The sequence below is a fragment of the Chanos chanos genome, chromosome 6 (assembly GCF_902362185.1).
Source record: "Chanos chanos chromosome 6, fChaCha1.1, whole genome shotgun sequence".
NCBI lineage: Eukaryota > Metazoa > Chordata > Actinopteri > Gonorynchiformes > Chanidae > Chanos > Chanos chanos.
The window spans coordinates 40,575,868-40,645,531 of NC_044500.1; the positions used below are offsets into that span (position 1 = coordinate 40,575,868).

Here is a 69,664-nt window from a genome sequence, read left to right on the forward strand (position 1 = left end):
CACAGCTGTTTTAGAGTGTGTTTGCAAAAATGCCATCTGTTTTTGGTGTTCTTCATAAGTAATTCATTCTCCATGGAAATAATGTCATGCACTCATAGTTTGAAGTTAATTGTCTCATTATGAATAAATTCTTCTGTCCAGAACGTTAAATATTGCTTGTAATTGGGAGAAATGTTGGATGTGGAAATGATGATTATGGTTTTGGACTACTTTTGAGAGATAACATTTATAAATTTAAGTTACATTTTTTGAATATTCAAAGCTATTTCTGAGTAATTGTTAATCATGATGTGGTTCTGCTTCAGTTGTTTTTCACAGATGTTGAAACATTTGTTTTGAATTGCTTAAATATTTTGTATACAAACAATTGTGTACAATTGCTAGTTTATTTGTAAAATTGCTTCTGTTTCTTTTGATGATAAAATCGTCATGAATGACTTCAGCACACATATATAGAGAAACACTTGAAAAATACTATCATGAAGCACTTTATTGACTTAGAATATTTCACAGGGAGCTCATATTATATGATTCCCCGGCAGTGTCACTCGTCTGGATCCATCACTCATTCCTCTGACTCCTTGGCCTGAAAAAAAGGTATGATTTTCAGTAAATACATATTCATCATATATAGTCAGTAACAACATGATCATCAAATGCTGATTCAAATAAATATTTGAAACTCATGAATAATCCTCTTGTTCTCTTTCAACGGTACCTTCCCATGATCACGGCTCTTGGCTCTCAGCTTGTTGACCTGGGATTCAGCTATGTCAGCACGTTCCTGAGCTTCCTCCAGCTCGTGCTGCACCTTCCTGTACCTGGACATGTGAGCGTTGGCCTGCTCCTCCTATGAATATGAGGGAACATTTCAATAGCGTTTTTGATAACTTCAGTGTACATCTGCCTTAACTTTAGTGCTCCTTTTATTGTGTATTATTATTATTTGTGTGTGATGTGAAATATTATTATAGAGTAAGACTTACAGCTTCCTCAGCCTGTCGCTTATAGGCCTTCACTTTCAGCTGCAATTTGTCAACCAGATCCTGTAGTCTAATCATATTTTTCTTGTCTTCATCCGTCTGTAAACATGAAGAGAAAATTAGATGGTCTTTACGTGTAGCTTGTACAATTTAAAAATATTGAATTCATTGTTATATACCTGGTAAGTGAGCTCTTTGACTCTCCTCTCATATTTACGGACGCCTTTAACAGCGTCAGCTCCTCGTCTCTGTTCAGCCTCGACCTCAGACTCTAACTCACGCACCTGTAATATCAGAGCAGTATTAATTTTCATTTTACTATATGAATCGTCTGATCCAGCTGTTCAAATGATATTTTTTATTCGTAGTTTACCCTGGATTCCAGTTTCTGGAGCTGTTTTTTCCCACCCTTCATGGCTAAGCTTTCGGCCTCATCCAGACGGTGCTGCAGATCTTTGACTGTGACCTCCAGGTTTTTCTTCATCCTCTCCAAATGAGCACTTGTGTCTTGCTCCTTCTTCAGTTCTTCTGCCATCATTGCTGCCTATTTTTTTTTTTAGAGTAACAGATTTCAAAAGGTATTAATATATATACATAAATGCCTTGTGATTCACTTCATTGAAGTTAGAATAATTTCCAAACTTTTAAAAATTTCCCTTAATGGAAGATGGATTTTTCACTTACATCAGTAATAGCTTTTTTGGCTTTCTCCTCTGCATTTCTTGCTTCCTGGATGGTGTCATCCACCTCACCTTGAACCTGGACAAGGTCAGCCTCAAGCTTCTTCTTGGTGTTGATGAGACTGGTGTTCTGTACAAGGGATGTTGCCAAGTATGCTTTTATTTGTTTATTTTTTTAAAAAAAACCTTTTTGGTTCTGTACCACTCCTATGGTAGTTTAAAGTCTGCATATGCATTGCCTGAAGTGCACAATTTATATTTTACCTGTGAGTGCAGCAGTCCCACACGTTCATTGACATCTAGAAGCTCCTGCTCGGCCACTTTGCGACCTCTATCTGTTTGCTCTAAAGCAGCTCTCAGCTCCTCAATCTCTGCCTGCATTAGAGTGTTCCTACGCTCCACCATGGCAACCTGCTCCTTCATGTCCTCCTGTCCTCTGATGGCATCATCAAGGTGAAGTTGTGCATCCTAAAATGGAAATAAAATAGTCTTGGAGATTTAAAAAATAATGCACTTGCTAAATGGGCTTTTTAGATTTTTTTTTTTTTGGAGAACCAACCTTGAGCTGTCCTTGGACATTCCTCAGCTGTTTCTGGGCCTCAGCGGCCTGACGATTGGCATGGCTCAGCTGAATTTCCATCTCATTGAGATCTCCTTCCATCTTTTTCTTGACTCTCAGGGCGTCATTTCTGCTCCTGACTTCTGAGTCTAATGTGGTCTGCATGGACTCAATGACTCTCTGACTGTTCCTCTTGATCTGTTCTATTTCCTCATCCTTCTCAGCAAGTTTCCTGTCAATCTCACCCTTCACTTGGTTGAGCTCAAGCTGGACACGAAGTATCTTGGACTCCTCATGTTCAAGTGTACCCTGAGGAAAGAGAATTGCATTGCAACAAATTGAGCTGTAATTATCTTCAAATTTCACATAAACAGTTGGCTTGAATACCAAACCAATGTAAGAAACTCTGAGTCTACATCACCTCAGCTTCCTCAAGGGCACTCTGAATTTCTGTTTTCTCAGTCTCCACTGTCTTCTTTGCCTTCTCCAGTTCATGAATAGTCTTCCCAGTCTCGCCGATCTGCTCAGTCAGGTCGGAGATCTCCTCTGTGAGAATGATAAGGTTAGTAGTGAGTGTATGTCATGTGTTGGTTCCAAAAGAAAGACTTGAATGCTGTTTTCTGAATATCATACGCTGCAGGTTCTTGTTCTCTCTCTTCAGGGTCTCCAAGTGGTCAAGAGCTTCTTCATATGAGTTCTTCATCTTGAAGAGCTCAGTGCTGAGAGAGCGAGCCTCTTTCTGGGCACCCTCCAGCTCTGCCTGGCCCTCGTCATACTTCTGCTTCCATTCTGCCAGGACCTAGCAGTAGCAGTTCATCCCATCAAAACTGCAGTTCTCACATTTTGGCATACTAACATGCCTTTGTTTAATGTCTCTTCCACTGCTTACCTTGTCGAAGTTCCTCTGCTTCTTGTCCAGATTGGCTGCCAATGCATTGGCCCTCTCTACATCAATCATGAGATCCTCCACTTCACCCTGCAGTCTCTGTTTGGTTTTCTCCAGCGAGGCACATTTGGAGTTCACAGCCTCAATGGATTCTTCTGCATCTTGCAGACGCTGTGCAAGCTTCTTCCTGAAGTGGGGTGAGTTTCAGTGCTTGTCTTTAAACAATTATGAATGAATATCTGTTATTAAACATTTGTTTGAGATGTTTTTGTTATTTACTTAGCCTCTTCAAGCTCCTCAGTACGCTGGATGGCATCAGTCTCATATTTTGTTCTCCACTGAGCCACCTCACTGTTTGCCTTGGACATTCCACGCTGCAACTCCGCTTTGGCTTCCTGCTCCTCCTCAAACTGCTCTCGGAGGAGGTCACAGTCATGGCGCGCAGACTGAACTGCATGAGCCAGGGCATTTTTGGCCTTAAAACAGAAAATGGATGAATTATATTTAGTGTTTTGTGTATTTTTTTGGGACACGTAGAAGTTTTTCTCGTTTGGTGCAGTAACTACCTTGACTTCCTCTTCGATGTGTCTCTTTAGCTCCTCAATCTGTTGTGTGTAAGCTTGCTTGCCTCTGGTCAGTTGTGACACGAGTGCCTCTTTTTCCTCAAGCTGACGACTAAATTCACCTGATTAAGCAAGATTAGATATTGATTTCTGATTAAATGATTGTTTGGCATTGGAATTGTGGCATATTGGCCTATAACACTCACCATTTTCTGTCTGTAATCTTGCTTTATGTGCACTCATATCATTAAGTTGGCGAACGTACTCATCACTTTTGGTTTTTAGCTCACTCAGCTGGTCCTCAAGTGTTCGACACATCTTCTCTAAATTGGCCTGAAACAGGAAGAAAGTAGATATATTTAGGGCATTGTCCATCTAAATGTTTCAGTTTAAATTTTTTTTGTTGAAATGTTTTGCACTCATATACCTTTGATTTGGCCACAGCCTCCATGTTGCTACTGAGGTCATCAATCTCCATTTTATATTCACTTTTCTCCTTCTCCAGCTTCTGCTTGACACGCTGGAGGTTGTCAATCTGCTCTCCAAGTTCTGCCACGCTGTCTGCCTGCTTTTTGCGGAGAGCAGCGGCGGTGGCTTCGTGTTGCAGGGTGGACTCTTCAAGATCACGTCGCAGTTTCTGGAACTCGGCCTCGCGCTTCTTGTTCATCTCAATCTGAGCAGCAGTGGCACCGCCAGCTTCTTCAAGCCTCTCACTGATCTCCTCAAGTTCCCTGGAGAGATCAGCTCTCTGCTTCTCAACCTTAGCCCGGGCAGCACGCTCAGCCTCAATCTCTTCTTCCAGCTCCTCAATACGAGCCTAAAGTTCACACAGGTTCATTATGTGCTTTTTTTATTTTAAATAAAGCAATGTCTCAGACTGTTCAAAGAGAATTAAGATATGTGGACAAAAGAAACGATAGATAGATAGATAGATAGATAGATAGATAGATAGATAGATAGATAGATAGATAGATAGATAGATAGATAGATAGATAAACTGAACCTGTAGTTCCTTGATCTTCTTCTGCAGCTGACTGCCAAGCGTTTGTTCATCCTCAATCTTGCTTTGGAGCTGACTGATCTCAAAGTCCTTCCTGTTTTGAAAGAGGCAATAGAGGTTTGTTTGATTGCATACCATATACAATGACATTTAGATTATATGTATATCTGGATATTCCTATTCTTTGGAATTTCTTTGGATTACTTTTTGATCTTCTCGTCTGACTGCTGTTTGTCATTCTCCAGGTCCATTATGGACTCCTGTGCCAGTTTCAGATCACCCTCAAGCTTTCTCTTGGCCCTCTCAAGGTCCATGCGGAGTTTTTTCTCTTGTTCAAGGGACCCTTCAAGCTATTGCAATAGATGAGACACTGATGTTTAGAAGCATACTTTGATCTAAATGGGGAAGAGTGACATTATTTTGACTGTGTTGTTACACTCACATCATCCACTTGCTGTTCAAGCTTTGTCTTTGCCTTGGTCAGAGTATTAACTTTGTCCTCTTCTGCCTGAAGATCATCAAGAGTTTGCTGGTGTGCCTCTTGGAGGGCTTTCTTCTCCTTGGTCAACTTAGCAATGCTCTCATCCTGAGAGGCCATTTCCTCTGTCAAATTTTTTACCTGTAAGGAAAAGTTTTCTTTGTCAGTAGCACGTTTAAAACCTGTACATTTTTAAAAAGTAATATTTTTTTATGTAATGCTTACCTTGTTCTCTGTGGCATGTTTCTCCTTCTCCACTTTAGCCAAGGTAAGCTCAAGGTCATCAATGTCTTTTTTCAGCTCGGAACACTCATCCTCCAGTTTCCTCTTCTTGGCAGTTAATTCTGCATTGATTTCCTCCTCATCCTCCAGTCTCTCTGTAGTCTCTTTGACTTTTGCCTCCAGTTGAATTTTAGCTTTGATGAGCCCCTCACATCTCTCCTCAGCATCAGAAAGGTTCTCGACTTCCTGAATGGAAACAGGATATACATTCACAAATCTAAACCTGATAGCAATTCTTTCATATGAACTAAGAGCTTATATTGGGTCTTTAACAGACAGCAGATCATTTTTGTTCAAAATTTTCTTTGATTACGCACAGCTGCCACTTGTAACTGCAGATCATTTTTCTCTTGCAGAAGTGACACCATCTTCTCTTCAAGCTCCTTCTTCTTGGCTAGTGCTTTTTCCAGATCCACCTTCATCTTGTCGTAGTTCTCCTTCATTGCTGCCATTTCCTTCTCAGTCTCAGCACTCTTCAGAAGAGGCTTGATCTTAAAGTACAGCTTCATCCATGGCCAGTGTTTCACGTTCATGAATGAGCGGATGTTGTATTGGATAGAGTAAATGGACTCTCTATTAAAGACAAGACAGAGAAGTTAGTGCACAGCTGATGTAGATACATAGCAGATTTTAGTCACTATCGAACTTAGGAATGGTATTGTACCTCCTCTCCATCATTTTGACAAACTCTCTTCTCATGAGGAATCCACGGCAGACAGCTTGAGTCATGGTAACCAGCGCAGCCAATTTTTCATCTCGCATCTCCTCAAGGGTACCCAGCAGACCAGCTTTGAAAAACACCTGTATTCATACCGAGAGACTTTAAAATGCACACAGTTCAAGAATATTTGAATCTCTACAACCAAACTCTTCAGGAACCCATATATGTATGCATTGGATGAATAGTTTATAGCATGTGGTTACTTGTCCTGCTCAAAGGCTGATTTGTGATTTTCTGCGCAAAAGTGTTGTAGCTCTGAACAATGAGCACTGATTTTATTCTACTCATTTACAAGAGACAGAATCCTTTATACGCACATGCACAATGTGTACAATATCTTAGCACGGCATAAAAGTATGCATTACACCATGAACATACCAATCTAGTGTGTTATCTCTTATTTATTATGAGTTTGATTGACCATTTTACCTTTGTGTGTCCAAACTTGTACTGAGTGTGATCAACGTCAATGGAGCCCAAAAGTTTCTCCGAGGCTTTCTTGTTGTCAATGAATTGTCCCTCAGGGATGACACTGGCATTCAAGACTTTATATCTAAAGTTGTGAAGAAAAAAATATATAAATTTAGTAAGACTAATTAGGATGGTAAATGATCTTATTTCAAATATTGGTTGTTAGTTTGATATTGTTTATTTTTTATTACCATGTATCAAATATTTTCTTTACTGATTTTTCTTCTATCAAAGAGCTACTTATTTACACAAGGGTATTATATAAGTTGTCTCTGACAGACAAGGTATCATTTTACAACATGAAGAATGTAAAGGTACCGCTGCTTGAAGTCACCATAAAGGATTCTGCTGGGGAATCCCTTTCTACAGATTCTTATACCCTCCAGTACACCATTACACCTGAGCTGGCCGATAACTAAGAAGTTCTCCATAAGACCTAAAGAGAGGAAAGAATTTCAAATAGATGTTGTGCAGATTTCTCTCCCACCATGAGGTTGATCTTCAGCTTTTGAAAGGATTTAAACTGTTGTGTGATAATGTCAGATCACTGTCTTTTCATGGTCAGTGCCCACCTGGAGTCTTGGACTCATTGGGAATCAGGCAGCGCACAAAGTGAGGATGAGTGCTCCTCAGATTGGTCATCAACTTGCCCAAATTCTCCTGTGGAATTGTAAGGTAGTGTCATTGGATCCTTTCCATACTCAGTTTTTATTTTAAGTAGCATGATGATTTTTGTCAACATGATCCATATTTAAGTGAATTAAAGGTCTTCACCCTGAACAGTGCAGATACTGTCTGGAAAGAGCCACCCTTCTTCTTGCCTTTCTTGCCACCGCCACCGCCCTCTGTTGACATAAAATGCATTTTAATTCCATTATTTATATGTCACAGAAAAAAAGAGCAACAGAGACCCTGATACTTTGATTGATTTCTCAAAATACCATCAGCAGCGGCATGAGCAGCATAGAGGAAAGCCAGGAGTTTCATTCCAGATTTCTGATACAGCTGCACAACAGAGTCATTCAAGGGATCTTTGTTCTTGTCCAGCCAGCCGGCAACATTGTAGTCGACAGTGCCTGCATAGTGCACCAGGGAGAAATGGGCTTCTGCCTTGCCCTTAGCAGGCTTTGGCTTCTGGAAACATGCAGCTTTGCCAAGATGCTGGTCATACAACTTGTTTTTGAAGGTTGTGTCTGAGGCCTTGGGGAACATACACTCCTCTTCAAGGATGGAGAAGATGCCCATTGGCTGTTAATAATTGACACAATAACAGTCAAGGAATGTATTTTATTTCATATAAGACACAGAATTGTTGATGCGCTAAATGAACATGGAAACAGTTTCCTACCACTCTACTCACCTTCTCAATAAGCTCAATGCAGGCAGCCAAGTCCATACCAAAGTCAATGAACTCCCACTCAATGCCTTCTTTTTTGTACTCCTCTTGCTCCAGCACAAACATGTGGTGGTTGAAGAACTGTTGCAGTTTCTCATTGGTGAAGTTGATACATAGCTGTTCCAAGCTGTTGAACTGTTGTCCAAAATGACAGCATTAGACATGTTTCTCTGAAGCTACAGAAATAGGTTTGCTGTAAGGTGACCGTGAATGAATTAAATTAAGTAGAAGGTATGTAACAGGTTTAAGAAACAGAAAAACCAAGAAGTCACAGGTACTGGATGCTTACATCAAAGATCTCAAATCCAGCAATGTCCAGCACACCAATGAAGAACTGTCTTGGCTGTTTTGTGTCCAACATTTCATTGATGCGGACGACCATCCACAGGAACATCTTTTCATAAACAGACTTGCAGAGGGCCATGACAGCATTGTGCACCTGTTTTGCAGTTGCAATAAAAACATATTGTTTACTTTTTTCATTAACCTTTAGAACATCTGCTCATGATTGTTGGTGCTCTTTCCGAGCTCACCTGTGGAACAGTCTGCCCCTTGGTGACAAACTCATTCCCCACTTTCACCCTGGGGTAGCACAAAGCTTTGAGCATGTCGGCTGAGTTCAGACCCATGAGGTAGGCGATTTTATCAGCCACTGAAGAAAAATGATGTACATGCTTTTGAATATGTCAAATTCAAGATGTTATGCTGCATGTATGCTATTATATTGCCTTTAAATTGATATAAAAGAAATGATAAAACAAATAAATAAATGAACACAAAATAGTCACCCTCAGTGCCATCAGGCTCAGCCTGCTCCTCTCTCTGCTTCTGTTTAAACTTCATGTTCCCATGATGCATCACAGCACCAGTCAGCTTGTAGATGCCCTGCTTTTCATCAGCGTTGAAGCCCAAGATGTCAATAGCAGTCTGGTGAAGACAGAATATGACCAACATGTGAGTAAATGGTACTAAAACATGAATGAATGGATAAATGAATGAACAAATGACTCATTCATTCATTCATTCATGCTTTCAGGCAATCAATCAGTTAATCAATTTATTGATGAAAAAATATGGTGAATTTTTGTCATTCAGTCAGTCAGTCAGTCAGCCAATCAGCCAGCCATGTGTTTGTTAAGAAATATAGTGAATTCCTGTTGAAACATGTTTTGCTCTCAATTAGCTTCTCAAAAACAAATGTATCACAGGTTGCTTGTAATCTTGCTGTTGACAAACTCAACCAACGGAACATTTTCTTTAAGGAGAAGGTTCCCAGCTGTATGATTTAAAATCAGACTTGTTTAAGATGGTGTTTATTTAAAAACTATAATTTATCCTCTTACATCGGTAGCGATGAACTCTTCTACATCATTGATGCTCTTCACTGTGATTTCACCTTGACTAATCATAGGGAAATCATATGGATTGGTGGTGATGAGGAGTCCCTCTGCAAACAGATACAATTTTTATTTTGGCTGCCAAGCAACGATAACTAACTGTAAATATCTTATTCTTGAACATGTCATACCAATCAGCTCAGGCTTGTGGCCCGTCATGAGCTGGTAGAAAATGTGGTAGCTCCTCTCAGCAGACAGCTGGAATGTTACCCTTGACTTCTCCAGCAGATCTAGAGGGTTCAGATAGATTGAAATTCACATTTCTAACAGCTACAAACAGTGAGCTGAGCAATTAACTACAAGATTAATTTAGCAAACTCTAGTCTATAGACTTACATGTCTCAATATCAGCTGAGGCCAGTTTGCCAGTAGATCCGAAATGGATTCTGATGAATTTACCCTGAGAGTGTGACATTCAATTTAATTTCAGAAACGTGTACGTTTTTTTAGACAAATTTTGAATATGAACTGTGCACTGCTACTTACAAAACGAGATGAGTTATCATTCCTCACAGTCTTTGCATTACCATAGGCTTCCAGTAGGGGGTTGGCTGCAATGATTTGATCCTCCAGCGACCCCTACAGATGACAGTAGAATTCTTTTAAGCTTTAGTGCCCACATATTCTATCAGATATGTAATCAGATGGGTATTTACTAACCTGCATTTTTCCTGGGACAGGCTCTGCCTTCTTCTGTCCAGACACTGCAATTGTTGCAAAGTACTGGATGACGCGTTTGGTGTTCACAGTCTTTCCTGCACCGGATTCTCCACTAGGAGTGAAAATGTATAAAACACTTTCCATGTAATAATTCAAACTAGCATTTTATGCAGAAATGTTTACCTAATTGCAAAAAATATTTTCCACGTATGCAGCCTACGATAGAAGATATTCAGGTCATAACATGTACTCACGTAATCAGGATTGACTGATTCTCACGATCTATGTGAAAAGGAAACAAGTTTCATGACACATATATTTGTATGTTCTGCACATACCAAGGAATGGCGTTCAGTCTATTTAATAGCAACTATTTGTATTGCGGTGATGCAATGCGGATGAACTTCCATTGTTTTGTTCGTTTTTTACCTGTGAGCATGAACTGATAGGCATTGTCAGAGATAGAGAAGATGTGAGGTGGGGCCTCAATCCTCTTTTTGCCTCTGTATGCAGTTACAACAACAGCGTCGTACACTGGGAGCCACTTGTAGGGGTTCACAGTGACACAGAAGAGCCCAGAGTATGTCTGAAAGTGTGCACGACCACAAAATTGTTTTAATCACTCTGACACATGTTTAAAAGCAGTGTATAGGTTCCAAATTCTTCAATTACTGAATGCCTACATAGATCATCCATGCAGCATAACGCTCTTTGAGGTTATACAGCACAGCAGGTTCATTGAGGTGGGTCATCATGGCCATGTCCTCAATCTTATCGAACTTTGGAGGATTCATAGGGTAGATTTCATCTTCTTTTACAGTGAGGGTCTGACAGGAAAGAAGAAAATGTTGGCATGAAAACAAGCATGTGAGGACAACATAACAGTAATGCTTGCAACGTAACAGTGATCTTTACTCACTTTCCCACACAAAGTTTCAACAGTGGCTTTGCCACCCTCTTTACTCTTGAGAACTCCTTTTAGATACATCTCCTCCTTTTCAGCCACAAAATATGCTGTTTTGGCATCAAAGGGTGCATTCTGAGCCTCAATCCTCTCCCTTTCTGGCTTCCGGAGGTAAATGGCCGCCGGGCCAAATGCCTCCATCTCCGCGTCAGTGCTCATGATGGCACCTCAATTCTAAAATAAATTGTAATTATTAAGATGACATTTTATTTTAAATAAATCCTTTCACATGTCACTCCAAAAGTTTTACAGTGGATTCAGGGAGTGTAGATGCAGATGTAGATGCTGGGATGTTTTGATCAATTAAGACACAAGATTAATTACAAAGTAAAAAAATTCTTCATAATTTTGTGAAGTTGTTAAGGTGTATTTTATATGCTTTGTTATGATTTATATATAAGTTAACTGATCCTTCTGTAAATTTATTAAGCTGTAAGCTGTACACTGTTGTACACTGTTGCATATGTACACTGTGTACAATGTACACTGTTGCATATGAATATCTAATGACTGTTTATTATTCCACTGTTTATTTATTATCATTAAGGTGTGTTTTTTTATTATTATAATTACGTATCTACAAGATGACTTAGTTGCATTTGAAAGCAGTTTGTATGATTATGAGCTTGTGAAAATCAGTGTCCTAGTCTTATCTGAAACTAATCTTAGACTTCAGATGAAATATACTTTTTAAGCATGCAACTCTTTTTACCGTGTTAGACTCCCAGGAAATTGAATGATGACAGCGGATGAGTTATGGATCCTAGAAGAATGTAATTTTTTTTCAGAATTACTGCAACCCTTTAAATAATCCAACAATGTGAAAAAACAACCAACAAGGCATGTGAGTGTTACCCTCTAACAGTATAACATATAGTTTATCACAGTCACCAAGATAACATAAGTATTTACACAAGCATTATAATCTAATAATCTAACTGAGATAAGCACATTACAAGAATTTCATATTGGTGTTCATATACATTGTTATTGCAAACCCAGCTCAAGTCACTCACCTGTGACAAGTGCCTATCAGCACAGGGATGAATCCAGTACTTCTTATATAGGCACATAAGTGTTCACTCAGCAGAATGGACGTGCTGTATTAGGCTGTGTGCATTTCACGTAGCCATGTTTTTTTAATGCTATGATTTGCACTGCTAGCAATTTTATTTTTATGCCTCCTATAATAAGCCTATGAATGGATGATTCTTCACATATGGAGAATCTGCCCATTTCTGTCCATTTTTCTTGCAAGAGATGCTCAGAATAATGTGCCTTTCAATACCATTATTTGTAAAAGTTGACAAGAAACCTTCATGTCATGACCACTGGGTTAGCTTGAATCTGAACTATGAAAAGCTAACAAGCAATACTCAACTGCCAGATTGCTTTAAGTTAAATTAAAATGTGCTGTTTAAAATTGTTAAAATTATTATGAGATATGTATATAATTCAATAATATTTTAGGTAGTGTTCTGTTATTATTTTTCAGCTGCAGGACATTTTAATGTAATTAAACTACCAGTCTCATGTTTCTCAGTTGAGGTCAGTGAATCGTTTTAAATTTAATGATATTTGGCAATGAAGTGAAGCTTAGTTTAGATGTGGAGAAGCATTGAAATGTCACTGGTTTACTATTACAAGAGCATTGCAAGATCTACATTGCTGAAAAGATGAAGATCGGGGAGTGTCAGCTGTCTCTCCCTCAACTGTCAGAGTTGAACAGACTGAACAGATTGCAGTATAACAGTGAAATATTTTCTAAAGAAACTTTTGACTTAGCAATGTCTAATTTATTTGGTTTTACAAAATGTAGGAGGCTTTTTAGCTGATATCTTTCCCAGTGCCAAAAAGTGTAGTTTTACTGTGTGAAAATCAGTAGTAAACCGTTTACTAAAATCTTCAGTAAACGTTAGGAGAGAGGATTCTTATTTGCTTGAGATGAAATTGAGAAACTACAATCCCATGCCAAAACTGGTACTCATGTGTAGATTTTATTATGTTTTCACAAGTTTGTAAAATGACAGTTTGTTTGTTAAACTATGTGATTTCCATGTACAACAATGTCAGCAGCAAACATACAAAACAGGAAGTGACTGTGGACCTTTATGAACATGCTACCCTTTATTCTATGACACTGCATGTGGAATAGTTATCCTGTTTTGACCCACCCATGGGCTACTACTAAAAATTAAACGCTTGTAGCTGAATTTCCATTTCTCCACAAAATATGGCACTTGCATCTTAATATTCATGTGGTCACACACAATGACCCCTTGTTCTTTGATTATATCACTTCGTACTGAAATTATTACAAAAGTAATAGAAAGATCTTTTCATAAAGTGCAAAGACACACAACAAGGCAAAGGTGTGCAATGCTGGATGGACTGTATCAAGACCTACTACTCCAGAGACAAGAACCTGACACACACTTTGCTAGGCTAGGAATACTGGATACCACAAAAAAGGGCAAACACTTCTTTTAGAAGTGTACATTCAGATAATGTTTACCTAAACCTGACCTATGCTGTGTCATCGTTCTAATTATCCAATAGGGAAGGCAGGTAAATGATTGACACCTGACCTGATTGACACCACACGTCCAGAGCTCCTTCTCTTACTCGAGAGAATTTTGCAGCGGTTGCAAAGTATGGGATAATATAAGTGCAAATATATTAAATGCAAATGGGAAAAACTAATGTCATTTTGACTTTGTATTATTTTGAGTTTCTTTAACTTTTACGTTAGTTTTATTCACATCATCCACTTGTGAAAATTCACATTATTCAAGAATCTTTATGTTTGCTGTTGTCTTAATTTATTGTCACCTGAGACTGTAGGCAGAAATCTCCTCACCCATGTCCATGATGTGTGAGATAGTTAAGTTTAATCTCTTTTTTTGTCCACACAATGGGGAAATTTGACTTCTGCATTTTGACCCATCCAGAGAGTGGTGAACACACACACACACACACACACACACACCCGGAGCAGTGGGCAGCAACAGCCGCAGCACCCAGGGAGCAGTTGGGGGGTTAGGTGCCTTGCTCAAGAGCACTTCAGCCATGCATATCGAGGGAGGGGAAAGCCAACTCTTTTCCTGCCGGCCCTGGGGATCAAACCAGCAACCTTTCGGTCCCAAACTTGCTTTATTAACCTTTAGGCCAGAGTCGCCCCCAATATGTCAGCACAGCATAAAACATGTTACAAATTAATGTGTCGTCTTACTTACTAACATGTAGATTGACTATCCTTACCTTTGTGCGTCCAAATTGAGAATGATTGACATCAGTGGAACCCCAGAGTTTCTCTAAGGTTCCAATGGGTCTCTCTTGAGTTTCACTTTCTTATTTCTTGATGAATTGTCCTTCTGAGGCGACACCAGCATTCAAGACTTTATATCTAAAGTCACAGAGAAAAAATATTGTTTTTGTGTTTGTTTGGCAATAATGCATGTTATGTAACATGCACAGAGATGTTTATCTAAACTGCATATTTAAAAAAAATAATTGGATTGTTACATTTAGTATTTGTCACATATTTTACTTCATTTCATATATTTATGTGTTCATTTATTTTCTCAGAGTAAAGACATTTATTTACACAAGAGCACAATTTTCTATTTTTTGGCACATAGAATATAAACGTGCCGCTGCTTGAAGTCACCATAAAGGATTCTGCTAGGGAATCCCTTTCTACAGATTCTGATACCCTCCAGTACTCCATTACACCTGAGCTGGCTGATAACTAAGTAGTTTTCTTATATCTTTCTAATACATAAGTCATCCAGCCATTTTTTCCAAAGATTTTTTAAAACTATGATGTAATAACATTTGCTGAATGTCTTTTCATGGTCAGTGCCCACCTGGAATCTTGGACTCATTACTAATCAAGAAGCGCATAAAGTGAGGATAAGTGCCACTCAGATTGGTTGCCAACTTGCCCAAGGTCTTCTGTATCTTACAAGGGGTAAAATAATGAGACCAAAGATCTAAAATTTGAAAGTCATTGATGCAATTATATGAAACTTTGGTAAAGTACTGCTAATTTCCTTGGAACTCTAGAATTAGAATATAGAACATTAGAACATACAGTATGTTATTGTTGTATTCATTAAAAACACTGATAGCAGGGAGCTCCATCCAAGCATTTGAAATGCAGCAAGCACATTAGACAAAAAATGGTATACTCCCTGGAAACTACTGATTGATTTGTTCCCTAAATGGTTGTATATTTTACTACACTTCCAAAAATCAGTGGTTGAGAGAGTTCTCAATTTTGCCTGCAGTTAGTGGTGTCTGTAGTTTTACTGCACAGTGCTTTAATTCTTGATTCATTTATTTATAGGAGTTACCTGAGTTCCTGGACTAAGAGTTTTATAATTGCCTAATGTTGAAAAGTTTGTTTAGAGGACTCCAGCACAGCCTGTAACTAAAATAGCCAAGGAGATACCGTCTAAAGGAGTCAATGCAGATAAAATGATGTTCCAGACTTGTTTAGGCAAGCAAAGTTATCTTGGTAGGGTACCATTTGGTGGCCATTTAAAAGGGAATTTCAGTTTTAGGCCAGCAGTAGATCAAATCAGAATATGAATATCAAGATTTATATTTGATATCTGACCTGAATTTCTTTCCAAATGAAAGATTATATGGTTCCTGGCAACAAAGAGCTCTTCTTGTGATGGCCCGAGCTCATAAATCCATTAACATTTTGAAATTTAATATCCTTGGCTTAAACAGTGTGTTCTTATTAGGACTAAATGAAAATATAGCCTCAGCTCCATCAATGTCTTCAGGAGTTTGCTGTTTGTCTCAAGTGAATTCTAAAGTTGATGATAAAGATACTAGTGAGAGTCATCATTAAAGATGATATTGACATTGCTTCAGTGAGTTTCTCATGCAGTTCAGTGGTGTGATTTTCTTCCTATCTGGTAAGTCTCTCCCTTACAAAACATTGGAGATCATTTTGCTTTAAATGTTTTGGCAATATTCATCTGAGTGCTATTATGTGTTGATCTCTGATGTTTGATTGCTATTTTTATTCAGACACAACGAGGACAAACAGCGATTTAAGTAAACATAAGAAGCATAAGACTTTCGTGTATCATCTAAGTCTGCATCCAGAATCAAACCGTGATTTTGAGCACTGGTTCTTACTCCGTGTGCACCAGCGGCGGCAGGTGGTTGTAATAGTAGAGGAGGAAGGAACTTCCTGCACTTGGTGAAGTTTGGTGGTGGTGGTGGTGGTGGTGATGTGGTGTCGATGAGGGCATACATGGGTATGTAAAACCCAGACACATTTAAAGCAGCAGTAAGGAGTTTTGGTCTAAAACTAGTGAGCTACCTATCTAAAAGACATGCAAAAGACAACAACAGCACAGTAAGCACTGATAAAAGCTTGCTGACATTCTAACTGGTGTTGGATATAGTGGGCAAGGTTGTGCTGTGAAAGCTGTTCTTACATTTTGAAGGGGTGGTCTGACCACAGAACTACATAGTGCACAGCCTTGGCGGCTAGTAGGAATGACAGTTGTGTTCTGTCCTTTACGTGACCATACACGATAAAAATGAATTTTAAGATGAATTTTAAGACACCAAAACTAGTTGCAAATAAAAATATACCAAAAATGTGGTAAATTGCTGCATGCTGTTGTTTAAAAGTTTTCTCATACCATGTGGTGTTGAACACACTGACCTTACCATTTGGTTTAGTAATCTCGATTTTTTGTATTTATTTTTCTCTTTGAGTTTATTTTTCTCTGAAACTTTAAGGGAGGATGGTCATCCCTTTCCTCAATGGACGAGCCTCCCCTGGTGTGCACATTAATTTAACTTTGGTGTATGCATGTTACCAAGATGTAAATCCAAGATGCAAATGAACAACCTTCTCTGGAACATGTCTATTGCTAATTTGATTTGATCTAATATTGTTGATTTTATGTAATACTTGACTGTGTTGTTCCAGTTCTTAAATTCCAGTTTTTTGTTTTTGTTTGTCTTTTTTTACTAAGAAGAGCTCTGAAGTGTCTCTTTTTAATAATCTTTGATAATCAAATTAATCTCTTGATACCAGTGTCGACAGTGTTTTTTGCAATCAATTACTTTGAGAGAAAGTTGTCAGTTTGCATCAATGACCCCCTCCCCTTTGGGGCTTATTTTGGAGCTGGTCTGGTAACTGGTCAGACTTTCAAACATTTTAGCCTCCCATCTTGTCTTTAGCTGAGAGTGCAGCTCTGTTTTTGGCAAGCAAATCTGAGCAAATGAAATATCTCAAAATTGTCACTCTGCTGACACTGACATATATTTAAATATTTAATACTGTAACACATAGTGACTTTTGGTGTTCCTCTGTGTTTGACATCTCGATTTAGTCGAGTATATATGATTAAGTCTGGGCAATTGTAAGGTACCATTTTTGTTCAGCTTCTGCAGTTCATTAAGAAGGAACAACACAAATTCATTGAATAAAATGAATATTTTATTAAAAGCTTGTTTCATGACATTTCACAAGTCACTCATATTGTATGTGTGCTTGTTGTTGTGTATCATAAACTTCATTCTTCACCTTTGCTCTAGAGATAAAGTGAAACAGAACACAAGACAATTTTCTGTCACTTTATATTCTGTAGGTAGTAAAGTTATTAGACCTTATTAAAGATAGTAATCTATTACACAAGGCATGTCAGTGTTAAGTTATCCCAGCATACCTTTCCAGCATCACGGCTCTTGGCTCTCAGTTTGTTGACCTGAGACTCAGCGATGTCAGCACGCTCTTGAGCTTCCTCCAGCTCATGCTGAACTTTCCTGTACCTGGACAGGTGAGTGTTGGCCTGTTCCTCCTGTAGGAAAATAAGACATTTTGCTTGTAAAAAGGTAGGACAATTATTCAGTATGCTTTTTCTACATTGGAAATAATTGTTATATTGCACTTACAGCTTCCTCAGCCTGCCTCTTGTAAGCCTTCACTTTCAGCTGCAGTTTATCAACCAGATCCTGCAGTCTGGTAATATTTTTCTTGTCTTCCTCAGTCTGTGAAGTATCGAAAAAATATCATTTAAAAACACAGACTCACAATTCTGATTTTACACTTTGTTTCACTCTGAGTAGGTGCCATTTGGGATTTTGTAATTGACGTAATATTAATAAGATACCTGGTAGGTGAGTTCCTTCACTCTCCTCTCGTATTTGCGGACACCTTTAACAGCATCAGCTCCACGTTTCTGTTCAGCTTCAACTTCAGTTTCCAGCTCACGCACCTTCATAAGAGTGATGACATTCTCAATCACAGTACAAGTACTTACACCTAGATAGATCATATTTGCGGATTAAACAGTGCCTCATACCCTGGCCTCAAGTTTCTGAAGCTGTTTCTTTCCACCCTTCATGGCCAGGCTCTCAGCCTCATCCAGACGGTGCTGCAGGTCTTTGACTGTTACCTCAAGGTTCTTCTTCATTCTGTCCAGGTGAGCACTGGTGTCCTGCTCCTTCTTCAGCTCCTCTGCCATCATGGCAGCCTGCATTTTTGAAGTGACAGATGAAAAAAAAAGCCCTCAGTTCATCTATGTATCTAGTGATATTATTTATGAATTCAGAATACATTCAACATGGTTAAATACATACAAATATTAATACAGAGCCCACTAAATATATGAAATATTACTTATTCATCATTAGATGTATAAATTATTATCTTGTGATGTAATTTCTGTAATTAAAAAAAACGAAAGTTTTACAATTTTGAAGAGCCCAAATAATCAAGAGGGAGGTTTTACGGTTTTACTGACATCAGTAATAGCTTTCTTGGCCTTTTCCTCTGCATTTCTTGCTTCCTGGATGGTGTCGTCCACCTCACTTTGAATCTGGACGAGGTCAGCCTCAAGCTTCTTCTTGGTATTCATAAGGCTGGTGTTCTAGACAAATATATTAATGTGATTAATAAGTTTTGCTGCAGTTCTCAAAAAATCAGTCAAATTTTCCTCTAATGTTGCATGCTTTATACAATATTAAGATAACAAAAAATGTATATTTTAAACACGGTGATATACCTGGGAGTGCAACAATCCTACACGCTCACTAGTGTCAACCAGTTCCTGCTCAGCCACTTTGCGGCCTCTATCAGTCTGTTCAAGAGCAACCCTAAGCTCCTCAATTTCTGCTTGCATCAGTGTGTTTCTGCGCTCCACCATGGCAACCTGCTCCTTCATATCTTCTTGTCCCCTGAGGGCATCATCAAGGTGAAGTTGGGCATCCTACAATCAGAGCAGGTTAGCATTGGAAATTCTGAATCCTTAAAACAGTGTCTTTCCTAAATGGGCTGAGATTTTACAGAGTATATACCTTGAGCTGCCCTTGGACATTCCTCAGCTGTTTCTGGGCCTCAGCAGCCTGGCGATTGGCATGGCTCAACTGAATCTCCATCTCATTCAGGTCACCCTCCATTTTCTTCTTAACTCTCAGGGCATCGTTTCTGCTCCTGACCTCTGAGTCTAATGTGGTCTGCATGGATTCAATCAACCTCTGACTGTTCCTCTTGATCTGTTCAATCTCCTCATCTTTCTCAGCAAGTTTCCTGTCAATCTCACCCTTCACTTGGTTGAGCTCAAGCTGGACACGAAGTATCTTGGACTCCTCATGTTCAAGTGTACCCTGAGGAAAGAGAATTGCATTGCAACATTTTGAGCTGTAATTATCTTCAAATTTCACATAAACAGTTGGCTTGAATACCAAACCAATGTAAGAAACTCTGAGTCTACATCACCTCAGCTTCCTCAAGGGCACTCTGAATTTCTGTTTTCTCAGTCTCCACTGTCTTCTTTGCCTTCTCCAGTTCATGAATAGTCTTTCCAGTCTCGCCGATCTGCTCAGTCAGGTCGGAGATCTCCTCTGTAGCAATAATAGAGTCAGTAATGAGTGTATGTCAAATGTCTAGTGCAAAAAATTGCTCATGAATAATGAATTCTGAATAGCATACGCTGCAGGTTCTTGTTCTCCCTCTTCAGGGTCTCCAGCTGGTCTAGAGCTTCTTCATATGAGTTCTTCATCTTAAAGAGCTCTGTGCTGAGAGAGCGAGCCTCTTTCTGGGCACCCTCCAGCTCTGCCTGGCCTTCCTCATACTTCTGCTTCCATTCTGCCAGAACCTGTTGTGATCAGCCCATCTCATCAATAATACTGCCAAGTACTTGAAGCATTTTTTGAACCATAAAAAGTGTCTTGTCTGACTATGTTTTCCTCTTTTCACCTTGTCGAAGTTCCTCTGCTTCTTGTCAAGGTTGGCAGCCAGTGCATTGGCCCTCTCCACATCAATCATTAGATCCTCCACTTCACCGTGCAGTCTCTGTTTGGTCTTCTCCAGGGAGGCGCACTTGGAGTTAACAGCCTCAATGGATTCCTCAGCATCCTGCAGACGCTGAGCAAGCTTTTTTCTGGAGAGAAGAAAATATTGTTTAAAAATCTTATGTGAATACCAGCCAATGAATTTCAGTTTGAGAGCTGTCTGTCATTTACTTTGCCTCCTCGAGCTCCTCAGTACGCTGGATGGCATCAGTCTCGTATTTTGTTCTCCACTGAGCCACCTCACTGTTTGCCTTGGACATTGCACGCTGCAACTCCGCTTTGGCCTCCTGCTCCTCCTCAAACTGCTCTCGGAGGAGGTCACAGTCATGGCGTGCTGATTGAACTGCATGAGCCAGGGCATTTTTGGCCTTAAAAAGAAGAGATTCATTAATTACTTGACGTGTTGATTGTGAGATTATTTTGGGATTCATAAAACCTTATCTAGTTTAGTATTGTATTTACCTTGACTTCCTCTTCAATTTGTCTCTTCAGCTCCTCAATCTGCTGTGTGTAAGCTTGCTTGCCTCTGGTCAGCTGGGAAACAAGAGCCTCTTTCTCCTCCAGCTGGCGACTAAATTCACCTTATTGGCCACAAACAGTAGATGTTAGTTTGTAATTAAGTTTAAAACTGGAATTGTATCTTAGTAGCTGTAAACACTCACCATTCTCTGTCTGTAGTCTCGCTCTTTGTGCAGATATGTCATTGAGTTGGCGAACATACTCATCACTCTTGCTCTTTAGCTCACTAAGTTGGTCCTCAAGGGTACGGCACATCTTCTCTAAATTTGCCTAATAAAGAAAAGCATAAAAATAATAAGCTGTACATTTCTTGTTTCCAGTGTGAAGGTCTGTGGTTTTATTTTGAAATCTGTACAAATACCTTTGATTTGGCAACAGCCTCCATGTTGCTAGTCAGGTCATCTATCTCCATCTTGTATTCACTTTTCTCCTTCTCCAGCTTCTGCTTGACACGCTGGAGGTTGTCAATCTGCTCTCCAAGTTCTGCCACGCTGTCTGCCTGCTTTTTACGAAGAGCAGCAGCAGTGGCTTCGTGCTGCAGGGTGGACTCTTCAAGATCACGTCGCAGTTTCTGGAACTCGGCCTCGCGCTTCTTGTTCATCTCAATCTGAGCAGCAGTGGCACCGCCAGCTTCTTCAAGCCTCTCACTGATCTCCTCAAGTTCCCTGGAGAGATCAGCTCTCTGCTTCTCAACCTTAGCCCGCGCAGCACGCTCAGCCTCGATTTCCTCTTCCAGCTCCTCAATACGAGCCTGTGGTGGACAGAAGTTCAGTTTCTCATTTCCCATCTACAATTCAATCTGCACAGCAAGTGTTTCTTTTGAAATGATTGGATCCAAACTTCACCTGGAGTTCCTTGATTTTCTTCTGAAGCTGAGCACCTAGAGACTGTTCATCCTCAATCTTGCTCAGTAGTTGACTTATCTCAAAGTCCTTCCTGTTTGTTTAAGGGAATTTACATATTAGCTCATTCTGATGATTGATACATGATCAATATGATGATTATATACACATACTTTACAGTTTGTCTTCAATGTGACTAATACTTACTTCTTGATCTTCTCTTCTGACTGTTGCTTGTCATTCTCCAGGTCCATTATGGACTCCTGTGCCAATTTCAGATCACCCTCAAGCTTCCTCTTGGCTCTCTCAAGGTCCATGCGGAGCTTCTTCTCTTGCTCCAGAGAGCCTTCAAGCTGTTTCAGTGGATAATTGCTTTGAGTGTTCAGGCAAACGGCTGAACACTTATGGTGGCAATTGTTTTCGACACAGCACTTTACCTTAAAGCTTGGTAGCCTCATATAAATGAACCTCCATCAAATTCTGTGTCTGTTATTGTTAAATCAGTATCATCAACAGATGCATTAGTGTATATGGATTTGAGGGAGGGAACTCACATCATCCACTTGTTGTTCAAGTTTGGTCTTTGATTTAGTCAGAGTATTGACTTTGTCCTCCTCTGCCTGAAGATCATCAAGAGTCTGCTGGTGTGCCTCTTGGAGGGCTTTCTTCTCCTTGGTTAACTTAGCAATGCTCTCATCCTGAGAGGCCATTTCCTCGGTCAAGTTTTTCACCTGTAAGAAAGTGTTTTCTTAGTCATTTGCACCTTTTAAAACTTCTACATTTTTAAAAAGTAATATTTTTTTATGTAATGCTTACCTTGTTCTCTGTGGCATGTTTCTCCTTCTCCACTTTAGCCAAGGTAAGCTCAAGGTCATCAATGTCTTTCTTCAGCTCGGAACACTCATCCTCCAGTTTCCTCTTCTTGGCAGTTAATTCTGCATTGATTTCCTCCTCATCCTCCAGTCTCTCTGTAGTCTCTTTGAGTTTTGCCTCCAGTTGAATTTTAGCTTTGATGAGCCCCTCACATCTCTCCTCAGCATCAGAAAGGTTCTCGACTTCCTGAATGGAAACAGGATATAAATTCACAAATCTAAACTTGATAGCAATCCCTTCATATTAAGTGAGAGCTTATATTGGGTATTTAACAGACCGCAGATCATTTTCGTTCAAAATTTTCTTTGATTACGCACAGCTGCCACTTGTAACTGCAGATCATTTTTCTCTTGCAGAAGTGACACCATCTTCTCTTCAAGCTCCTTCTTCTTGGCCAGTGCTTTTTCCAGATCCACCTTCATCTTCTCATAGTTCTCCTTCATTGCTGCCATTTCCTTCTCAGTCTCAGCACTCTTCAGAAGAGGCTTGATCTTAAAGTACAGCTTCATCCATGGCCAATGTTTCACATTCATGAATGAGCGGATGTTGTATTGGATAGTGTAAATGGACTCTCTGTGAAAATTGACATCAAGGTCATGTAAAGTATTTGTGAGAGACCTTGTATTATATGTCTCAAACATTTAAACATGGAACCATTGTACCTCCTCTCCATCATTTTGACAAATTCTCTTCTCATAAGGAATCCACGACAGAGAGCCTGAGTCATGGTAACCAGCTCAGCCAGTTTTTCATCTCGCATTTCCTCCAGGGTACCAAGCAGACCAGCTTTGAAGAATACCTTTAAAGAGAGAGAGACTGTCAACACACAGGTAGCTTAATTTCTCATGGCTGCCCCTGGAATTTAAAAGATGTTCAATTTCAGTGTCAGTGAAGGTCTTCAGTGATAGACAAATGACACACTCTTTACAAAGGCTGAGTAGTCTCCACTATGAGGTTACTTTTCCTGCTCAGAGGCTCTTTAACAGCCCTCTGCATGATGTAATCCAAGCTGCAGACTCTCTTATGCTATTTCCTTTTAAATGTACATGAGAGACATGAGAATCCATGCCAGCCTATATCCCTGAAACACTAGCTGTCTCAATACAATTACAATTTAGCATTTGGCAGACGCTTTTAGCCAAAGTGACTTATAATCAGTGCATCGGTCGGATTCCTAATACCTCATAAGCAGACATCGCAATAAGACTGAGCGTCAATTTACTCCTTCGTATTGCGCCCTTGGAATTCTTTGACAAACACAGAAACAAGACAAGGTTTTTTTTTTTAAGGAAAGGAGGTTAGGCATTGGGGGATAGACGGGTTCTGAAGAGGTGGGTTTTCAGTTTCTTGCGGAAGATGGTAAGGGATTCCGCAGTCCTAACTGTATGAGGGAGGTCGTTCCACCACCGCGGGGCAATGGCGGAGAAGAGGCATGGTCGGGAGGAGTGGCCGCCGGGTTCCCGAAGTGAGGGGACCGTCAGCTGACCAGAGGTCATAGAGCAGAGGGTTCTAGTAGGGGTATATGGAATTATTAGGGACTGAAGGTATGATGGGGCGGAGCCTCTCATGGCCTGGTAGGCCAGTACCAGTGTCTTGAATTGGATGCGGGCAGCTACCGGAAGCCAGTGGAGCGCAGTAAGCAGTGGAGTGACATGAGAGTGCTTAGGGAGGTTGAATACCAGGCGTGCAGCGGCGTTCTGCACGAGCTGGAGCGGCCTGATGGCGCAGGTCGGTAAGCCAGCCAGTAAAGCGTTGCAGTAGTCCAAGCGGGAGATGACAAGCGCTTGGACCAGGAGCTGGGTCGCCTGTTGTGTGAGGAAGGGGCGGATTCTCCTGATATTGTATAGGGAGAATCTGCAGGATCGAGTGACTGCCACGATGTGACCGGAGTAGGTCAGCTGGTTGTCGAGGGTTACGCCCAGGTTTTTGGCTGCTGTGGTGGGGAACACCACAGATCCCTTGATGCTGATCAATACAGTATTGTACAGCACAATACACAGTAGATACCTAGTAGAGTTACATGTTTATCATGTAATTTGACTGTCTTTACCTTTGTGTGTCCAAACTTGTACTGAGTGTGATCAACATCAATGGAGCCCAAGAGTTTCTCTGAGGCTTTCTTGTTGTCAATGAATTGTCCCTCAGGGATGACACTGGCATTCAAGACTTTATATCTAAATTGCAAAATAAAAGATACTGTTATCATCTTTACTACACTGTATATATATATATATATATATATATATATATCTATATATATATATATATATATATATATATATATATATATATACATATATATATCTTAAAATTTCTTCCACAAACACAGCCACTTAATTCAGCAAGAACGCTCGAAGAGCATTATGTGTTCCATGCTGTAAAGACATGATCTGGTTCTGGAACACTAAAAATGGTAAATGTACCTCTGTTTGAAGTCACCATAGAGGATTCTGCTGGGGAATCCCTTTCTACAGATGCGGATACCCTCCAGCACACCATTACACCTCAGCTGGTGGATAACCAAGAAGTTCTCCATAAGACCTGGAGAAGGGCAGAAAATACTTGCAAATAATGTGTGGCTACTTCCTTTGCCTCACTAGTTATGATTTTAGAGATATTTTTAAAAGAATGATAAGTGATTATGAAAACATTTTCCCCTCAGTTCATACATTCGGTTATCTATTTTTCTCTTTTATTGAACTGTTTTGATCATTTCCACTCTGTTTATAATTTAATTATGGTCACTACTCACCTGGAGTCTTGGACTCATTAGGAATCAGGCAGCGCACAAAGTGAGGATGAGTGCTCCTCAGATTGGTCATCAACTTGCCCAAGTTCTCCTGTGAAACCATAGAATAAGATTTGTTGATTATTTCTTCCCTCTTTTTCTTTTCTTAATCGAGTGACATTGACGATCTTCATCTCAATCTTAATCAAAATATTCTCACCCTGAACAGTGCAGACACTGTCTGGAAAGAGCCACCCTTCTTCTTGCCACCTTTCTTGCCGCCACCACCTCCGCCCTCTATTGGCAAATAATTCCTTGTTATTTATTCAGTTATTAAGAATCTTTGAAACAATAACACACTTATCAAAGGGGTTAACAGTTTTTAGCCTACCCTCAGCACCGGCATGAGATGCATACAGGAAAGCCAGGAGTTTCATTCCAGATTTCTGATACAGCTGTACTACGGAGTCATTCAAGGGGTCCTTGTTCTTGTCCAGCCAGCCAATGATATTGTAGTCAACAGTGCCGGCATAGTGCACCAGGGAGAAGTGGGCCTCTGGCTTGCCTTTGGCAGGTTTGGGCTTCTGGAAACATGCAGATTTGCCAAGATGCTGGTCGTACAGCTTGTTTTTGAAGGTTGTGTCTGAGGCCTTGGGGAACATACACTCCTCTTCAAGGATGGAGAAGATGCCCATTGGCTATAGAAAATACAAATAATGGTGTAATGTCTTTGATGCAGAGATGTGAGTGCTGTAAATGTAAATGGACATGATGTCTTATCACTCTGCTAACCTTCTCAATAAGCTCAATGCAGGCAGCCAAGTCCATACCAAAGTCAATGAATTCCCACTCAATGCCTTCCTTTTTGTACTCCTCTTGCTCCAGCACAAACATGTGATGGTTGAAGAACTGTTGCAGTTTCTCATTGGTGAAGTTGATACACAGCTGTTCCAAGCTGTTGAACTGATGTTTAAGAAGAAGCAGGGTCAGATTTTTTTTTTATTATTCTAGAGGTAAGACCTTCGCACATTATTTGTCTATTTTATTTCATCTCCTAGAGCTTTATAGCATTTGGAAAATTTTATGTGCTTGCATTCAATGCTTACATCAAAGATTTCAAATCCAGCAATGTCCAGCACGCCAATGAAGAACTGTCTTGGCTGTTTTGTGTCCAGCATCTCATTGATACGGACGACCATCCACAAGAACATCTTTTCATAAACAGACTTGCAAAGGGCCATGACAGCATTGTGCACCTAAGTATGAGTATATTACTGAGATGTAATGCTTTTTTGTCTCATCACGTCTTCAGCAGCAATACTATACTCAGTTTTGAAAACAACTCCAGGTATGATTGTCCATGCTGTCCTCTCTCACCTGTGGTACAGTCTGTCCCTTGGTCACAAACTCATTTCCAACCTTCACTCTGGGGTAGCACAGAGCTTTCAGCATATCAGCTGAATTCAGGCCCATGAGGTAGGCGATTTTATCAGCCACTGAAGATAAATTATGTACATGCTCTTGAATATGTGAAATTCAAGACGTCATACTGAATGTATGCTATTATATTGCCATTAAATCAATTTAAAATAAATGATAAAATGAGCACAAATAGTCACCCTCAGTGCCATCAGGCTCAGCCTGCTCCTCTCTCTGCTTCTGTTTAAACTTCATGTTCCCATGATGCATCACAGCACCAGTCAGCTTGTAGATGCCCTGCTTTTCATCAGCGTTGAAGCCCAAGATGTCTATGGCAGTCTGTTGTTCATGGAAAAATGATCAACATGTAAAAGAAATGGAAACACATTCCATGATGAAACATTCCTTCTTTAAAATGATTGACTTGTCCGCTGTCACAAAAGTCAATCTAAAATCTAAAAAAAAAACTTTAAGAGTTGAAAAACCTAAAAAAAAATCCCAAAGTTAAAAAAGAGTAATAGGTAAAGTTAAAATACAGTGGATTGTGGTCAAAAGAGGCTTTAACTTGGATTAAAAACAAATGTATCACACATTCCCTGTGATCTGCCTACTGACGACCTCAACCACTGAAATACTGAAAAATTTTGTCATATTGTATATGAGTATGATCCTCCCTCTATGGGAGTTCGTCATTTATACATGACACTAAAAAAATAACACAAACTCTTCACCAATGAAATTATCCCAAAAACATGTCCCTTGACATTCCCTCTAACCAATAAAATCAAAGTTTATTTAATATGTTTGTAACATTTGTTGCTACAAGGAAGTGAAGGAGACAAGAGCACATGCTGAGTCACATGCATGAGTAGCATGATGGTAAGTTCATTTTAAACAATAAAAGATATAAAAATCATTTACCAAAAAAATATTACTAGATAGCCCAAACTGTTTTCTAACACTTTTAGTCATTTCATATGAAGATTTCTAAAAATTAGTCTTTAAAAACCTTTAAAAACTCCACGTCATGTATAACTGACAAAGTCCTATTAAGGGATAGAAATTTCCATAATGACTCCATCTATTCTTCTATTGTAATGATATAGAGGCTCGGATAATTTACACATATCTTTCTTAGGTTGATGTTTGTAAGTTTTATGGCAGGGTGAAAGGCAAAGCTATGTCTATTCCTGAGGGCTGTGAGGACAGTGAGAGCAGTAGCGATGAGGACAAGGTAGTTGTAAGAGTGGAAGACAGGGATAATGAGCATCAGGTAGACAGCGCCAGTGAGAGTGATGGCAGTGAGGAAGGGAATGAGGAGAATGAGGAACCAGGCAGTGAGGAGAATCCTCAGCCAGGGACAGGTCGTAGGTTGTTGTGGAAGTCAGGAGTCCGTGTCCATTACCCGATCCCTGACTGGAAGATGTGTCTGGCTACAGCAGAAAGGGTGCATTCCCCAACCTATTACTTTAGGCAGATGTTCTCCTCTGAGTGTCTCAAACACATCTTACATCAGACCAACCTTTATTCTGTGCAAAAATATGTTAATCTACCCCTGAATTGTACAGAGAAGGAAATGGAGCAGTTCATTGGCTCTGCCTTCCAGATGTCAATATATGCTGTACCAGCAACACGCATGTGCTGGCAGGCACGCTCACGTATTGATAAAATAGCTGATGTGATGCCAATGAGAAGATGGGAGCAAATCAAAGCAAACCTGCATTTCAATGACAACACCTTGAACTGCAGTACTGCTGATTCAGGCCGTGACCCACTCTTTAAGCTCAGACCTTTTCTCAACTATACGGTTGAGAAAATGAGAAGCATCCCAATGAATGAGCACCTGAGCATTGATGAGCAAATCATCCCACATAAAGGGAAGAGTCACCTGAAACAGTACAACCCTAGCAAGCCCCATAAATGGGGATACAAAGTGTATTTGCTTTGTGACTCAAAGGGCATTGCATACAATTTTGAGTTCCATGTCAGCAAAATTGAGCCAGTCAGAGGGATGCCTGACCTGGGTGCAAGCAGCAATATAGTCCTGCGTGTCGCATCCATAGTACCTCCATTCCAGAATTTCAAGTTATATCATAACAACTGGTTTACTAGCATAGGCCTTGAAATTGAAATGGAAAAGAGAGGCATCCGCTGCCTTGGCACAGTCAGAACCAACAGGTTAAAGGGATGTTCCTTGAAATCAGACATGGAAATGAAAAAATTGGGAAGGGGCTCATTTGATGAGAAGATTGCTACAAGTGAAGGTGTGCAGATAATTGCCAGCAAATGGCAAGACTTGTCACACTTCTCAGCACTTACACTGGTGCTTACCCAGTTTCCTTGGTTCAAAGATGGGACAAAAAGAAAAATGAAACAATCAATGTGACATGCCCCGCTTCTGTCTCAATCTACAATAAGTATATGGGAGGTGTTGATCTGATGGACTCACTAATTGCACTCTATCGTACAAAGATCAGGTCACGCAAGTGGTACATTCGGATCTTCTTCCATGTTTTGGACATGATTTGTGTAAATGCATGGCTACTGTACAGCAGAGATAGTGAGACGTGTGATAGATCACACAAAGGGGAACTCAGCCTCTGAGAGTTCAAGGCAGCCATTGCAGATGTTCTCTGCTCAGAAGGCACAGGCAAAGTCAAACGTGGGCGGCCAAGCCATGAAGATTCTCTCCCAAAGCAGCAAAAAAGGAATAGAGAGTCACTCCTACATCCAGAGATCAGGAAGGATGGCATTACCCACTGGCCTTACTACACTGAAAAGCAAGGCCGATGTAAAAATGACAACTGCACTGGCCAAACACGAGTGAAGTGCAGGAAATGTGATGTACACCTGTGCTTCACACCAAAAAAGAACTGCCTGGTTGAGTTTCATGAGTGACAGATGGATGCATATCAGCAGGGGACATTTCTAACATATCCACTGAGGAGATTCAGCTTATGTTTTGTTACGTGAATTGTCATTGTATATACACAAAATTAATGATTCACAGATTTTTATCTTTATCATTTTTGTTTTGTCAGAAAGATCCTGAAATAAAATGAATGAATTGATTTCTTAATAAAATATGTTCATGGATAATTATGCCATTGTTCATTAATGAATTGCTTTTTACATTGGGAAAACATGAAAAAATATATACCCTAATGGGACGTAGTCATTTATAAATGACAGCACCCCCCAAAAAAGGTCAAAGGTCATTTTGGGAAAGTGAGCACAGGAAATTTATTTTATGCCTAAATACACTTAAAATTAAAGGTCTTTGATTTTTTTTCAATTAATATCCTTTATAAGTCCCATAGAGGGTTAAATCATTTAGAGGCAGATTTTTTTAGATATTGTTCATTAAAAGGAGAAATGAATCCACTTACATCTGTAGCGATGAACTCTTCCACATCATTGATACTTTTCACTGTGATTTCACCTTGACTAATCATCGGGAAATCATATGGATTGGTTGTGATGAGTAATCCCTCTGCAAAAAGAAACAATTTTTAATGTTGTTGTCAGCCAGGTATAAGTAACACATAGTAGCATAACTCTTATTCTTGAACATGTCATACCAATCAGCTCAGGCTTGTGGCCAGTCATGAGTTGGTAGAAGATGTGGTAGCTCCTCTCAGCAGACAGCTGGAATGTTACTCTTGACTTCTCCAGGAGATCTAGAGAGCAGATTTTAATCTGAATACACATTTTATACCAGTATCAAACTGCCAGTTGTCAAACCATTTGCCAAATGTAGCCCTAATGGTTAGAGAAGCGGGCTTGCGACCATAGGGTCACTGGTTCAGTCCCTGGGACCGACAGGAAAAATGCAGGTGTGGGGAGTGGGTGAACAGCACTTTCCCCTCCAACAACATCAATGGCAGAAGTGCCCCCAGCTGCCCACTGCACACTGGCACTCAAGCCCCCACTGCTCCTGCTCCTGGTATGCGTGTGTGCTCCCTACCGGTGTGTGTATAGAATGGGTTAAATGCAGAGGTTAAATTCCCTGCTCACTGTGTGTGCCATCACAGAGACTCTAAATTGTAAGTTATTTTAAGATCTACACTTACATGTCTCAATGTCAGCTGAGGCCAGTTTGCCAGTAGATCCAAAGTGGATTCTGATGAATTTCCCCTGGGAGAGTGACATTCAATTCAATTTCAGAATGGTGGTGAACTTTTTTTTTTTTTTTTACCAATTTGAATATGTGCTCTATATTGTTACTTACAAAACGAGAAGAGTTATCATTCCTCACAGTCTTGGCATTACCATAAGCTTCCAGCAGAGGATTGGCTGCAATGATTTGATCCTCCAGCGACCCCTACAGATCAGAAATGAAATTTCTTAAGCTTTGGTGCCCACTTATCCTATCAAATATTCATTTAGACCTAAATTCACTTACCTGCATTTTTCCTGGGACAGACTCTGCCTTTTTCTGTCCAGACACTGCAATTGTTGCAAAATACTGGATGACGCGTTTGGTGTTCACAGTCTTTCCTGCACCGGATTCTCCACTAGGGGTGAAAGAGGTCCAAAATTCTTTTCACGTAATATTTCAATCAGTGTTTTATGCAAAAGAGCGTCCCTAATTGCATAACACATTTTCCTTTCATTTGTCTTATGATATACAAAATGTTCAGGTTAAGACATTAACTCACGTAATCAGGATTGACTGATTCTCACGATCTGAAAAAAAAAATATATTCATGCACACAAATTTGTTGGTTTCTGTGCAGTCCACAGAATGACATTTTATCTTTATTGAGTGTCTGCATACTTAATTACAGATACTTTTTACAATATTGCAGTTTTGTAATGTGTTTTGTTCGTTTCTTACCTGTGAGCATGAACTGATAGGCATTGTCAGAGATGGAGAAGATGTGGGGTGGGGCCTCAATCCTCTTTTTGCCTCTGTATGCAGATACAACAACTGCATCATACACTGGGAGCCACTTGTAAGGATTCACAGTGACACAGAAGAGCCCAGAGTATGTCTGAAAGTGTGCACGACCACAAAATTGTTTTAATCACTCTGACACATGTTCAAAAGCAGTATACAGGTTCCAACTTCTTCAATTACTGAATGCCTACATAGATCATCCATGCAGCATAACGCTCTTTGAGGTTATACAGCACAGCAGGTTCATTGAGGTGGGTCATCATGGCCATGTCCTCAATCTTATCAAACTTTGGAGGATTCATAGGGTAGATTTCATCTTCTTTTACAGTGAGGGTCTGAATAGGGAAGAAAAAAATGTTGAAATGAAAATAAGCATGTGAGGACAACGTAACAATGATCTTTGCAACGTAACAGTGATCTTTACTCACTTTCCCACACAAAGTTTCAACAGTGGCTTTGCCACCCTCTCTACTCTTGAGAACTCCTTTTAGATACATCTCCTCCTTTTCAGCCACAAAATATGCTGTTTTGGCATCAAAGGGTTTGTTCTGAGCCTCAATCCTCTCCTTTTCTGGCTTCCGGAGGTAAATGGCCGCCGGGCCAAATGCCTCCATCTCCGCGTCAGTGCTCATGATGACACAAGACTGCTAAAACAAAATTTAAAAATGTAGATAAGATTTTGTTTTTAACAGATCTTTTGTTACGTTACTTGAAAAGCTATGCAGTATATTGTGAAACAGCATTGTTTTCATAATCTTGTAGTTCCATGTTTTGAGTGGTTCTGACATAGGGTTAACTACGAAGTAAAGAAAATGCCAAAGAATGTTAAAGTTGTATCTTTTCAAGCATGCAGCACTTTTTACCTTGTTGGAATCCCAGGGAATTCAGGGTTGAAAGTGGATAAGGTATGATTCCTAAAAGATTTTTTTTTTTCAGAACTTTGTCAACACTTTAAACAATGCAACTACGTGAAAAGACAATTATCAAGGTATGGTACGGTCACTTTCTAACTGTGTAACACATAGTATCATACACTGTTCTTGGGTACATACATAGTTGCACAAACATTATAATCCAGTTAAACATGTACTGAATAAAAGTTATAATTACAAACTGACTTAAGCAAATTATAAAAAATTCATATTGCTTATCATATACATTGTTTATGCAAACCCAAGTCAATTCACTCACCTTTGACGAGTGCCTATCAATAGAGCGGTGAGTGAAGTACTTCTTATATAGACACATAAATGTGCACTCAGCAGAATCCATTTGCCTTAATGGGTTGGCCGCATTACATTTGACCATGTATTTTTTCCTGCTATCATTCCCATCGCTAGCAATGTTATTTTTATATCTACCATAAAAAGCATTTGAACAGACAATTCTTCACATGCATAGATTTCTCTGCAATTTTTGTCCTTTTTTCATGTTTCAAGTGCTCACAAAAATCTGCCCTGCAACCCCATGGTTCATAGCGGTTTTCAAAAAATTTCACATCATGAACAGATAGTTAGCCTTGATGAGAACAATCTGCACTACTTTTCAGTCAGCACATTCTCTCTCTCTCTCTCTCTCTCTCTCTCTCTATATATATATATATATATAAAATAAAAAATTTAATTATCCATTACATGAATGTTTGTCATTATTTTTCAGCCATAGGACATTTTAATGTAATGAAATTGCCAGTCTCATGTTTCTCAGTTGAGATCAGTGAATCATTTTATATTTAATGATATGTAGCAATGAAGTGTAGCTTAGTTTAGCTGTGGAGAAGCGCAAATGTCACTGGTTTACTATTACAAGGGCGCTGCAAGATTTACATTGTTGAAAAGATGAACATTGGGGAGCGTCAGCTGTCTTTCCTTCAGCTTACACAGAGGATACCTACGCACAATCTGAACAGACTGTTGTATTGCAGTAAAGCATTAACTAAAGAAACTTCATATGAAATATGACATTAGTGGACAAATTATCGATGAACATCTTATTGTTTTATGTAACAAAATGTGGTAAGAATGTCAGTTGAAATCTTAGAGAAAACTTGTGCATTTGATCGCTTTTAGTGATTACGTCTGTCCGGGTGAAACTGATCACTATAAGCGGACGATCATTGTAACCGATTTTTATTTATTTTTCTTTATTCCTCATACAGATTACCATCTAATTGACATTTATATATTTACTACATGAATATAAAGTAATTAAACGGACAGCGTCGCTACGGAATTTTATGGACTCGTTCAAAATACAGTACCTGCGTAGGCCTACAGCTCAAACGCTTCTCAAATTAAAGTAGTCTACTGTATAAATTAAATTACATAACAGTGTGTAATTCAACTGCACTATAATACAGTACAATACAGTATATAAAATATAGCGTATTGTAGTTCAAATTGTAGTTAGGTTGTAGTATTGTGCGGTTTAAAAATACAGTAACGTCAGTAGTGCAAATACAGGCTAAGCCACGGCTTGCCCCGGGTTTCAGTGTATTTCTCAATTTTTAACAGAATTGAATATAAACCGTAGGCTGGTAGCAGAGCTTGAAATCAAACTTATCCGTAAAATATTCTAAGGAACACCAAGTTTCGCTGCTGCTTCTCGTTGGCTCGTTTTTAGCAGTCTGCCATAAGCTTCGATGACTCTCTGTGACTGGGGGAAAATGACTCTTTTTCCCGTCATGACTTCTGTGCACGCGTAGTGACTGGGATCTTTTTACTGACTCGGATCTTTGAATCTCGTTCAGTAAAATGAACGAATCTTTTTTCAAGTCATTCGTTCATTTCGTTCATTGGAACTAGTCTGGCGCTGTAGCTGTCATCTGAGTGATGACAGAAAGACGGTTCTCAACACTGTTTACACCTTGCATTAAGATCCGATTTTGGTGATCCGATCACAAGTGGACAGCTCTAAGTACGTCCGTTTACACCTGGCTTTAGAATCCGAGTCTTGAATGACCGCTTGAAATCGTATCTCACTTCCCCGCGCTATATGCAAATAAACACGCAAATCATTTCCAACACCTTACCCCTTTCATTGAATTTCACTTTTGCTTTTTTCTTTTTAAATTAGATATAGTGCTTATAACATGTGAGATGTCAGACGAATTCGGTGATCATTGGTTGCAGTTTTGGGACATTAAGGCACGTTAAGCTGTTTCCTTATAATGGGCGTCAGTGGAGAGGAAAACACTTAACACTTAACGCATCCAACACATTGGATGCATTTACACCTGTACTTTTGTGTTGTCCACTTGTGATCGGATCACCAAAATCGGATCTTTGTGCAAGGTGTAAACAGGGCCTAGGAGCAACATGATCCATATAAGCGGTTGATCACTATAACCGTGATCACTGTAAGCGGTTTCCACTGGAATTAGTTAATTACATTATTATCATTACGAGGCCTAGAGTAAAGGATCCCTACACTCTAGCACTCAGTGGTCCATTTTGCTGATCATAGTGAGTCGTGCTGAAACAGTATTGCTGTACAACATAGGCCTGAGGGCATCACTCATCCCTGTTTTTTCTAAAATGCCAAAATGCTTAAAAATATTCTCTTTAAATGACTGTCTAACTAACACAATACTACATAGTGCTCATTTGTTTGTGTAATTTTCACATGGCAACGAATGTCAGCAGCAATTACAGAAAACAAGAAGTGTAAATTCAGCTTTATAGACATTTCACCCATGACAGTGCATCTAGTAATGTTGCCCTGTTAAGAGTTACCTATGGATTACTTAAAAAAAATTGAACTCTTTTACCTAAGTTTCCTTTTTCCCTCAAATTCTGGAACTTTCATCTAAATGTTCATCTGGCCATAGATGACAAACAATGACACTTTGTGTCCTTGACAATATCACTTCATACTGACATGATCACACACACCATACTGAGATTTTTTTTTTAAACTTTCCTAAAAGTGATTGTCCGATCTCCATATTATAGATACTGTCATGTTCTCTGGCACAAGCTGTATCAACTTTGGTAAATAATTTCACTATTGCAACTTATCACAGAGCAGTGAATATCAAAAGCAACGATATGAAGTGTGAAGTGAGTGTAATTCATTGACACAACCTGTATGTCATTCTGCATGAATTTCACACTTTTATGTCGTAGTCACTGTTTGATCTTTAGGTCTCACACCCTTCCTTTGTGGACACTTTTAGGCAGCTTGGTTACCACTAAGCCTCAAAGTATCATGAAGCCTGGCACCCTGCTTGCCTTACTAGATTTCATGGTATTATGAATAACTTTAATTCACTGTCTTAGACCTCTTATGGTGGTTTTCTTTACTGCTCAGGGTCTGTGTGTTATCTTTTGACTATTCCTCTTATACAGTTTTGGCAGCCATGATGCTCAGGATCATTGTGTATAGCACAGACTAGATATGTGAACACGTACTATTTAAGTAAAATAGAGATGATAACATTTGATGAACATTTTTAGGATATTTTTAAGTATCTGAGATATACTAGCACATCTGGCAGCACCTCAGCATGTAATACACCCTATTCTCGAAAAACAGAGCTAATAGGTAGATTTGTGACCTGTTTCTTTCCCACTGTGAAGGATTGTGGTGAGACTGTTATGTTAATTGCATGCATTTTGGTTTAGGTCTAAACAAAATACATGGTTTACGTCCACTAAACCCCTTTAGAGGGGAACGTACTTGCTGATAAAAATAAAATCAATTTGAATGGTCACTTACATATTAGGACACAGCGTTACAATCGTGATGAAAGTGATCTGTTTCAGTGATCTATTCTGGTGATATGCTCCAATCCACAAGCCATGCCTTTGCTGTCTGATGTTATCGTGTACTATTTGATATAAGATTTTGGACTTTCTCCTGAGGTTGCTTTTTCCATGACCATCCATAAAACACTAAATGGTCACCTGTGGTAGAATATTGTCTTTCAGCAGAGTTGCTGACATTTGTTAAGTCTGTGCCAGAGCAAACCGAAGCTGTTCTTGGAAATCACAGTGCCTCAGAGACATTTTAAAACAGTTCAGTTCGGTGTTTCCTTTTTTTTCTTTTTTTTTGCTCTTACCTGAGTATTATACTCAGAAAACAAGTTTCTATATCTCACAGCAAAATGCAACTGGTCCTTACAGTAGTCCAATAATGCTGAAACCATGTAAAATACTTTTAAATAGTGTACATTTCCGTATTTTTTGCAGCTTCTCTCAGATGTTCAATTAGCCTGAAAAAATTTGAAAAACGCCCCCCCCCTCCCCCTCCCCTCAAAAAAAAAAAAAAAAACACTTTAAAGCATTTAACTGTCATCCAGATCTGACCCTATATCTGTGAAAAGTCAGCACCCCTTTGAATGCTTTCCATGCTGGCTTAAATTACAAGCAAAGTGTCTATATTTATTTTGTTGGCTAGGACTTAATTCTGTGGTGTAGATTCCAATATTGAATGCTTTAGCCGTGACCTAAAGCATAATTTTTGACTGAGATTATTTTCAGTCATGTGGAACAGTCATCAAGTGATCATGGTATGGATGTTTAAAGCAAGATTTATCTCCCTGAGTCTGAAAGTTATGCTGAATGTGAAAGATGATGAGACACTGGCAAGCAAAGATATGGCAGTAAAAAGTTCAGAACTGAACATCTGTGATTAAATAGACTTATGAACTTTAATGAAGCGCAGTTACATGATACGCCGCCCAGTAAATGGTGATGCGGTCTTATTTGGGTAAATATAAATATAGTTACTTGAGCTCTACCCAAAGAACATTGCATAGGACTGTTTTTTTTCCTCTTTTTCTTTTTTTTTTTTTTTAGCGGTGACCATCTCTGTGCTTATAATGTCACTTTGATTTGCTGATAGACAAGAATGGATGGTGAACTTAGCTGCTCAGTACACTACAGTCAGTGAACATTTTCTGATCCATCCTGGCTCAACGAGAAAAGCCCCCCTGCCAAAAAGGTATTTTTTTTTCAATTTTTATTTTGCTCTGAGCGGGCTTTAATAATCACCTAAATGGCTCCTGGTCTAACTTAGATTGTATTTATTTATTTATGCATGAAGATGTTGTAGATATTGCAATTTGATGAAGATATTGCACTGATTGATGACACATTGAAGCTGATTTTCAGCATAAGGCTTATCATTTTTTGCTCATCATCAAATTTTAGTGACATTTTAAGCAATTCAGAATCATTTGGCGGTTGTGATGACCTTGTTTGTTGTACATCTTCAAATCATAAGAGTCAAACAATTTTAACTTTTTTGATGCTTTGCAGCTTTATCATCTGGGTAATTAATAGCATTAATACTTCATTGGTCATTGGATATTGAAACTGTTGACTGCATTGTAAAATCGATTTTCACACTGTGTATAATTTACCTTTGTGATGCCCTCGGTTTCACATTTAACCAATAGAAAGCAAAGGACAGAGAGAGCAGTTGCATGTAAAAAAAAAAATCCTCTGATGGTTTTTAGTTTTGGATTCAAAGTATTAGGTATACCATCTGAATGTACAATTTGATGCTGTCTTGTATATACATTTGAAAATATCTATGTTTCACTCAGTTTTAAACCAGGAGTTGCCTTAGATCATTGTTATTGTATTTTATGATGCAGTCTGCAGGAATTCTGTGCTTTATTTGCAGTGCCAGCAAGTTGCTGCAATAGATTATCTGCTCCATTACCTTACCGACTTAGCTTCACCTTAATGTGACCTGGAGTGAATTGGCAATTACAGTGGTTTGGTATTGTAGTGCTTTGATTTTACCGGATGGTCTGTTAACTATATTTGTTTATATGCATGTTATACCTACTGTACATACAACTGGCTGTAAGGGCTGGGACTACTTTAGTTGGTCACCTGAGGGCGACATAGTTTTTGTGCTTTTGCTTAGTCATTTGTCTTGCTTTATGCTTCGCACCTCTGTTCATTTGCAGTGGTTTGTTTTCTTCTATACAAGTTTTGCCCTTAGTTCTGTTCTTTGCCTAGTTTGAGTCGAGTATATGGTTTTTTAATGAAAAATTGGGTGTATTATTTTCAAGAGGCAAATATACTCTGTTGCAACTGAAATTGCACAGCTATTTGTGAACATCTACTAGATGCCTACAGCTGTTTTATTGTGTGTTTCTGCAAACAGTGTAATGCATTTTTTACATGACTCTGGTGTTCTACATAAGTGATTCTCTTTGGAAATAATCACTCATAGTTATAAATTAAAGTAATTAGCTATCATATTGAGAATAAATGCTGTCGTCAAAGACATGCTTAAAAAAAATATAAAAATGCATTAAAAATATTGCATAAAATATGCAGTTCTGGTTCTGGGAAACTTTCCATTTGTGGGGTTATATTTAACAGGCTGTGAGTTAAATGCATCTTTGGCTTGGAATGACAAAGAGTAATTATCTGCTTTTAAAACTATACTGATTGCTGTTTAATTTTTCATTTATTTTTGTCATGTGATTTTTGTCATTATTTCCTACCTTGTCTTTTATTGATTTGCAAGGAAGCTAGACAGTTTTCATTTAAATTTACAGGATCAATACATTTGTTGGTTGACATTTAATTACCACACAAATTAGGCCTATGATATGTTACAGTAGAAGGTGTTTTAACCATCACCAGCTTGTCAACATGTCAACAGCAGGCTGTGCATCAACCTTAAACTTTTTTTTCCTGATAGCTAGAGAGTCATATGATGTTTTAGCTCTTTGAGAAACCCAGTGTGGACCCATTTTCCTAACAACAATTTCAAGCACAACCCTGGTCACACATCTACGTGCTGTTCTTTTTCTGCTTCTCATTCTGTGAACAGAATGTGGCCAAATTTACCATAACAGTGTTACAACTGACCCTACTCTACAGAGGTTCTACTTATACCTGATTTATAACCACCATAAGTTATCAAAACAATGTTGTCATTAAAAAGGTGAAGAACACATTTAGACTCCTTGACATACAAACAATTTTGTTAAAAGCACTGCTTTTAAAGAAATTTGATGTGATTCCAAAACATTCTGGAATAGTTTTCTTACTCAAGAAATCATTTCTAGTGATTTTGCATGGTAAAGGGTTATTGCTGCTTTCACTTATCGGTCAAGTGGCAACAGTGTGTTCACAGTAACAATGTTTGCTCCATTTGAAGAGTCCATCTTAATTTAGTTGCACGACAGTGCAATGACATTAAAGGCTATATGGGCCTACCACTGCTGTATTATACACCATGCAACACAAGTTTTTGTGGTTATCAACATATAGCCTAAATATTACATATAGGCTAACTGATAGAAAGTTACAGCGAGGAAAGGGGGCAGGCTTCTGTACCCAGTCCCACTCAGACCACTGACTTATCAGCATTTGAAAGGCCAAGCCATCAGCTAACGACTGTAGTCACGCAGATGCCTGAAAACCTCCATCTAACAGCTGTATTTGGACATTTGCGGGAGTTTGCAGGTCCGCATAACAAAGTTCTGCGGGCATCCGAATACCTCCAGCAAACAGCAGGTTTGGCGGAAGTTTACTTTGTCCAGATATTTTCAGATACACCACTTTTCACGTAGAGAACACAGTGAAGCTATTTTAACTTAATTATGGGGTATATTAAGTCTTTCCTCTGGATCCTAATGTTCCACTGTTGAAACATCATAGATCCAGAGGAAACTTGTATGAATTGGTGGTTTGGATTTTGAGCACATATGCAGACCAGGTTGGGATGCACACCTCTTGCAAGACTGGTTGGTTTTCTGGTGATTGTTGCACCTATTAACATGAAACGCCAAACTTATGGACTACTTACTGATTCCATGCTCCTAAGATCTGGTGCCAGCAGTGTTTGCTAGTTTGTTAATTGGACCGGCAGCCTGACAGAGTTTGCTCTTCGTCATCTTGTGTCTTTCACTTTTCTGTATCTGTTTTTTTCTGGATTTCTAAGTAGTTCTTTCTAGTTTTGGAAAGTAATGAAGCTTCGCACATTCTTTTTTGTTCCTGCAGACAGGAGTTGCAGAGATAGTGATAAGAAACGAGGGGGAGCCGCTATTTATGTGAGTAACTGTCACAAGGCTGGACCAGGTGGGCTTCGAACCCGGGTTGCTAGGGCAGAAGACAAACAACCAGTGAACGCTCCACCCGGGACTAGGCTGAACCCAGTTGCAGAGTCAGACACTGGAGTGTAGGTTAGATCTCAAAAAGATTAATGAAATACAAAATCTCACAAGACCAAAGAGAGATAGCTCAATCCAAAAAGGGGAAAAGAACATGAGATCAATAGGGGAAAAAACATAGGCAAAATGCTTCTTCAAAAAGCGAGCAAAACTTGTCCAAAAAGTGAAAAACAGGTTCAATCCAAAAAGGCAAACAAAAACATTTCTTCAGACAGAAAAAACATTACACAGTCCAACAAAAAAAACCAAGAACTCAGATGTCTTACGTGAAACAGAACTCTAGAACGCAGGGAAAATGGCTCAAAGACTAAGCAACGGGTGAACAAAAGACCATGGTTTAAATAGACAGACAAGACAAGACACAGGTGATACACATACATCAATAATGAACAGGGAAACTGAACATGTGACAGGGACAAAACAGAAAGACTGAGGACCCCTATGGCCAAAAAAGGAATTACAACCACAGTCATGACAGGAACAGATGGTGCAACCCAGGTCACATCACAGTGAAAGAATGTGTGTGCAGCCCGGACATTGAACTGTTAGCAGCGAGTCTCCGTCTATATTATTTGCCCAGAGGGTTTTCCCAGGCCATTGTTATTGTCATTTACATTCCTCTCGCGGCTAATGTGGTGGGGATTTTAACTATATCACTTTGACAACAACCTTGCCCACTTTTAAGCAGTTTGTGGACTGCAAAATGAGGGAAAATAAAACACTGGACCTACTGTATGCTAATGCTAAGGAAGCATACAGCTCCATAACTCTTCCTCCCCTGGGCAGATCAGATCACAACCTGGTCTATCTTAAGCCCCTCTATAAACCTGCAGCCCAGCAGCAGCAACCAGTCATCACTAGAACTGTCCGGAGGTGGTCACAGGAAGCAGAGGGGACCCTCCAGAGCTGCTTTTAGGTGACAGAAAGAGATGCTCTCTGTACAGTGGAAGGACATATATGGACTTACAGACTACGTAACACACTGCGTGAAAAGTGGTGTATCTGGAAACATCCGGACAGAGTATGTAAATTTGTGCCCGGACAGCGTGGTCCTCACCAAGACTGTGCACTGTGTCCCGAACAATAAACCCTGGGTTACTAAGGACAACAAGGCATCACTGAACAGGAAGAAGGCAGCCTTCAGGAGTGGAGACAAGGAGGAGGTGAAGAAGGTGCAGATGGAACTGAGGGAAAAGATGACAGAGAGTATGGAGTGTTACAGGAGGAAGCTTGAGAGGAAACTCCAGCAAAAGAACATCAGGGAGTTGTGGAGTGACATGAGAACCATCACTGGCCATGGAAAAAAGACTGACCAGGGGATGGAAGGAGACTTGGATGAAGCCAATGAGTTAATTAAAACTGTATTTTTACAGGTTTCATGTGACTTCTGCCCACCTCAAACCCAACCCGCTTCTCCAGTGAGTTTACATTGAAGATGCCTGTGAGATTCTTCATTAAAGATGATAGTAAGACATGCTTTAGTGAGTTTCTTACACAATTCACTGGTAAGTCTCTGCCTTACAGTACGTTAGAAAACATTTTGTCTTTAATGTTTTGCTAGCGTTAATATGTGTGCCATCATTTGTTGATGTGTGATGCTTGATTACAGTTTTTATTCTGGCACACTGAGGACGAATAGCTACTTGAATAAACATAAGAGGCATTGTACTTTTGAATATTATATGAGTCTGCATCCAGAAATCAAATCACGATTTTGAACGCTAAGCTCATCCGATTTGCATATTAGTTTTATTTTAGTGTGTGCGTGTTACCAAGACGTAAATCTATGCAGATGAACTACGTTGCTGTGGCCATCTATTTCAATCATTTAAATATTTAGGCTTCGTTTTGGAGAAGCTTATCTAAATCATCCTCTCTTTAACATGTCTATTGTTAGTTTGATTTTATTCAATAATAGATTACATTGTTAAGTTTATAAATTGTCTGTTATGTGAAGGTGAATATACCAGCAGCTTACTTAACAGATTTTTGGAAAAATTACATATGTAAATAATTCTTTTTCCCTTATAAATATTTTTAGAATTATTTTTGTTAAGAATTTCCTTATAATCATTTGTAAAGATTGTTTATTAAAAAACACTATGACATGGTCCATAATTACTGATATCTCTCATGATTCAATATGCTTTTCCTTTTACTTTCAGATGCCATTTCCTTGACAAAGATGTAAGTATGTCACCACCTGATTTTTCATTAGCACTGGAAGCAGCACTTTTCATTAGCAGTGGAGTTGCTGGCTTGACTTTACTTGTTACTAATTTTGAGAAGTGGAGTCCATTTTTGCCACTAAAAAAATTTTGCCACTAAAGATCTAAACTGCGATCTATATTTATTGCCAGTTGAATGCATGTAACTTTATAGTGATTTAGAATGACAAAAAGGTAGACTATAACTTTATAGAAAGTGATTATTTTTGTGAGAATGAAAAGGATGTCATAGGATGGAGAAGTTATATAAACTGTATTTTTCAACAACTCATTGCTTTGACAGAAAGTTGTCAATTCGTGGAAATAACCTCTTTACTGGTAGGTTTTATTTTGGACTTCTGGTAAATGTTGAGACATTAATATATTTTAGCTTTCCATCTTGTCTCTAGCTGAGAGTACAGTTTCTTTATTTCACATGTAAATTTGGGCAAATGAAATAACAAGTGATTGTTACTCAAAAATTTATATGCACCTGCAACAGGGCAAACTAATTTACCATTTTCATCTAAATGCTGAACATAATCCTGTGATTGTGAGAAGAACATGTACTTAAAGTTGGTAAAATAATATTTTGAAACTAACAAATATTTAAATATTTTAACATGAAATCCACAGTGACTTTGTGTTGTGCTGTGTTTGACATATCTGGATTTAAATGAATGTGTATGATGAATTCTAGGCAATTGTAAGGTGCCATTTTTGTTCAGATTTTGGGATTCATTATGATGGAACAACACAGAATTCATTGAATAAAATGAATATTTTATTAAAAGCTTATATCATGACATTTCACAAGTCACTCATATTGTATGTGTGCTTGTTGTTGTGTATCACCAACTTCATTCTTCATCTTTGCTCTAGAGATAAAGTGAAACAGAACACAAGACAATTTTCTGTCAGTCACATTATATTCTGTAGACAGTAAAGTTATAAAACATTATCAAAGATAGTAATCTATTACACAAGGCATGTCAGTGTTAAGTTATCCCAGCATACCTTTCCAGCATCACGGCTCTTGGCTCTCAGTTTGTTGACCTGAGACTCAGCGATGTCAGCACGCTCTTGAGCTTCCTCCAGCTCATGCTGAACTTTCCTGTACCTGGACAGGTGAGTGTTGGCCTGTTCCTCCTGTAGGAAAATCAGACATTTTGCTTGTAAAAAGGTAGGACAATTATTCAGTATGCTTTTTTTCTACATTGGAAATAATTGTCATATTGCACTTACAGCTTCCTCAGCCTGCCTCTTGTAAGCCTTCACTTTCAGCTGCAGTTTATCAACCAGATCCTGCAGTCTGGTAATATTTTTCTTGTCTTCCTCAGTCTGTGAAGTATTGAAAAAATATCATTTAAAAACACAGACTCACAATTCTGATTTTACACTTTGTTTCACTCTGAGTAGGTGCCATTTGGGATTTTGTAATTGACGTAATATTAATGAGATACCTGGTAGGTGAGTTCCTTCACCCTTCTCTCGTATTTGCGGACACCTTTAACAGCATCAACTCCACGCCTCTGTTCAGCTTCAACTTCAGTTTCCAGCTCACGCACCTTCAACAGACAGAGTGATGACATTCTCAATCACAGGACATGTACCTACACCTAGATAGATCATATTTGAGGTTTAAACAGTGCCTCATACCCTGGACTCGAGCTTCTGAAGCTGTTTCTTTCCACCCTTCATGGCCAGGCTCTCAGCCTCATCCAGACGGTGCTGCAGGTCTTTGACTGTGGCCTCCAGGTTCTTCTTCATTCTGTCCAGGTGAGCACTGGTGTCCTGCTCCTTCTTCAGCTCCTCTGCCATCATGGCAGCCTGCATTTTTGAAGTGACAGGTGAAAAAAAGCCCTCAGTGTATCTGTGTATCTAGTGATATTATTTATGAATTCAGAATACATTCAACATGGTTAAATACATACAAATATTAATACAGAGCCCACTAAATATATGAAATATTACTTATTCATAATTTAATGTATAAATTATTATCTTGTGATGTAATTTGTGTGATAAAAAAAAATGAAAGTTTTGCAATTTTGAAGAGCCCAAATAATCAAGAGGGAGGTTTTACGGTTTTACTGACATCAGTAATAGCTTTCTTGGCTTTCTCCTCTGCATTTCTCGCTTCCTGGATGGTGTCGTCCACCTCACTTTGAATCTGGACGAGGTCAGCCTCAAGCTTCTTCTTGGTATTCATAAGGCTGGTGTTCTAGACAAATATATTAATGTGATTAATAAGTTTTGCTGCAGTTCTCAAAAAATCAGTCAAATTTTCCTCTAATGTTGCATGCTTTATACAATATTAAGATTAAAAAAAAAATTGTATTTTAAACATTTTACATTTCATTTTTCAGCATGAGACACTGTGATATACCTGGGAGTGCAACAATCCTACACGCTCACTAATGTCAACCAGTTCCTGTTCAGCCACTTTGCGGCCTCTCTCAGTTTGTTCAAGAGCAGCCCTAAGCTCCTCAATCTCTGCTTGCATCAGAACATTGCGGCGCTCCACCATGGCAACCTGCTCCTTCATGTCTTCTTGTCCCCTGAGGGCGTCATCAAGGTGAAGTTGGGCATCCTACAGTCAGAGCAAGTTAGCATTGGAAATTCTGAAACAGTGTCTTTCCTAAATGATTTTACAGATTATATACCTTGAGCTGTCCTTGGACATTCCTCAGCTGTTTCTGGGCCTCAGCGGCCTGGCGATTGGCATGGCTCAACTGAATCTCCATCTCATTCAGGTCACCCTCCATTTTCTTCTTAACTCTCAGGGCATCGTTTCTGCTCCTGACCTCTGAGTCTAATGTGGTCTGCATGGATTCAATCACCCTCTGGCTGTTCCTCTTGATCTGTTCAATTTCCTCATCTTTCTCAGCAAGTTTCCTGTCAATCTCACCCTTCACTTGGTTGAGTTCAAGCTGGACACGAAGAATCTTGGACTCCTCATGCTCAAGTGTGCCCTGAGGAAAAAGAATTACATCGAACTCAGATATGAAGTGATATTCTGTCATCCTCAGTGTAGTGATAATGTAGTGAATGATACATCTCACATTTCCAAAAGCCAGTTTGCTTCAATACCAGAACAGATAAGGAGTCGTTGTCACAATATTACCTCAGCTTCCTCAAGGGCAGTTTGAATTTCTGATTTCTCGGTCTCCACTGTCTTCTTTGCCTTTTCCAATTCATGAATAGTCTTTCCAGTCTCACCAATCTGCTCAGTCAGGTCGGAGATCTCCTCTGTAAGAATGATAGTTATTGATGAATGTATACATATTTTTAGTGCAAAAAATTGCTCGTGAATAATGAATTCTGAATAGCATACGCTGCAAGTTCTTGTTCTCCCTCTTCAGGGTCTCCAAGTGATCAAGAGCTTCTTCATATGAGTTCTTCATCTTAAAGAGCTCAGTGCTGAGAGAGCGAGCCTCTTTCTGGGCACCCTCCAGCTCTGCCTGGCCTTCCTCATACTTCTGCTTCCATTCTGCCAGAACCTGTTGTGATCAGCCCATCCCATCAATAATACTGCCAACTACTTGAAGCATTTTTTAAACCATAAAAAATGTCTTGGCGGACTATGTTTTCCTCTTTTCACCTTGTCGAAGTTCCTCTGCTTCTTGTCAAGGTTGGCAGCCAGTGCATTGGCCCTCTCCACATCAATCATCAGGTCCTCCACTTCACCCTGCAGTCTCTGTTTGGTTTTCTCCAGGGAAGCGCACTTGGCGTTAACAGCCTCAATGGATTCCTCAGCATCCTGCAGACGCTGAGCAAGCTTTTTTCTGGAGAGAAGAAAATATTGTTTAAAAATCTTATGTGAATACCAGCCAATGAATTTCAGTTTGAAAGCTTTCTGTCATTTACTTTGCCTCCTCGAGCTCCTCAGTACGCTGGATGGCATCAGTCTCATATTTTGTCCTCCACTGAGCCACCTCACTGTTTGCCTTGGACATTCCACGCTGCAACTCAGCTTTGGCCTCCTGCTCCTCCTCAAACTGCTCTCTGAGTAGGTCACAGTCATGGCGTGCCGATTGAACTGCATGAGCCAGGGCATTTTTGGCCTTAAAAAGAAGAAATTCATTAATTACATAACGTGTTGATTGTGAGATTATTTTGGGATTCATAAAACCTTATCTAGTAGTATTGTATTTACCTTGACTTCCTCTTCAATTTGTCTCTTCAGCTCCTCAATCTGCTGTGTGTAAGCTTGCTTGCCTCTGGTCAGCTGGGAAACAAGAGCCTCTTTCTCCTCCAGCTGGCGACTAAATTCACCTTATTGGCCACAAACAGTAGATGTTAGATTGTAATTAAGTTTAAAACTGGAATTGTATCTTAGTAGCTGTAAACACTCACCATTCTCTGTCTGTAGTCTCGCTCTTTGTGCAGATATGTCATTGAGTTGGCGAACATACTCATCACTCTTGCTCTTTAGCTCGCTAAGTTGGTCCTCAAGGGTACGGCACATCTTCTCTAAATTTGCCTAATAAAGAAAAGCATAAAAATAATAAGCTGTACATTTCTTGTTTCCAGTGTGAAGGTCTGTGGTTTTATTTTGAAATCTGTACAAATACCTTTGATTTGGCAACAGCCTCCATGTTGCTAGTCAGGTCATCTATCTCCATCTTGTATTCACTTTTCTCCTTCTCCAGCTTCTGCTTGACACGCTGGAGGTTGTCAATCTGCTCTCCAAGTTCTGCCACGCTGTCTGCCTGCTTTTTACGAAGAGCAGCAGCAGTGGCTTCGTGCTGCAGGGTGGACTCTTCAAGATCACGTCGCAGTTTCTGGAACTCGGCCTCGCGCTTCTTGTTCATCTCAATCTGAGCAGCAGTGGCACCGCCAGCTTCTTCAAGCCTCTCACTGATCTCCTCAAGTTCCCTGGAGAGATCAGCTCTCTGCTTCTCAACCTTAGCCCGAGCAGCACGCTCAGCCTCAATCTCTTCTTCCAGCTCCTCAATACGAGCCTGTGGTGGACAGAAGTTCAGTTTCTCATTTCCCATCTACAATTCAATCTGCACAGCAAGTGTTTCTTTTGAAATGATTGGATCCAAACTTCACCTGGAGTTCCTTGATTTTCTTCTGAAGCTGAGCACCTAGAGACTGTTCATCCTCAATCTTGCTCAGTAGTTGACTTATCTCAAAGTCCTTCCTGTTTGTTTAAGGGAATTTACATATTAGCTCATTCTGATGATTGATACATGATCAATATGATGATTATATACACATACTTTACAGTTTGTCTTCAATGTGACTAATACTTACTTCTTGATCTTCTCTTCTGACTGTTGCTTGTCATTCTCCAGGTCCATTATGGACTCCTGTGCCAATTTCAGATCACCCTCAAGCTTCCTCTTGGCTCTCTCAAGGTCCATGCGGAGCTTCTTCTCTTGCTCCAGAGAGCCTTCAAGCTGTTTCAGTGGATAATTGCTTTGAGTGTTCAGGCAAACGACTGAACACTTATGGTGGCAATTGTTTTCGACACAGCACTTTACCTTAAAGCTTGTTAGCCTCATATAAATGAACCTCCATCAAATTCTGTGTCTGTTATTGTTAAATCAGTATCATTAACAGATGCATTAGTGTATATGGATTTGAGGGAGGGAACTCACATCATCCACTTGTTGTTCAAGTTTGGTCTTTGATTTAGTCAGAGTATTGACTTTGTCCTCCTCTGCCTGAAGATCATCAAGAGTCTGCTGGTGTGCCTCTTGGAGGGCTTTCTTCTCTTTGGTTAACTTAGCAATGCTCTCATCCTGAGAGGCCATTTCCTCAGTCAAGTTTTTCACCTGTAAGAAAGTGTTTTCTTAGTCATTTGCACCTTTTAAAACTTCTACATTTTTAAAGTGTAATCGTTTTCATGTAATGCTTACCTTGTTCTCTGTGGCATGTTTCTCCTTCTCCACTTTAGCCAAGGTAAGCTCCAGGTCATCAATATCTTTCTTCAGCTCAGAACACTCATCCTCCAGTTTCCTCTTCTTAGCAGTTAATTCTGCATTGATTTCCTCCTCATCCTCCAGTCTCTCTGTAGTCTCTTTGAGTTTTGCCTCCAGTTGAATTTTAGCTTTGATGAGCCCCTCACATCTCTCCTCAGCATCAGAAAGATTCTCGACTTCCTGAATGGAAACAGGATATAAATTCACAAATCTAAACTTGATAGCAATCCCTTCATATTAAGTGAGAGCTTATATTGGGTCTTTAACAGACCGCAGATCATTTTCGTTCAAAATTTTCTTTGATTACGCACAGCTGCCACTTGTAACTGCAAATCATTTTTCTCTTGCAGAAGTGACACCATCTTCTCTTCAAGCTCCTTCTTCTTGGCTAGTGCTTTTTCCAGATCCACCTTCATCTTGTCGTAGTTCTCCTTCATTGCTGCCATTTCCTTCTCAGTCTCAGCACTCTTCAGAAGAGGCTTGATCTTAAAGTACAGCTTCATCCATGGCCAATGTTTCACATTCATGAATGAGCGGATGTTGTATTGGATAGAGTAAATGGACTCTCTGGGAAGATTGACACCAAAGTCAACTTAAGATAACTAGATTAAACTATATGTTATATTTCATACATATTTGAATGGTCAACTAGTTTACCTCCTCTCCATCATTTTGACAAACTCTCTTCTCATGAGGAATCCACGACAGACAGCTTGAGTCATGGTAACCAGCGCAGCCAATTTTTCATCTCTCATCTCCTCTAAAGTACCCAGCAGACCAGCTTTGAAGAACACCTGTTTTTAGACAGAGACAGTATGATCACATGGATAGACTAAGCTCTCACTCATATGAGTGGAATTTAAAAGATATTTGAGTGTGTCATTGAAGCTATATACATCTTTTCAAATGTTGAGTATTTTCTACTCTGAGGTTACTTTTGCTGCTCAGGGTTCAGCAATAGCACTAGGCACGATGAATTGAAGCTTTTTATTTTCGTTTACCTATATATGGGGCTGACACGAGAATGTCTACCACACAGATCTCTGATGTGTGAAATGTCCCAGTACAGTATAACAGAGCACAATGCACTATAAATACCTTACAGAGTAAATGTCTTGTCTTTTACTTATCATGAGTTGATTGACCATCTTTACCTTTGTGTGTCCAAACTTGTACTGAGTGTGATCAACATCAATGGAGCCCAAGAGTTTCTCTGAGGCTTTCTTGTTGTCAATGAATTGTCCCTCGGGGATGACACTGGCATTCAAGACTTTGTATCTAAATTGCCAAGTAAAGGATACCGTTGTCATCTGTACTCAACAGTTATATGCCGCACTTAGCATCTTTCACCTGAATTTTTTTTTTCTCCAGGAATGAAGCCCACTGATTAAGCTAATATGCCCAAAGAGTATTATGTATTTTATGCCATAAAAACATGATCAGATTTTGGTGCATGCAGAATGGAAAATTACCTCTGCTTGAAGTCACCATAGAGGATTCTGCTGGGGAATCCTTTTCTGCAGATTCTGATACCCTCCAGTACACCATTACACCTCAGCTGGTGGATAACCAAGAAGTTCTCCATAAGTCCTGGAGAAGTGAGGCACATTCTTTTAAATAGTGTGTGAATATTTCCTGTTATGATTTCTACAGAGTTTTATGAAGCGTTTAAGAAACCATGGTAAGTAAAGTCATTCAGGTGGTTCATTCAATTAAATATTTCAACTGATTTATATTTTATCATTTTCTATCTGTTCATTTTTTTTTAAATATGATCAATACCCACCTGGAGTCTTGGACTCATTGGGAATCAGGCAGCGCACAAAGTGAGGATGAGTGCTCCTCAGATTGGTCATCAACTTGCCCAAATTCTCCTGATAAATCATAGAATATGATTTGCTGATTATTTCTGCCTGCAGTTTCTTGTTTGTTTGTTTGTTTGTAACATGATCAATTTCTTTGCTTAAGACCTTTGATTTTTGACCAAATGTGAGTAAGTGAAGTAAATATTCTCACCCTGAAGAGTGCAGACACTGTCTGGAAAGAGCCACCCTTCTTCTTGCCAGCTTTCTTGCCACCACCTCCCTCTATTGGCAAATAATTCCTTGTTATTTATTCAGTTATTAAGAATCTTTGAAACAATAACAAACATAACAAAGGGGTTAATAGTTTTTAGCTTACCCTCAGCACCGGCATGAGATGCATACAGGAAAGCCAGGAGTTTCATTCCAGATTTCTGATACAGCTGTACTACGGAGTCATTCAACGGGTCCTTGTTCTTGTCCAGCCAGCCGATGATATTGTAGTCAACAGTGCCGGCATAGTGAACCAGAGAAAAGTGGGCCTCTGCCTTTCCCTTGGCAGGTTTTGGCTTCTGGAAACATGCAGCTTTGCCAAGATGCTGGTCGTACAGCTTGTTTTTGAAGGTTGTGTCTGAGGCCTTGGGGAACATACACTCCTCTTCAAGGATGGAGAAGATGCCCATTGGCTGTTGAAAGCACAAATAATTATGTGTTATGTGTTTGATGCAGAGATGTGGATGCTAAATGTAAATGGACATGGTGTCTTGTCATTCTGCTAACCTTCTCAATAAGCTCAATGCAGGCTGCCAAGTCCATACCAAAGTCAATGAACTCCCAGTCGATGCCTTCTTTTTTATACTCCTCTTGCTCCAGCACAAACATGTGATGGTTGAAGAACTGTTGCAGTTTCTCATTGGTGAAGTTGATACACAGCTGCTCCAAGCTGTTGAACTAACGTTTCACAAGAAGCAGGGTCAGATCTGTTTTTTTTTTTATCTTATTATTATACCAAGGGAAAGATCTTTGCGCATGTGTACATATCATGCCTATTATTATTTTTTTTATCCTAAAGCTTTGCATTTGGAAAACATCATATGCCTGTATTCAATGCTCACATCAAAGATCTCAAATCCAGCAATGTCCAGCACACCAATGAAGAACTGTCTTGGCTGTTTTGTGTCCAACATCTCGTTGATACGGATGACCATCCACAAGAACATCTTCTCATAAACAGACTTGCAGAGGGCCATAACAGAATTGTGCACCTGTTTTGCAGTTACAGTAAAAACGTATTGTTTACTTTTTTCATTAACCTTTGGAGCATCTGCATTGTTCACCTAAGTGAATTAAAATGAAGCATGCAAATATTCAGTATCTTTGGCTGCATAATAATTATAAAATTATATGCTTTTTCCCTCTAAGAGTAAACATTATTGACAGATAAAGTGGTCTCTTCCTTGTCAAAGCATAAATTTGTACAGTAGGCAACAGGGTACCTGTGGTACAGTCTGTCCCTTGGTCACAAATTCATTTCCGACTTTCACTCTGGGGTAGCACAGAGCTTTGAGCATATCAGCTGAGTTCAGGCCCATGAGGTAGGCGATTTTGTCAGCCACTGATGTTAAAAGAATGGTGATGCAGCAAATTAATAATACGTCGATATAGTTAACAGTACATCACAGCTGAACTTCCAGACACTATTTAAATATGAAAAATGGGATCATGAATACAAAATACAAAAAGATTTGTCAGTTTTTCTGTGAGTTTGGTATATCTTGGCTTTAACATAAAACCCCATAAAGAAATCTGTTAGTCCATTCTATCTCATTTAGACATTAGGAATACCCACCAAACTCCATTATACATCTCATGTTTTATTTAATTCACATTCTGGCACTTACCTTCAGTGCCATCAGGCTCAGCCTGCTCCTCTCTCTGCTTCTGTTTAAACTTCATGTTCCCATGATGCATCACAGCACCAGTCAGCTTGTAGATGCCCTGCTTTTCATCAGCATTGAAGCCCAAGATATCGATGGCTGTCTGTAATTTGAATTTTAATGAATCTATGAATTGGAATTCTGGACAACATTGTTAAGTCTTGACACCGTATGTCACATCAGTGTATATCTGTGGGCAATAAACGCCTGTGTCATTGTAACTCTGGCAGTCAAATTTTGCATGAGTATGATCCCTGTTAAGTAATTTAGTGACAGATCTTTAAAGATATTTTGCATTAAAAAGAGAAATGTATTCACTTACATCCGTAGCAATGAACTCTTCCACATCATTGATACTCTTCACTGTGATTTCACCTTGACTGATCATAGGGAAATCATATGGATTGGTTGTGATCAGGAGTCCCTCTGCAAAAAGAAATGATTTTTAACTTGGCTGTCAGTCAAACATAAGTAATAAGTCTGATTCTTGAACATGTCATACCAATCAGCTCAGGCTTGTGGCCAGTCATAAGCTGGTAGAAGATGTGATAGCTCCTCTCAGCAGACAACTGGAAAGTTACTCTTGACTTCTCAAGCAGATCTGAAGGTTTGATATAAGAGTGTTTCATTGTAAGCATTTCTATAATGCGCTATTTGTTAGATGTAGTTTTGTTAGTTTTCAGATTGTGGAATCACAGGAGATACTTACATGTTTCAATATCAGCTGAAGCCAACTTTCCAGTGGAACCAAAATGGATTCTAATGAATTTACCCTGTGAAGTTTATGGAGGAATATCACTTAGACATACCATTGTTGCTTAAAAAAAAAAAAACACTGGCCTGTCAAATACCATTGCTTCAAGAAGCTAGGCAGTACAAATGGACTCAAGTGAGAACTTACAAAACGGGAGGAGTTGTCATTCCTCACAGTCTTGGCATTACCATAAGCCTCCAGCAGAGGGTTAGCTGCAATGATTTGATCCTCCAGTGACCCCTACAGAGACAGAGTCAACCCATATTAATAAAATAGTTTGAAGGAGGTGATAGATATTGTAGCTGAATATGTGCAGAATATCACTGACCTGTAATTTCCCAGCACTAGCCTCGGCCTTCTTCTGTTGTCCAGATACTGCAATTGTTGCAAAGTACTGGATGACACGTTTGGTGTTCACAGTCTTTCCTGCACCAGATTCTCCACTGGGGGGCCACACAGAGATATCAGTTTGTTACAAATGTTTTCCTTGATTTGGAAATCTAAGTATCTTAATCACAAAGCATTCACCTTTACTGATGAATGTATCTGTCAATCTTTCATAACAATCTAAGTTATTCTCTTTTATGCTCTGCTCCTTCTTCAGTAGAGTTTTGAGCTAGAAAAATCCTTCCTGCAATGGAATGTATTGCATTATAAAGTCTTTTGCCAATATTTCATGAATACTTACGTAATCAGGACTGACTGATTTTCACGGTCTGAAAAATATGGAAAAATATGGAAAAAATATGGAACAAGTACCAGGTATCTGTGATTCATTATTCTCAAGTTATAGTGTTATCTTAAGTACCATTTACTATAGCCATCAGTTAACACTTTTTTATGTTCTTACCAGTGAGCATGAACTGATAGGCATTGTCAGAGATGGAGAAGATGTGGGGTGGGGCCTCAATCCTCTTTTTGCCTCTGTATGCAGACACGACAACAGCGTCGTACACTGGGAGCCACTTGTAAGGATTCACAGTGACACAGAAGAGCCCAGAATAGGTCTGGAAAATCGAGAATCTTTTAGTAGATCAGCGACACTAAGCAAAAGAAAAGATTTTCCTCTGTGAATTGCTGATGAACAAAGTAGCTGTGCTCACGTAGATCATCCAAGCTGCATAACGCTCTTTGAGGTTATACAGCACAGCTGGTTCATTGAGATGGGTCATCATGGCCATGTCTTCAATCTTATCAAACTTTGGAGGATTCATAGGGTGGATGTCGTCCTCCTTTACTGTGACAGTCTGAGAGAAAAAATAAAGAGATTGGTGTCAGGGTGAGCACAAGTTGACCCCTTAATGCCAGTGTTTGCTGGAACTTTACTCACTTTTCCACAGAGAGTTTTGACAGTGGCTTTGCCACCCTCTCTACTTTGAAGAGTACCCTTCAGGTACATCTCATCAGCATCAGCCACAAAGTACGCTGTTTTGGCATCAAAGGGTGCGTTCTGAGCCTCAATCCTCTCCTTTTCTGGCTTCCGGAGGTAAACGGCCGCCGGGCCAAATGCCTCCATTTCTGCATCAGTGCTCATGTTGGCTCTTTCCTGTAAGATTCAAAGATGAAGATGAAGAAAGGACATTTTAAATAAGAGAACAAGATATAAGAATAAGAATATAACCTTCTGGATAAAGACTGAACCTAAAAATTTACAGTAACATTCCTACACTCAGGTGCATGGTTCTGATGCTTGTTCTTTACTGTGGCTCTCCTGCTTCACTTTCATGTTTAACATTGGATTTAGAAGATGTCTAGTGTCTTAAATATTCATTTGTTAGGAGTCAATGACTGAAAGCCTTGTTTTGCTTTCTATTTATTAATTTTGGCAGACATAGACAGAGATACATATTAGTGTCCTGTCTATTGGAAAATGTTGCCTTTTTGGTGAAATTCCTTTAGCAAATGCTTTTTCATGCCTCTAGACTCATGACTCATTCTTAAGAACTGAACAGATTTGCATATAAGGATAAATTTGGATGAAAAAAATTGACCATGCAATTTGAAGAACTTAATACACGCAGATAAATACTGTACCTTCTACCACACCCAGAGAGGAGAAAGGCAGCTGACTGATTAGAAAACTGAAATAGAAGTGAAGTAGTATCAATTGATTTTTTTTCTAATGCAAATACAGCAGGTGCTGTTATGTTGTAAAGAGAATTAACAAAGATAAGCAAATATTTTTATTTCTTTTTAAAGTATTTTATCAGGCATAAACTCCAAGGAACCCCCTCACCTTTATAGCGTGCCTATCAGTTCTTGGAGGAATCAGAGACTGGCTCTTATATAGAGACCTTCATGTTCACTCAGCAGATCTGTCCAGCTTAATTTGGTAATGTATATTAGCTTGACTTGGTCACATAATTAGTCCTAAAATAGCATTGGTATTCTGATGGTAGCAAAAATAACAATGCTGGAAATGGAGTAACAAGCATAATGCATTTTTCCTTAAAGTAATCTGTTATTGCTGCTCCACACTAAAATAACTCTCAAAGGTTTTGAATTTGATTTGGTTAAGAACATCTCAATTTCACTTTATATCTATCAAAAGCACAGAATATATATGCTGTAATTGTGATGCTTTTTTTAATAATCTGCCATCTCATAATTCATGGAACTATAGTTCTCTGTCTGCTATGTCTCACGTGTTATGTTTGTTCCATGCTTATAGGGTAATATGTGATGCTTTGATATATAAAATATACAGATATACATACATATTGTAACAATGTAATATAATAAGAATTTTTAAAAAAAGAAACAAAAAACAAGAGTAATCATCATCAGCATCATTTATATCATATTCTGGGCTATCTTTTGTGCCTGTCAGTTTAAAATGAATGGCTATGTCAGGGTAAATTCATCTTTTTGATGCCTCAGCAGCATTTTGGAATCTAGCTGTGGAGAAGCACTCAAATGTCACTGGCGTACGATGGCAACAGCTCCTGCAAGACTTGTGTTTCATAAATAAATAAATGGCAACTTGATAGTTGTCATTAAATCACTTTGAAGAATGCGGAACCCCACACCAGAAGTGCACAGAGCTGAATGTATTGCCAGATTATATGTTGTTATTTTCATGAAATTCCCTTATGAGCTGAATTTACACATACTAGACTGACAACACCATGAGATGATATTATAAAAAAACATTTAATTTTTCAAAGTTAAATACAAATTATCTCACTTGCATGTAGGTCAGAGCACAATTTTGGCTGATTCTGAGAAGTTACAGTTTTTGTTCTTACACCAACTGAGCATGCTTTGACTTTTTAGAACTGTTTGTTAAGTGCTAAGGTTATCGAGAGTGCTTGTGTCTGTTTGCCACTGCATTATCCCCTTCCGTATAATGGCAGTATAACAGGCTAATAGGACAGTTGGTCTAGTTGTGAATCCCAAAGTGTTTCCCCCCCCCCAAGTTTTTTTTTCCTTCTTTCTTTCTTTCTTTCTTTCTTTCTTTCTTTCTTTCTTTTCGGTCGTGTGTGGACGGGGGTGAGATGTTGTTCTGCTTGTTGAATTCTGGCTGATGTATGGGTTTTTCAGGCTAAATATTCCTTTTCAACAATATTCACTCTAAATACTCATATTAAGAAAAAAACTAACAAATTCTTTTATATGTTCCCTATATGCATTGTAAATGGCCTTGAGGACAGGAATGTTTGAGGTGATGGCTGGCTTTGTTTGTGGATGTCAGAGATTACAAGTATTCCACTGCTAAGTTCTAGAAATGCTTACAAATCTACTTAAATATAATTCACAACAACATGTACTGAACAAAAAGGTTTTGCTTAGTTATTTATAGAATCTGAAACTGATTAAATGTTACATCTTTGTCAGGAGGAGAAATTACAACGCAATACTGAAAGTTTAAATTACTAATTAAATTCTACCTTTGGTAGGTCTTGCTGATTTCTTTTGAACCCTAGTGGTTCATAAGGTGTTGCTGTATTCATAAAAGTTTGATGGTAGGGAGTGGACTAGAAGGCTACTTCAAAGTATCTCATATATATCAAGCACAGTTGACACAACAGTCAACCTTTCTGGAAGTTTCTAATGAATTTGTTCCTAAAATGTGTCAGTGAACATGTTACTACATATCTCAAAGTTAATCGTTCAGAGGGTTGATCAGAGTTGTTGCCTACAGATATATATACACACACAAACACACACCACTCATATTTTTTTCTCCCTAGTCCACAATACATGTGGTTTTAATATATATATATATATATATATATATATATATATATATATATTATAGTGCTATAATTTGTGATCCTATTCAGTATTTTTCACTGGATCTACAGAATTTACTGGACTTAGAGTAATAAGTTTTTCAGTGATTTATATGGAAAAGTATGATCATTTACCAAATAAGACTGATGCTGGAGAGTCGTCCAGGGAAACAGGCCAGGTTATTTGGGCAGCTGACCTTCTGTAGGGTGACCATGTCCCAGAGAATTTCATTTTTGGGCCAGCAGAGGATCAAATGATGGTGTGAATATCAAGATTTATAACCAGTGTCTAATCTTGATTTCTTTCCCAATGAAAGATAATATGATCCCTGGCAGTAAAAAGATGTTCTTGTGATGAACAGGGCATAAAAATTCCATAACTTTGTGAAACCTAATATCTTACACTTAAGCAGTGTGACCATATTAAGAGTAAACACAAATATAGCCATGGCATTAGCAATACCCTCCGAGGTTTGCCATTTGTCTCAAATGATTTCTTCTCAACTCTGAGGCTGATGTTAAAGATGCTAATGGGAGTCTTAGTTAAAGATGATACACAGAGTTGTTTTCAGAGAGTTTCTCATGTGATTAAGTGGTGTGATTATCTGTTTAATCGGTAAGTGTGTCTTGAAATACATTATAAAACTTTTCTCTTTAAATGTTTTGAAAACATTCTTAGTTGTGCCTATGTTTATTTGTCTGTGATGTTTGATGACTATTTATTGTGGCAAAAGAAATCCATGAAACATTGTTTGCTTTTGAACATCAAAGTTTGCTTATTTGCCTTCTTTGCCCTTTATTTGTATTATATAAAGATTTAGACACGATATGTTGAATTTATGGGAAAACATAAGTAATACCACATTCTTCATAGGACAGACTATTTTTTCAATGAAATGATTTTCTCTTGAACATATCAAGTGCTGTGAGATGAGTTAGCTGCACTTGGTCTTTTTCATTTATGGGTGTTTTTTGATCTTTAGAATTATATGTTAAATCCAAATTTCTAAAGAAGCCTCAAGGGCTAGTCCATAACAACTGATCTAAGAACATTTATTTCCATTTATTTCCAGTAGCTTGAAGATGCCACTCTGTAAACAAGTATGTAAGTATTCTAACATCCAGCATTCAGTAGTTGTAAAACAATACAGATATTATGGTTTTCTGTTGCTGTTGTATTACTGGAACTTTTGGTATGCTTAATGTAAACTGATAGCTCATGTTGTGGTGGGTACCGCTGGGAGGCAATATTTTTCATTTTCTGTGCATGGCATTTTGTCTAATTCTTAACAAAAAGTAAATATTAATTATTAAAATACATTGTAATAATTTGCTATCATTTTTAACATACTGTTAATCCAATCTTTTATTACTAATGCCGTGAAGTGGGCTCACTGCATATCTTGGTGACTCAGTTCTTGCAGCTGTTGAGAAATTTAGACTTTGTAGCAATCATCTTTTTTTTTTTTTTTTTTTTTTTTTTTTTTTAGTTTTGTGTGATTCCTTTATTTTGATACAAACTCACAGTTTAGTGTATCAGAAAGCTCAGTGTATGATTATACTTGTTTAAAAAATGATGCTACAGGTGTAACAAAACAAACATACTTAGTCAAAAACATATATTTAATTTTTGCACTGAACAGGCTGAGGTGCCATTTAGTTTAAAAGCTTAACATATTCTCTCTTAATGATAAGAATTTGATGTATCTTTAAATCGTTTGTTGAAAAAAAAACATGTATTTCAGGATTTAAAAGTCTGAACAATAGTAACTCCTCTATTCCTCTGTGTTTGCTATACTTGGATTGAACTTGAAGTATACATACTGGATTCTTGTATTATATTGTAGTAGCATTTCTAGTAAGTGGGATTCATTAAAAAGAATGAGCAACAGAATTCATTGAATAAACTGGATGATTTATTAAAATGTTGAGAGAGTTCTAAAGTTGTCCATGCATAGGAATCATCTCTTTACTTTAAGGGCTTATTTTGGAACTCTGGCAGCTGGTCAGACATTCAAATATTTTAGCTTTCCAACTTGTCTTTAGCTGAGAGTGCAGAGTTTCTCTACTTGTGCAAACAAATTTGAGGAAATTCAATAATATAAAATGTATATGCAACTGTGATGGAAAGTGTAATGTACCATTTTAGTCTAAATTCTGAACATAATCTGTCACGGCTGTGGTGTGGTGCAGGACCCAAGTGCAAGACACGATGGTTGATGGTGACAAACGGAAGACTTTACTTGAACTGAAGATCAAAATACAGTGCAAACTAATAACAAAAGCCGATAACAAAAAGGTGCAGCATGACAGAGTGCTCTAAAACACAAACAACGATAGACAAAGTACAAGGCAAACACTAGGACTTAAATAGAAGGAGAACTGAACAGGGCAACACAGGATTGGATAAAATTAACAAGGTAATAATGAGACAAAACAGGAACAGGTGAGGGGTGGAGACAGACAAAGAACAGGAGCACAAAGACATGGCAAACCAAAAGTCCAAAATGGCGGTGCAGGTTGTGACATAATCTTTGTATGGCGAGAAGAACATGTACTTAAAAACTGTCGAAATAATATATTGAGGGGTTTTTTTTTTTGATATTCTGAAATGTATGTATTTTAATATGAAATCCACAGTGATTTGTGTTGTGCTGTGTTTGACATATCTGGATTTAAATGAATGTATATGATGAATTCTAGGCAATTGTAAGGTGCCATTTTTGTTCAAATTTTGGGATTCATTATGATGGAACAACACATAGAATTCATTGAATAAAATGAATATTTTATTAAAAGCTTATATCATGACATTTCACAAGTCACTCATATTGTATGTGTGCTTGTTGTTGTGTATCACCAACTTCATTCTTCATCTTTGCTCTAGAGATAAAGTGAAACAGAACACAAGACAATTTTCTGTCACTTTATATTCTGTAGGTAGTAAAGTTATTAGACCTTATCAAAGATAATAATCTATTACACAAGACATGTCAATGGTATTTCAGCATACCTTTCCAGCATCACGGCTCTTGGCTCTCAGTTTGTTGACCTGAGACTCAGCGATGTCAGCACGCTCTTGAGCTTCCTCCAGCTCATGCTGAACTTTCCTGTACCTGGACAGGTGAGTGTTGGCCTGTTCCTCCTGTAGGAAAATCAGACATTTTGCTTGTAAAAAGGTAGGACAATTATTCAGTATGCTTTTTCTACATTGGAAATAATTGTCATATTGCACTTACAGCTTCCTCAGCCTGCCTCTTGTAAGCCTTCACTTTCAGCTGCAGTTTGTCAACCAGATCCTGCAGTCTGGTAATATTTTTCTTGTCTTCCTCAGTCTGTGAAGTGTCGAAAAAATATCATTTACAAAACACAGACTCACAATTCTTATTTTACACTTTGTTTCACTCTGAGTAGGTGCCATTTGGGATTTTGTAATTGACGTAATATTAATGAGATACCTGGTAGGTGAGTTCCTTCACCCTCCTCTCGTATTTGCGGACACCTTTAACAGCATCAACTCCACGCTTCTGTTCAGCTTCAACTTCAGTTTCCAGCTCACGCACCTTCAACAGACAGCGTGATGACACTCTCAATCTCAGGATATGTACCTACACCTAGATAGATCATATTTGAGGTTTAAACAGTGCCTCATACCCTGGACTCGAGCTTCTGAAGCTGTTTCTTTCCACCCTTCATGGCCAGGCTCTCAGCCTCATCCAGACGGTGCTGCAGGTCTTTGACTGTGGCCTCCAGGTTCTTCTTCATTCTCTCCAGGTGAGCACTGGTGTCCTGCTCCTTCTTCAGCTCCTCTGCCATCATGGCAGCCTATATTTTTTGAAAAGACAAATGAAAAAAGCCCTCAGTTCATCTATGTATCTTCCATCAGATTTGTATGTATCTTCTATGTATCTTCCATTTCTTATTTTTACTTATTCTACATTACTTAATGTGTAATTACTGTATTTTAATGCACTTTCTTGGATTTTGAATACATTTTAAAGGTTTTGAAGAGCCTGAGTAATCCAGAGGGAGTTTTACTGACATCAGTAACAGCTTTCTTGGCTTTCTCCTCTGCATTTCTCGCTTCCTGGATGGTGTCGTCCACCTCACTTTGAATCTGGACGAGGTCAGCCTCAAGCTTCTTCTTGGTATTCATAAGGCTGGTGTTCTAGACAAATATATTAATGTGTTTAATAAGTTTTGCTGCAGTTTTCAAAAAATCCATCAACATTTCCTCTAATGTTGCATGCTTTATACAATATTAAGATAAAAAAAATTATATTTTAAACATTTTACATTTCATTTTTCAGCATGAGACATTGTGATATACCTGGGAGTGCAACAATCCTACACGCTCACTGGCGTCAACCAGTTCCTGTTCAGCCACTTTGCGGCCTCTCTCAGTTTGTTCAAGAGCAGCCCTAAGCTCCTCAATCTCTGCTTGCATCAGAACATTGCGGCGCTCCACCATGGCAACCTGCTCCTTCATGTCTTCTTGTCCCCTGACGGCTTCATCAAGGTGAAGTTGGGCATCCTAAAATGAAAATAAGTTAGCGTTGGAAATTTTGAAAACAGTGTCTTTCCTAAATGGGCTGAGGTTTTTCAGAGTATATACCTTGAGCTGTCCTTGGACATTCCTCAGCTGTTTCTGGGCCTCAGCGGCCTGGCGATTGGCATGGCTCAACTGAATCTCCATCTCATTCAGGTCACCCTCCATTTTCTTCTTAACTCTCAGGGCATCGTTTCTGCTCCTGACCTCTGAGTCTAATGTGGTCTGCATGGATTCAATCACTCTCTGGCTGTTCCTCTTGATCTGTTCAATTTCCTCATCTTTCTCAGCAAGTTTCCTGTCAATCTCACCCTTCACTTGGTTGAGTTCAAGCTGGACACGAAGAATCTTGGACTCCTCATGCTCAAGTGTGCCCTGAGGAATGAGATTTAAATTACATCGAACTCAGATATGAAGTGATGTACTGTCATCCTCAGTGTAGTGATAATGTAGTGAATGATACATCTCACATTTCCAAAAATCAGGAGTAGGAGGAGTCGTTGTAGGGAGTCGTTGTCACAATATTACCTCAGCTTCCTCAAGGGCAGTTTGAATTTCTGATTTCTCGGTCTCCACTGTCTTCTTTGCCTTTTCCAATTCATGAATAGTCTTTCCAGTCTCACCAATCTGCTCAGTGAGGTCTGAGATCTCCTCTGTAAGAATGATAGTTATTGATGAATGTATACATATTTTTAGTGCAAAAAATTGCTCGTGAATAATGAATTCTGAATAGCATACGCTGCAAGTTCTTGTTCTCCCTCTTCAGGGTCTCCAAGTGATCAAGAGCTTCTTCATATGAGTTCTTCATCTTAAAGAGCTCAGTGCTGAGAGAGCGAGCCTCTTTCTGGGCACCCTCCAGCTCTGCCTGGCCTTCCTCATACTTCTGCTTCCATTCTGCCAGAACCTGTTGTGATCAGCCCATCTCATCAATAATACTGCCAACTACTTGAAGCATTTTTTAAACCATAAAAAATGTCTTGGCTGACTATGTTTTCCTCTTTTCACCTTGTCGAAGTTCCTCTGCTTCTTGTCAAGGTTGGCAGCCAGTGCATTGGCCCTCTCCACATCAATCATCAGATCCTCCACTTCACCCTGCAGTCTCTGTTTGGTCTTCTCCAGGGAGGCGCACTTGGAGTTAACAGCCTCAATGGATTCCTCAGCGTCCTGCAGACGCTGAGCAAGCTTTTTTCTGGAGAGAAGAAAATATTGTTTAAAAATCTTATGTGAATACCAGCCAAAGAATTTCAGTTTGAGAGCTGTCTGTCATTTACTTTGCCTCCTCAAGCTCCTCAGTACGCTGGATGGCATCAGTCTCGTATTTTGTTCTCCACTGAGCCACCTCACTGTTTGCCTTGGACAGTGCACGCTGCAACTCAGCTTTGGCCTCCTGCTCCTCCTCAAACTGCTCTCTGAGTAGGTCACAGTCATGGCGTGCTGACTGAACAGCATGAGCCAGGGCATTTTTGGCCTTAAAAAGAAGAGATTCATTAATTACTTGACGTGTTGATTGTGAGATTATTTTGGGATTCATAAAACCTTATCTAGTTTAGTATTGTATTTACCTTGACTTCTTCTTCAATTTGTCTCTTCAGCTCCTCAATCTGCTGTGTGTAAGCTTGCTTGCCTCTGGTCAGCTGGGAAACAAGAGCCTCTTTCTCCTCCAGCTGGCGACTAAATTCACCTTATTGGCCACAAACAGTAGATGTTAGTTTGTAATTAAGTTTAAAACTGGAATTGTATCTTAGTAGCTGTAAACACTTACCATTCTCTGTCTGTAGTCTCGCTCTTTGTGCAGATATGTCATTGAGTTGGCGAACATACTCATCACTCTTGCTCTTTAGCTCACTAAGTTGGTCCTCAAGGGTACGGCACATCTTCTCTAAATTTGCCTAATAAAGAAAAGCATAAAAATAATAAGCTGTACATTTCTTGTTTCCAGTGTGAAGGTCTGTGGTTTTATTTTGAAATCTGTACAAATACCTTTGATTTGGCAACAGCCTCCATGTTGCTACTGAGGTCATCTATCTCCATCTTGTATTCACTTTTCTCCTTCTCCAGCTTCTGCTTGACACGCTGGAGGTTGTCAATCTGCTCTCCAAGTTCTGCCACGCTGTCTGCCTGCTTTTTACGAAGAGCAGCAGCAGTGGCTTCGTGCTGCAGGGTGGACTCTTCAAGATCACGTCGCAGTTTCTGGAACTCGGCCTCGCGCTTCTTGTTCATCTCAATCTGAGCAGCAGTGGCACCGCCAGCTTCTTCAAGCCTCTCACTGATCTCCTCAAGTTCCCTGGAGAGATCAGCTCTCTGCTTCTCAACCTTAGCCCGAGCAGCACGCTCAGCCTCGATTTCCTCTTCCAGCTCCTCAATACGAGCCTGTGGTGGACAGAAGTTCAGTTTCTCATTTCCCATCTACAATTCAATCTGCACAGCAAGTGTTTCTTTTGAAATGATTGGATCCAAACTTCACCTGGAGTTCCTTGATTTTCTTCTGAAGCTGAGCACCTAGAGACTGTTCATCCTCAATCTTGCTCAGTAGTTGACTTATCTCAAAGTCCTTCCTGTTTGTTTAAGGGAATTTACATATTAGCTCATTCTGATGATTGATGCATGATCAATATGATGATTATATACACATACTTTACAGTTTGTCTTCAATGTGACTAATACTTACTTCTTGATCTTCTCTTCTGACTGTTGCTTGTCATTCTCCAGGTCCATTATGGACTCCTGTGCCAATTTCAGATCACCCTCAAGCTTCCTCTTGGCTCTCTCAAGGTCCATGCGGAGCTTCTTCTCTTGCTCCAGAGAGCCTTCAAGCTGTTTCAGTGGATAATTGCTTTGAGTGTTCAGGCAAACGACTGAACACTTATGGTGGCAATTGTTTTTGACACAGCAGTTTACCTTAAATCTTTGTAGCCTCATGAAAATGAAAGTGTATCACAATTCTTATTTAAAAATGGACCCTTACCTCTATCAAATGCTGTATCTATTAGTGTATAGGGATTCGAGGGAGGGAACTCACATCATCCACTTGTTGTTCAAGTTTGGTCTTTGATTTAGTCAGAGAATTGACTTTGTCCTCCTCTGCCTGGAGATCATCAAGAGTCTGCTGGTGTGCCTCTTGGAGGGCTTTCTTCTCCTTGGTTAACTTAGCAATGCTCTCATCCTGAGAGGCCATTTCCTCTGTCAAATTTTTTACCTGTAAGAAAGTGTTTTCTTAGTCAATTGCATCTTTTAAAACTTCTACATTTTTAAAGCATAATCGTTTTTATGTAATGTTTACCTTGTTCTCTGTGGCATGTTTCTCCTTCTCCACTTTAGCCAAGGTAAGCTCCAGGTCATCAATATCTTTCTTCAGCTCAGAACACTCATCCTCCAGTTTCCTCTTCTTAGCAGTTAATTCTGCATTGATTTCCTCCTCATCTTCCAGTCTCTCTGTAGTCTCTTTGAGTTTTGCCTCCAGTTGAATTTTAGCTTTGATGAGCCCCTCACATCTCTCCTCAGCATCAGAAAGATTCTCGACTTCCTGAATGGAAACAGGATATAAATTCACAAATCTAAACTTGATAGCAATCCCTTCATATTAAGTGAGAGCTTATATTGGGTCTTTAACAGACCGCAGATCATTTTCGTTCAAAATTTTCTTTGATTACGCACAGCTGCCACTTGTAACTGCAAATCATTTTTCTCTTGCAGAAGTGACACCATCTTCTCTTCAAGCTCCTTCTTCTTGGCTAGTGCTTTTTCCAGATCCACCTTCATCTTCTCATAGTTCTCCTTCATTGCTGCCATTTCCTTCTCAGTCTCAGCACTCTTCAGAAGAGGCTTGATCTTAAAGTACAGCTTCATCCATGGCCAGTGTTTCACATTCATGAATGAGCGGATGTTGTATTGGATAGTGTAAATGGACTCTCTGGGAAGATTGACACCAAAGTCAACTTAAGATAACTAGGGAAAACTATATGTTATATTTCATAGATATTTGAATGGTCAACTAGTTTACCTCCTCTCCATCATCTTTACAAACTCCTTTCTCATGAGGTATCCACGGCAGAGGGCCTGAGTCATGGTAACCAGCTGAGCCAGTTTTTCATCTCGCATCTCCTCTAAAGTACCCAGCAGACCAGCTTTGAAGAACACCTGTTTTTAGACAGAGACAGTATCATCACATGGATAGACTAAGCTCTCACTCATATGAGTGGAATTTAAAAGATATTTGAGTGTGTCATTGAAGCTATATACATCTTTTCAAATGTTGAGTATGTTCTACTCTGAGGTTACTTTTGCTGCTCAGGGTTCAGCAATAGCGCTAAGCACGATGAATTGAAGCTTTGTATTTTCGTTTACCTATATATGGGGCTGACAGGAGAATGTCTACCACACAGATCTCTGATGTGTGAAATGTCCCAGTACAGTATAATAGAGCACAATGCACTATAAATACCTTACAGAGTAAATGTCTTGTCTTTTACTTATCATGAGTTGATTGACCATCTTTACCTTTGTGTGTCCAAACTTGTACTGAGTGTGATCAACATCAATGGAGCCCAAGAGTTTCTCTGAGGCTTTCTTGTTGTCAATGAATTGTCCCTCAGGGATGACACTGGCATTCAAGACTTTATATCTAAATTGCCAAGTAAAGGATACTGTTGTCATCTGTACTCAACAATTATACACATTATATGCCGCACTTAGCATCTTTCACCTGAATCTTTTTTTTTTCTCCAGGAATGAAGCCCACTGATTAAGCTAATATGCCCAAAGAGCATTATGTATTTTATGCCATAAAAACATGATCAGATTTTGGAGCATGCAGAATGGAAAATTACCTCTGTTTGAAGTCACCATAGAGGATTCTGCTGGGGAATCCTTTTCTGCAGATTCTGATACCCTCCAGTACACCATTACACCTCAGCTGGTGGATAACCAAGAAGTTCTCCATAAGACCTGGAGAAGTGAGGCACATTCTTTTAAATAGTGTGTGAATATTTCCTGTTATGATTTCTACAGAGTTTTAAGAAGCGTTTAAGAAACCATGGTAAGTAAAGTCATTCAGGTGGTTCATTCAATTAAATATTTCAACTGATTTATATTTTATCATTTTCTATCTGTTCATTTTTTTTTAAATATGATCAATACCCACCTGGAGTCTTGGACTCATTGGGAATCAGGCAGCGCACAAAGTGGGGATGAGTGCTCCTCAGATTGGTCATCAACTTGCCCAAATTCTCCTGATAAATCATAAAATATGATTTGCTGATTATTTCTGCCTGCAGTTTTTTTTTGTTTGTTTGTTTGTAACTTGATCAATTTCTTTGCTTAAGACCTTTGATTTTTGACCGAGGGCGAGTAAGTGAAGTAAATATTCTCACCCTGAACAGTGCAGACACTGTCTGGAAAGAGCCACCCTTCTTCTTGCCACCTTTCTTGCCGCCACCACCTCCCTCTATTGGCAAATAATTCATTGTTATTTATTCAGTTATTAAGAATCTTTGAAACAATAACAAACATAACAAAGGGGTTAATAGTTTTTAGCTTACCCTCAGCACCGGCATGAGATGCATACAGGAAAGCCAGGAGTTTCATTCCAGATTTCTGATACAGCTGTACTACGGAATCATTCAAGGGGTCCTTGTTCTTGTCCAGCCAGCCGATGATATTGTAGTCAACAGTGCCGGCATAGTGAACCAGAGAAAAGTGGGCCTCTGCCTTTCCCTTGGCAGGTTTTGGCTTCTGGAAACATGCAGCTTTGCCAAGATGCTGGTCGTACAGCTTGTTTTTGAAGGTTGTGTCTGAGGCCTTGGGGAACATACACTCCTCTTCAAGGATGGAGAAGATGCCCATTGGCTGTTGAAAGCACAAATAATTATGTGTTATGTGTTTGATGCAGAGATGTGGATGCTAAATGTAAATGGACATGGTGTCTTGTCATTCTGCTAACCTTCTCAATAAGCTCAATGCAGGCTGCCAAGTCCATACCAAAGTCAATGAACTCCCAGTCGATGCCTTCTTTTTTATACTCCTCTTGCTCCAGCACAAACATGTGATGGTTGAAGAACTGTTGCAGTTTCTCATTGGTGAAGTTGATACACAGCTGCTCCAAGCTGTTGAACTAACGTTTCACAAGAAGCAGGGTCAGATCTGTTTTTTTTTTTATCTTATTATTATACCAAGGGAAAGATCTTTGCGCATGTGCACATATCATGCCTATTATTTTTTTTTTTATCCTAAAGCATTGTAGCATTTGGAAAACATCATATGCTTGTATTCAATGCTCACATCAAAGATCTCAAATCCAGCAATGTCCAGCACACCAATGAAGAACTGTCTTTGCTGTTTTGTGTCCAACATCTCGTTGATACGGACGACCATCCACAAGAACATCTTCTCATAAACAGACTTGCAGAGGGCCATAACAGAATTGTTCACCTAATTGAATTAAAATGAAGCATGCAAATATTCAGTATCTTTGGCTGCATAATAATTATAAATTTATATGCTTTTCCCCTCTATGTATAAACATTACTGACAGATAAAGTGGTCTCTTCCTTGTCAAAGCATAAAGTTATACATTAGGCAACAGGGTACCTGTGGTACAGTCTGTCCCTTGGTCACAAATTCATTTCCGACTTTCACTCTGGGGTAGCACAGAGCTTTGAGCATATCAGCTGAGTTCAGGCCCATGAGGTAGGCGATTTTGTCAGCCACTAATGTTAAAAGAATGGTGATGCAGCAAATTAATAATACGTCGATATAGTTAACAGTACATCACAGTTTCCAGACACAATTTAAATATGAAAAATGGGATCATTAATACAAAAAGATTTGTCAGTTTTTCTGTGAGTGTGGTATATCTTGGCTTTAACATAAACAAAACCCCATAAAGAAATCTGTTAGTCCATTCTATCTCATTTAGACATTAGGAATACCCACCAAACTCCATTATACATCTCATGTTTTATTTAATTCACATTCTGGCACTTACCTTCAGTGCCATCAGGCTCAGCCTGCTCCTCTCTCTGCTTCTGTTTAAACTTCATGTTCCCATGATGCATCACAGCACCAGTCAGCTTGTAGATGCCCTGCTTTTCATCAGCACTGAAGCCCAAGATATCGATGGCTGTCTGTAATTTGAATTTTAATGAATCTATGAATTGGAATTCTGGACAACATTGTTAAGTCTTGACACCGTATGTCACATCAGTGTATATCTGTGGGCAATAAACGCCTGTGTCATTATAACTCTGGAAGTCAAATTTTGCATGAGTATGATCCCTATTAAGTAATTTAGTGACAGATCTTTAAAGATATTTTGCATTAAAAAGAGAAATGTATTCACTTACATCCGTAGCAATGAACTCTTCCACATCATTGATACTCTTCACTGTGATTTCACCTTGACTGATCATAGGGAAATCATATGGATTGGTTGTGATCAG

General features: G+C 39.1%; 4 protein-coding genes across 5 annotated transcripts in view; all 4 read right to left on the bottom strand.

The window, feature by feature from the left end:
* Nucleotides 1-565: 565 nt before the first annotated feature.
* LOC115813870 (myosin heavy chain, fast skeletal muscle-like) lies at nt 566-11,199 on the bottom strand. Its single transcript, XM_030776537.1, has 39 exons — nt 10,996-11,199; nt 10,760-10,903; nt 10,506-10,662; nt 10,331-10,358; nt 10,077-10,188; nt 9,903-9,995; nt 9,753-9,816; nt 9,548-9,646; nt 9,363-9,466; nt 8,808-8,946; nt 8,553-8,671; nt 8,309-8,458; nt 7,984-8,154; nt 7,565-7,871; nt 7,398-7,468; nt 7,196-7,283; nt 6,942-7,059; nt 6,582-6,705; nt 6,096-6,232; nt 5,749-6,004; nt 5,375-5,617; nt 5,114-5,290; nt 4,876-5,021; nt 4,675-4,765; nt 4,099-4,488; nt 3,878-4,004; nt 3,675-3,793; nt 3,388-3,584; nt 3,112-3,295; nt 2,856-3,021; nt 2,644-2,768; nt 2,223-2,531; nt 1,928-2,131; nt 1,668-1,793; nt 1,357-1,527; nt 1,163-1,267; nt 987-1,082; nt 719-850; nt 566-586 (listed from the first exon to the last, which is right to left on the bottom strand). Exons 1-39 carry the CDS (start codon nt 11,197-11,199, stop codon nt 566-568), a joined length of 5,814 nt encoding a protein of 1,937 aa, XP_030632397.1.
* Nucleotides 11,200-17,711: 6,512 nt separating this feature from the next.
* Nucleotides 17,712-32,292, bottom strand: LOC115815418 (myosin heavy chain, fast skeletal muscle-like). The gene is made up of 38 exons (XM_030778371.1): nt 32,089-32,292; nt 31,852-31,995; nt 31,598-31,754; nt 31,419-31,446; nt 31,163-31,274; nt 30,989-31,081; nt 30,831-30,894; nt 30,339-30,437; nt 30,147-30,250; nt 26,958-27,096; nt 26,716-26,834; nt 26,445-26,594; nt 26,131-26,301; nt 25,730-26,036; nt 25,559-25,635; nt 25,363-25,450; nt 25,034-25,151; nt 24,661-24,784; nt 23,273-23,409; nt 22,928-23,183; nt 22,554-22,796; nt 22,292-22,468; nt 21,945-22,090; nt 21,741-21,831; nt 21,257-21,646; nt 21,039-21,165; nt 20,839-20,957; nt 20,548-20,744; nt 20,282-20,465; nt 20,015-20,180; nt 19,802-19,926; nt 19,381-19,689; nt 19,089-19,292; nt 18,828-18,953; nt 18,387-18,557; nt 18,195-18,299; nt 17,977-18,072; nt 17,712-17,882 (listed from the first exon to the last, which is right to left on the bottom strand). Exons 1-38 carry the CDS (start codon nt 32,290-32,292, stop codon nt 17,712-17,714), a joined length of 5,838 nt encoding a protein of 1,945 aa, XP_030634231.1.
* An 11,583-nt stretch (nt 32,293-43,875) lies between these two features.
* LOC115813865 (myosin heavy chain, fast skeletal muscle-like) lies at nt 43,876-54,978 on the bottom strand. Its single transcript, XM_030776532.1, has 39 exons — nt 54,775-54,978; nt 54,548-54,691; nt 54,295-54,451; nt 54,133-54,160; nt 53,773-53,887; nt 53,592-53,684; nt 53,400-53,463; nt 53,193-53,291; nt 53,013-53,116; nt 52,655-52,793; nt 52,250-52,368; nt 51,869-52,018; nt 51,534-51,704; nt 51,133-51,439; nt 50,968-51,038; nt 50,738-50,825; nt 50,424-50,541; nt 50,106-50,229; nt 49,609-49,745; nt 49,263-49,518; nt 48,889-49,131; nt 48,628-48,804; nt 48,281-48,426; nt 48,077-48,167; nt 47,593-47,982; nt 47,375-47,501; nt 47,175-47,293; nt 46,886-47,082; nt 46,620-46,803; nt 46,353-46,518; nt 46,143-46,267; nt 45,682-45,990; nt 45,405-45,608; nt 45,114-45,239; nt 44,675-44,845; nt 44,479-44,583; nt 44,261-44,356; nt 44,033-44,164; nt 43,876-43,893 (listed from the first exon to the last, which is right to left on the bottom strand). The coding sequence occupies exons 1-39, from the start codon at nt 54,976-54,978 to the stop codon at nt 43,876-43,878; spliced, it is 5,814 nt and encodes a 1,937-aa protein (XP_030632392.1).
* Nucleotides 54,979-60,544: 5,566 nt separating this feature from the next.
* The window catches only part of LOC115813863 (myosin heavy chain, fast skeletal muscle), a 10,984-nt gene continuing 1,864 nt past the window's right edge, over nt 60,545-69,664 (bottom strand). The window contains exons 9-39 of one of the 2 annotated variants that reach the window (XM_030776528.1): nt 69,569-69,664; nt 69,211-69,349; nt 68,814-68,932; nt 68,505-68,654; nt 68,167-68,337; nt 67,766-68,072; nt 67,598-67,665; nt 67,369-67,456; nt 67,055-67,172; nt 66,726-66,849; nt 66,229-66,365; nt 65,883-66,138; nt 65,509-65,751; nt 65,248-65,424; nt 64,897-65,042; nt 64,693-64,783; nt 64,209-64,598; nt 63,991-64,117; nt 63,791-63,909; nt 63,500-63,696; nt 63,234-63,417; nt 62,967-63,132; nt 62,757-62,881; nt 62,295-62,603; nt 62,010-62,213; nt 61,722-61,847; nt 61,334-61,504; nt 61,138-61,242; nt 60,919-61,014; nt 60,693-60,824; nt 60,545-60,562 (exon numbers count right to left, since the gene is read on the bottom strand). The exon at nt 69,569-69,664 is cut by the window's right edge and continues 8 nt beyond it. In XM_030776528.1, the coding sequence (XP_030632388.1) occupies nt 60,545-60,562; nt 60,693-60,824; nt 60,919-61,014; nt 61,138-61,242; nt 61,334-61,504; nt 61,722-61,847; nt 62,010-62,213; nt 62,295-62,603; nt 62,757-62,881; nt 62,967-63,132; nt 63,234-63,417; nt 63,500-63,696; nt 63,791-63,909; nt 63,991-64,117; nt 64,209-64,598; nt 64,693-64,783; nt 64,897-65,042; nt 65,248-65,424; nt 65,509-65,751; nt 65,883-66,138; nt 66,229-66,365; nt 66,726-66,849; nt 67,055-67,172; nt 67,369-67,456; nt 67,598-67,665; nt 67,766-68,072; nt 68,167-68,337; nt 68,505-68,654; nt 68,814-68,932; nt 69,211-69,349; nt 69,569-69,664 (4,899 nt within the window). Of the gene's footprint in view, nt 60,563-60,692; nt 60,825-60,918; nt 61,015-61,137; nt 61,243-61,333; nt 61,505-61,721; nt 61,848-62,009; nt 62,214-62,294; nt 62,604-62,756; nt 62,882-62,966; nt 63,133-63,233; nt 63,418-63,499; nt 63,697-63,790; nt 63,910-63,990; nt 64,118-64,208; nt 64,599-64,692; nt 64,784-64,896; nt 65,043-65,247; nt 65,425-65,508; nt 65,752-65,882; nt 66,139-66,228; nt 66,366-66,725; nt 66,850-67,054; nt 67,173-67,368; nt 67,457-67,597; nt 67,672-67,765; nt 68,073-68,166; nt 68,338-68,504; nt 68,655-68,813; nt 68,933-69,210; nt 69,350-69,568 lie in introns of both variants that reach the window. The other variant, XM_030776526.1, reaches the window with a different exon arrangement.

Excerpts from the sequence above, each read along its gene's own strand:
- LOC115813870 (XM_030776537.1), bottom strand. The coding sequence starts at position 11,199 with ATGAGCACTGACGCGGAGATGGAGGCATTTGGCCCGGCGGCCATTTAC. Across the intron at positions 8,947-9,362 it reads AAGAGTTCATCGCTACCGAT|ACTGCTATTGACATCTTGGG; the intron begins GTAAGAGGATAA and ends TGTCTTCACCAG. Across the intron at positions 7,284-7,397 it reads CAGTATCTGCACTGTTCAGG|GAGAATTTGGGCAAGTTGAT; the intron begins GTGAAGACCTTT and ends ACAATTCCACAG.
- LOC115815418 (XM_030778371.1), bottom strand. The coding sequence starts at position 32,292 with ATGAGCACTGACGCGGAGATGGAGGCATTTGGCCCGGCGGCCATTTAC. Across the intron at positions 22,797-22,927 it reads TGCAGTTACAAGTGGCAGCT|GAAGTCGAGAACCTTTCTGA; the intron begins GTGCGTAATCAA and ends GTTTCCATTCAG. Across the intron at positions 18,073-18,194 it reads TGAAGGAACTCACCTACCAG|ACTGAGGAAGACAAGAAAAA; the intron begins GTATCTTATTAA and ends GATACTTCACAG.
- LOC115813865 (XM_030776532.1), bottom strand. The coding sequence starts at position 54,978 with ATGAGCACTGATGCAGAAATGGAGGCATTTGGCCCGGCGGCCGTTTAC. Across the intron at positions 47,294-47,374 it reads GAGACTACAGACAGAGAATG|GTGAATTTAGTCGCCAGCTG; the intron begins GTGAGTGTTTAC and ends GTGGCCAATAAG. Across the intron at positions 45,991-46,142 it reads CTGCCCTTGAGGAAGCTGAG|GGCACACTTGAGCATGAGGA; the intron begins GTAATATTGTGA and ends CTTTTTCCTCAG.